Raw genomic sequence first — 72,089 nt, 5'->3', positions numbered from 1 at the left:
GGTAACTTCTGACAAGCTATTGACCCCAATGCCCACATTAACATGAGATTGATTTGTAAATGAAGCCCCACTAAATAGGATGGCCACTATGATCATTCCGGAGACAACTAAGGTCAAAAACTTCACCACCCAATGTGAAGGAGGAGTTGAACACCTTATTGGCAAAGAGTACAGAAGATGGTCCCCAGTTCTCCTGGCAAACATTAAACAGTAACAAATTTGGAGATAGCATTATCTCCTTTGTCATTCTCTGCTGAGAGTTGTCCCACTTTCTCTTTTGAGAGTGCTCTCTGCTTAAGACTCAATTTGCTTTTACTTTACTTTTACTCACTTTCACTTATAATAAAGTTATTTTGCATGGCTTTTTTGTCTGACTTTAAATTTTCTTTCATCGGAACACAAGAACCGAGGTTTGGAGTTTCACCTCCCTGCTTTCCTATGACAGTAGGACTCTTCTCCACTGGAGAGTAGTTGGTTTCCAGGGACTCAAGATGGAAAAGCTCCTAGATGGTAGAGATATCCCACCATGGGTGAAAGTTCCCAAAGATCTGAAAGACCCAGAGGTGTTAGAGGTCCAGATGTGACTACTGGAAGCCCTGTTCAGCCCACACAGATCTCACATCCCTTACATTGAGCCATAAGCAAGGCTATGCTTGCACTGAAGACTCTGGAATCTTCAGATCTCACCAAGGTCATGTTTATGGCTCCTACTTGTTTAAGCTCCATACCAAATCGATGCTTCAGTCCATGGCTGAGTGGCACCACAGTAGCAGGAGAGAATGCTCAAACTTGAGGAAGCCAAGAATGCCCATGAACTAGATCCTTGGGGGAAGTGAAGCCAATTTCCAGCCAAAGTGACTAGGACTAGGATATAGAGAAGAGGTTGTGACCAGAGATGGAATGGGTCTGGCTTGGTTTAAATTCTTCTATAACTTCTATAGCCAAGGGAATTAAGGAAAACCTGGATGTTTGGGGTCTCTTCCTTGCTCTGAGTCCTGATATGAATTTTTCTTTCCAAGGTTGCTAATGAAAGAATTAAGCTTTTTTTAAAAGATTTTAAAAATTTGTTTTTCATTAGGATATTACACCTTTTTTTCAGAAAAAGTATAACAGAAATTATACAAGTCACTTTTTGTGAAACATTAATATTTAGCAATGTTTTCTTTAGCTGAAATGTTATTTCAGTTGTAAAAACCATCTCCGGTTACAAAACAACATAATCAGAAACCTTATCAGATTTAACTTGCTTTTACAAATATCCTAAGAATTCTTTAGCTAAATAGTATTTTCAATAGAAAAACATAATTTTAAAAAGTTTGGAATCTTTCTGTTGTTTTATGTACATATATTAACTGTCTCTTTATAGAAGGCGATCTTATTAAGCACTGTAAAATAAAGACAAGAGCTCATCACTTTTTAACAAAAATATCTTGTATGCAACAACTGCAAGTATCAAAGATATCATTTAGTGATTAAAACTGCCTGCTACAAAATATTAAACAAAATACATTTATTGGATTGTTTTTCACTTTTCAGCCACCATCTGGCATCAAAAATAAGGACATCCCATTAATAAAACCTGCAGTGCAATTGGCTCAGTGGTTAGTTTGGGCCACTCTGTTCCCACCTTCCATTATTCTTTTTTCTCCCCAAATGCCCCCACACCCCCACAGTGGCACCATATTATTAAAAACATTAAGTACCTGGGATTTATGCTTCACATCAAGACATCATTTGAGTAATTTCAAATGATGTACAGCTCTTCATGTAAAAAAGATGTTTTGTGGTCACAGTTACCTCAAAAAGTAATTACATTCAAATAACCTGACATATCATGCCTTAGCAATTACAAAATCATGATTTTGACACATGGCAATTTATAAGTTAGGCAAATGGGAAATGCTAAAAGATGTGAACAGCTGTTCTGTATAAGTGTTCTGTTTAAGAGTGCTGCAAAACTCAGGTAATGACTTTATTTTTTTAGTTAACATAACCAGCCCACGGTACAGCATGCTAAATCATAAAGTACAAGTCCAAGGAAGGTAATACCTTTACTAAGTTACAAAACTTTGGCAAATCAACACAGTACTCTATAATACAGTAAAATATTATTTATGTTGGAGTCATATATTAGACTTAGTGATGATTTTTACTCCAAAAATATCATTTAAATACCAAATCAAAACACTGTGGTTTTTAGCAGAGCAAGTTATTTTATACAATTTAATGTTTTTTAAAACTATACAAATTCTCAATTTATAATTAGTTCCCCCATGCAGGCTGTGCTGGTTTGTATTAGCAAGGTGAGTGTGTGTGTATGAGGAGAGGCTCTGCTTGCTTGGCTCTGGGATTGGTCCAAAGTCAGGTACAGTTCCAATGCCTGAAAAGTGTTAAAATTCTATTTTAAGAAGACTCAATGTCAATACCCATGTCTCTTGAGTATTTTAAAAAATTGTTAAATTTCACATAAATACTAGAACCCTAGAAATTAGTCATTTCAAGCCACAATAACCTCAGATGATCCCTTGGATTTTAGAAGCCCTGTTTCTTTTCATTTTGATCAAAAGTCACATAGCCTTACTCCAGATTATTAGAAAAAAAATTCTACCTAAATACAGTTGTACTTTTTAAATAACAAATAAATAAACTGTCTCCTTGGAGAGACCTGGGGATTTGATATTCTATACTGACTTTATCATTTTTCTACAAATTCTGCCACCGCCATTGGTGTCCTTATGCTTCCTCTTGCTGAAGCCATCAACTCTTCAATCTCAGCATGTAATTTATGTATTACCCATTCCATTGCTTCTCGGCCTTTACTAGCATTAGAAGATACTGTGGTCGCCATTCGTCCTTTCAGGTAACTGCTAAGGCTGACACCCTGCACAGAGATGATGGCTTCCTGAGTCAAAATAGTCTTTTCTGGGTCTTGAGGATGTGGTTTGTAGATAAGTCTCTCATCCCCTGAAACCATATTTGTAAAGGAAATATTAGTCAGTTTAAGTTCCATTGTCTCTACAGGATCATCTACAGAATGTTCTTGCACATATGTTTTGGTTCTTGCTGAACCAATAAGAGACTTCACGATGGAAGGCAGTCCCCACTCTGTGCTAAGAAGTCTGTGGCTATACAGCTTTCCAGAGGGATCTATATGCCTGTCTAGCACATCAACTCCAACCACACTCGGGTTTATGGGGTTTGGGTATTTCTCCATTGCAGCTGTTGTAACAGTTTCCCATGGGTGGTCGAAGACGTGTTCCGAGGTCCAGATCTTCATGCTGCCTGCGGCTTGAGTCCTGTCTGGGAGACTCTGGGGGACAATGAGGCACCGAGGCACACTATCCAGGCCAATCCGCGCCCAAGCAGGCCAAGAATAAAGCTTTACATAAGTAAAAAAATTAAAGTTATGTGTCATTTACTAGAAATATATTGAAAATAAACAGGCAAAAGTCATCAGGCAAATGCATGAAAAATAAAAGCAGGTCTGGTAATATAATGTTCAAGCTGAAAACCAAGGCTAAAAGCACCCAACAGATAAAAATACATATTGCATAGTAATAAAGTACACATTAGATGAATTAGATGTAATACACATAAACCTTTATGTAATCATCAGCAAAAATTCATGAAAATGTAATAAAATCTTATCATCTTAATTTATACTATGAGAGTATACCTTTTTCAGAATATGTTAGATCATGTTAATAAAACAATTAAAGATAAACAAGATGAAAACTGACCCTGTTTTAAACTAAAAATGAAAAGGGGTGGGAATGTGCTTCAGTGGTAAAGTGCCACTTTATCAGTGGTGTTTTGAGTTCTTTGTAGATTCTGGAAATTAATGCCCTATCTAAGGTGCAGGTGGCAAAGATTTTCTCCCATTCTATAGGCTTTCTTCATGCTCTTAATTGTTTATTTTGCTATGAAGAATCTTTAGTTTGATGCTATCCCATTTATTTATTTTTAATTTTATTTCTTGTGCTTTAAGAGTCTTGTTCAGGAAGTCAGATCCTGTGCCAATATCATATCAGTATTTGAAAAAGTTGCCTTGGCCATACCCCAAACCAATATCAAAAGCCCTCAAGCCAGGCCTGGTGGTACTTACCTGTATTCCAGGTACCTGGGAGACTGAGGCAGGAGGCTTGCTTAAGCCCAAGAGTTCACTAGTAAAGTATTTGCTGAGCATGCACAAGGCCCTGGCTTCAATCCTCAGCACTGCAAAAATTAATATACTCTATGACATCATCTTTATTCAGATATAAGTATATGTCAGTTGCAAGTCATTTTCCAAAACTACTTTCCTTCTATTTTGAAGTTTCTGTTACTATTCTCTTTAAAATTAGAACTATTCTCTTGAGCATTCTGAGTTAGGAAAAATAAACATATTATGCAGTAAATGCCTTTATGTCTAAAATTGTGTTTCTTATGCTCTGACAGAAGAATGATACCTAGCCAGAGTGAGTTTCAAATTCTTGGATCTCAATTCTCAATAATCTGTAGATGTTTTCTTCTAAAATGACTTCTAGTATTGCCAATAAAAAGTCGAGTGGCTCTGTAATCCCCTTTTGCTGCAAATAACATGCTGTTTCTGCCTGAAAGTGTTTTAAGTTTTTATCATTTAAATTCAACACCAATCCAAATTTGGGGTGGATTTTTTGGGTTCTTCTGGGAGTCAAAGATTGGGGGATTTCTGTGGGGGAGGAGCATTGAGTTAGGATCCAACAGAATTGGATAATCCAGGGCTTATATCTGCCATTCATTTGAGGGTAGTAAGTGACAACTGCGGAGAATCCTAGAAGGGAACAATTGGAGACATATATGGTTAAGTGTTTGGGACCTCTGTAGAAATTTTTGAGATTTAATAAGAATTAGAGATCCAAGTATCTAAAGTCATTGATTCATTCTATGAGTTTATTGATTAGGGCACTAAGGTGATGAATGACCAATTGCAAGCCTGGGATCATCGAGGAATTACAAGTCTTTGGGAATCATTTTGGGGTGGACCAATAAGAGTCATGGCTTGGGGCCTGTGCACAGTGGTAAAGTACCCCTTGTTGCAGTAATTCACTTGCAGGTCAGCATGGGAAAAGAAAGAAGAAGCAGAGCAAGCTAAGCAGTGGCAGAAAAAAAATCCTTTATTGTGTACAAGCAGTCTTTTTACAGTATTGTGAACAAAGAAGGCAGCCTTCCAACATCAATAAATCAGGTCTTTCAGCTAATTAAACATAGCATACAGAAGTTTTACTTTCTAATCAGAAGTGACCCGCTTCTCATGGCTAATCTATTCTCGGCCCGGAGTATGTTGAGCTCTGCTCTTTGTTAAGAACAGATAATAAAATTTTTCTCAGCGCCCTCCTAGCCCACTTGGCAGAACATCCCGTTTTCAGGCAAGTCCTCCCAAGGACAGCAGACACCTCGTGCATGTCCGCTGTTACCTTATCTAAACCTTGAAGGAGCCTCTCGTTTGCAAGTAGGCCCTCCCAAGGACAGCAGACACCTCGTTTTCAAGCATGTCCGCTGTTACCTATCTATACCTTGACAGAATATCCCATTTGCAGGCAGACTCCATCAAGGACAGTAATAGTAACACAGTCACATCTGATTCTCTACACCCCTAGGTTCAATCCTGATACAAAAAAAAACATTAAAATTATAATCAATAAGCTATTGATAACAGATATAAAATTTTTTGTAACTTATAAGCCAATTATGTAATTTCTATTCTTATGCCCTTTCAGCATTAAAAAAGCATTCAATTGTCTAATTTTCATTTAGAAAAATAATTGATACATTTTTTTAAAAGTTAGAGCTTTGTTAATGGTAGCTATTCAGAAGGCTGAGGCAAGAGGATTGTAAATTCAAGGCCAGCCTAGCGAATTTAAGGAGACCCTGTCTTAAAAAATAAATAGGGCTGGGGATTCAGCTCAATGGTAGAGCACCCCTGGGTTCAATTCCCTCCACTGATAGGAGGAGCTTGATATATATATGACATAAAAGCATGTATCCCCCAAAAGCTCATGTGTGAGACAATGCAAGAAAGTTTAGAAGTGAAATGATTGGGTTATAAGAGCCTTAATCTAATCAGTGCATTAATCCACTGAGAGGTTAACTGGGTGATAACTATAGGCAGGTAGGGTGTAGCTAGAGGAGGTAGGACATTGGGTATATGACTTTGGGGTTATATTTTGTCCCTGGGGAGTAGAGCTCTGTTTCCTGATTGCCATTTCCTGAGCTGCTTTTCTCCACCATACTCTTCTGTCTTGATGTTCTGCTTCATGTAGATACAGAGCAATGGAGTTGGCCACCTATGACTGAGAGCTCTAAAATCTTGAGCCATAAACAAACTTTCTCTCCTCTACATTGTTTTTGCCAGGTCTTTTGGTCACAGCAATGAAAAAGCTGCCTAAAACTCCCCAAAAATTCAAAAAATGAGGAGAGGGTTTTGCTAGTTGACATGCTTTAAAATTCAACAGAATCAGAAAAATAATATATTACCAAAATATCTTAACCAGTTATAAATTAAGGAACACTTTACTAAACTAATCAGTACTAAATGAGTCTACACTATATAAACTCTTACAGTCTGTAGAGAAAGATCCAAATTCATTTTATAAAAGACACTAAAATATACTGCTATAAAAAGAAGATGGAGATAATCTTTCACTAATATTGAAGCCAGGGGTGGGTTAACTTGCTCTGAGCACTAGCAAATCTGTGTTTCATTGTTTCTGATTTGCCTTACTCCTCTATGCCTCACTCCCCACATAATTAACTGATAAGTCTAACTTTGTCTGAAAAAAAAATAGACACCACCAGTAATACAACCACCTGAGTTAATCTTTCTTTAGGCTTCTAGGCATTTCTGGTGATCTGTGGATAACAACCAAACCATATCAAGGGAACTGATATCTCAAAAAATTAATAACCATTCTGGTGCTACCTAGCTATGGCAAAAAGTACACTATCCAGAAACCCCATATAAGTTTTTGCACCTGTAACCCCAAGCAAGATGAAATTTGAGTGACCATCCTCCATCTTCCACCTGCAGGTTTGTTGTCTATAAAGCTTTTTCTTCACCAGCTACTCTGTCTTTCAAGTCATTAGATTCATGTGGTGGTGAGGAAACCATACTGGTATCTTCTCAGCCAGTGGTCAAGTCAACAGGTGACAAGAAAATAGGAAATTTGTCTACATTGAACTCTTTTGCAGAGACTCTTTTGCTGACAGTCCTAAAATCAGTCTGGGTGAAGATTCCTGGAGAGGCCCAGTTAAGACACTTCAGTGGAGAAAGGGATTGCCACTTCAGATGAATCCCAAAGACACATTGGACAGATCCAAACATATCACATATAAGATTCTTCTCATTCACAATATGAATGAAAAATTCTAAATAGAATAGCAGCAAATCCAGATGCACCTCAAGAGAATAATATACCGTAAACATTAAGATGATTCCAGGAATGCTAATAAGTTTTAATATGTGTAAGTCAATCAACATAATTTCTTATACAATAATTTCTTATACAAATACTTTAGAAATGTCACACAATGTTATCAATTAACATGAAAATATAAATTAATGTAAATATAATTAGTATAAAAAGTATAAATCAATATAAAATATAATTAATATAAAAGGTATATAGTATAAAACTCAATAGCCATTATATGCAAGATAAAAACTGGAGATAAAATAGCAACAGAAGGAAACCATTTAAACTTGACAATGCCACCAGGTGCAGTGGTGCATACCTGTAAATCCCAGCTACTTGGGAGAATGAAGCAGGAAGATGATGAATTTGACATCAACCTGGGAAACTTGGCAAGACTCTTAAAATTAAAAAAATTAAAAAGGACTGGGGATGTGGCTCAGTGGTTAAGTGCCCTGGGATTCAATCCCTGATACTAAAGAAAAAAGTAAATATGAATAAATAAATAAAAGGGCTGGAGATATAGTTTAGTTACAGAGTACCCCTGGGTTCAACTATAGTACCAAAAAAAAAAAAAAAAACTCAAAAAGTTGACAATACCATCTTCCAAACATTTCCAGAAAACTTCATACTAAATGGTAGAAGGTTTAAATCAATTTCATTAACATGGGAAACAAAAGAGGGATGTTTTCTACCATATCTATTATCCAATATTATTTTGTATACTCTTTCTCTGCATTTTCCATACAACTTTCTGCAATGATGGACATGTTTCATATATAGCACCATCCAATACAGTAGCCATTGGCCATATGTGACTATTGAGCACTTGAAAAGTACCTAGGTGACTGAGACACTGAATTTAAAAAAAGTTTTTTGTGGTGCTCAGGATTGAACCTAGGGTCTTGTATAAGCTTAGGCAAGTGCTCTACCATTGAGTTCCATGCCCAGCCCTGAATTTTAAATTTTGTTTAGCTTAAATTTAAACAGTAGCCTTAGTGGCTACTGTACTGGACAGCTAATACCATGAAAAAAAGAATAAATAATATTATCAAATATCAGATAAAGAAAGAATATTATCTATATCTGATATGATTATATAGTTTGAAAACCTAGAAGTTGGAGATATAGCTCAGTGATAGAGTTCTTGCCTAGCCTGCATAGACCATAAGTTCAATCTCCAGCATCACATATACACAAAAGATAACCTAATAAACTATACTAAGAGGCTACCAGAATTGGTAGTTTTGAATCAGTACTAGATAGATGTTATAAAAATGATGCTTTTTTTCTCTATATCAATAAGCAGATGGTATCAGCAAAAATAAGTCTTAACTATGACAAAAGATATTATAAATATCTAAAAATAAATTTAAACATGAGATGACAGATTTATACAAAAATATCATTGAGTCAATAAGATATAATCAGAGACACCAAATGTAGATACAAAGGCTTAATGTAATGAAAATATTAAACTATTATATTGAAGTAATACAACTCCAATCAGAATTACAATAGTTTCATTTTGTTGTTTTTTGGGGGGTGGGGTGGGGTGGGGTGGGGATTAGCATTCACTTTGAAATGTGATAAAATTATTTTAAACTTCAGAGAGTTCCCAGAAAATAAAATTTCAAGAATAAAAATCCTTTGAAATGAAATAGATTAGAGAGATATTTTCCAGATTATGTTCATATTCCATATATGGTAAGATTCCACTGGTCACTTTCCCTATTTGTACAACCTCCTCTCCACTGATTTGATGTATCTCTGTTTACCTCCCCTTACCCTATTTTTCAAAAGCCCTTTTCAGTTTGGTTTTGAACTGCTTGCATATTTGTGAGATGGGAATGGTCTCCCTATTGCAAAAATCCCTTTCTAGTGAAAGTTTCTTCCTAACTAAGTCTGGATTTGTATATATTTGACACAAAAAACAAAGTTTGATCTCATATTTCATACTATGCAACAGAGTATATTCCAATTAGATTAAAGGTTTCAATGGAGAAAGCTAAAACAATCATTGAAATAAATGTTAAGACTATCTTTCTAGAACTACCTAGAATAGAGAAGGTGAACCATGCAAGATGGAATATAGAGAAGTCATAAAAGAAAGCTTAGACATTTCTGATCAGAAACTCCTTTTTTTCTAATTATTTATTAAAGGATAACTATAGAACTGGGGATGTGGCTCAAGCGGTAGCGCACTTGCCTAGCATGCGTGCAGCCCAGGTTTGATCCTCAGCACCACATACAAACAAAGATGTTGTGTCCACCTAAAACTAAAAAATAAATGTTAAAAATGCTCCCCCCCCTCTTTCTCTTTAAAAATAATTTAAAAAAGGATAACTATAATGCAAAGTACAGGCAGGGTTAGGGAAAAACTATTTCAATGTAACTGACAGAGTGTTAATATCACCAATGTGCAAAGGGCCTTCCAAAAATTGTTATGAGGGACTGGGGTTGTGGCTCAGTGGCAAAGTGCTTGCCTTGCATGTGTGAGGCACTGGGTTCAATTCTCAGCACCACATACAAATAAATAAATAAATAAAATAGAAGTCCATCAACAAAAAAATTGACATGAAAAAGTCAAATCACCTCAAAGAAAATGGGAAAAAGGACATGAAAACTGGAAGAAGAGAGGGGAAAAAAGATTTGCAATTGTACAAGTAGTGAGAAAAATGTAAATTAAATTGATTAAATATTAATAGCCCTCAAATGGCAAAAATTAAAGGAAAGCATCAACATAAAGTGCTAGAGGGAAATGGAAGGACAATCTAAGCATATGTTCTAAGTTCACTTGTTTTAGTTGACTTTAAAAATTGCTTACTTTGGCTGTGCATGGTGGTACACACCTATAGTCCCAGCTACTCAGGAGGCTGAGGCAGGAAAATTGTTTGAGCCAAAGGAGTTCAAGCCCAGTCTGGGCAACATAGTGAGACTCTGTCTTAAAGAGGGTGAGGCAAAAACAATATCATTAATTTGGAGGTCACACAGATGAGCAATAATTTATTAGTTCCCCGCCAGTTTTGCTGTAGATTATTCCTTTGAAACTTGGGTCATGATGATAATGGTTGCTTAAATTACTATTCAGGGACTTGAAGGCTACTATTCTCAAAAGTACTGACTCTCCACTTGGGCCTGTGCTGGTGTCTTATGGGTGACTAAAGCAGGGTCAAAATTGTGTAGCATCTCAACCTTCATATTATGTGTGTTTCTTTTGCTACCTTAAACTTGGATTCAGGCTGTTTCTGTTCAAATCTGCACACTGACATGTTAGTCATTTAGGCAATGTTTATCTGGAACTGGCAGCACAAAATCTATGTATGTGAAACTTTCCCTAATCTTTCTTCCTCCCTGTAGACTGATGACACCAAGATGAGGATAATGAAGATATTTTCAAGGAACGCCATCACAAGCTTGTTATTATGTGCATATCAATCACCATGTTTTACAACATCCCATTCAAGATCAACAGAGCAGTGCCTAGAAGTCTCCCCTAACCTAAGCCCCTTCCTTTCTCCCTTAACTGAGGATAAAAGGAGTTCAAAATTTATGCTGAGTTAAAATGGTTATTTTAGGATGCTATTTTATCGTCTTTTCAGTTTTGCTGGCTTATCAAATAAATCTTCTTTTTTGCCCCAACAACTTGTCCTCTGTTCATTGGGCCCATTTTTGAGTTTCTGTAGAGAATCAGATGTGACTGTGTTACTATTACTGTCCTTGATGGAGTCTGCCTGCAAACGGGATATTCTGTCAAGGTATAGATAGGTAACAGCGGACATGCTTGAAAACGAGGTGTCTGCTGTCTTTGGGAGGGCCTGCTCGCAAATGAGAGGCTCCTTCAAGGTTTAGATAAGGTAACAGCGGACATGCTTAAAAACGAGGTGTCTGCTGTCCTTGGGAGGACGTGCCTGCAAACGGGATGTTCTGCCAAGTGGGCTAGGAGGGCGCTGAGAAAAATTTTATTATCTGTTCTTAACAAAGAGCAGAGCTCAACATACTCCGAGCCAAGAATAGATAAGCCATGAGAAGCGGGTCACTTCTGATTAGAAAGTAAAACTTCTGTATGCTATGTTTAATTAGCTAAAAGACCTGATTTATTGATGTTGGAAGGCTGCCTTCTTTGTTCACAATACTATAAAAAGATTGCTTGTACACAATAAAGGACTTTTTTTCTGCTGCTGCTTCGCTTGCTATGCTTCTTCTTCTTCTTTCTTTTCCCATGCTGACCTGCAAGTGAATTACTACAACAAGTTTCAAGTACACATTTGTAACAGTGGGACTGGGAAACATTACAGTCTTTGGGGGAAGGAATTTGGCTATATCGATTTAACAATAACACGGTACCTTTACCAGCATTTAATAATAAAACTTCAAAATATAAGAAGCACAAATTGATTGGCACAATGAAAACCTGGCATCAACAATACAGTGGAAGATTCTCATTCTCTTTCCCCCTTCTCTGTAACTCATGATTAACAAGCAGAAGAAAATCATCAGGAAAGATATACATATTTTATACACCCCGACTAATAAGTTTTAACTAATAGACACATAGAGAACACTAAACCCAACAATTGGATGATGGTGTTCTCAATTAAAATATGAAAGTTTTGAAAACTGGCCAGGTAATTGAGACTTTCAGCAAGTTTCATCAAATTTCAGACTTGAATCACTCAAAGAGCATTCTGAGGCCACAAAGCAATTGGGTTAGAAATCACTGACATAAGGATCAACTTTGTTTGGTAAAATGAAATTGTGTCAGGAAACTAACATTTTCTACACTCCCTCTACATGCTTTGAGACATCAATTCTGAGAAAAAAAGCACAACAGAATGAGCAAGGTCAAATCGTGAAAGGCTCCTTTGGGCAGCATTTCTACCCCAGTGGACCAAATCCCAGGTAAGGTGAAGCCAGCACTCAGTCGTCTGTTTCCTTTCTCTAAAACTCTGCTCATTCCTCCTTGTTCCAGGGGACACTGCTGGCGCCCAATATAAAAAGCACCCATTCCTCTACCTTTTGAGTCTCAGAGGATTTTTGCAAGCTATTTTTAAAAATATTTACTTATTTTTTACATACATGACAATAATGGAATGTCTTACACTCATTATTACTCATGTACAGCACAATTTTTCCTAACTCTGTATATAAAGTATGTTCACGCCAAAATTATGCCAGTATACATATACTCTTTTTTTTGCATTACAATTCTTAACACACATATATACAACATTTTTTCATATCTCTGTTTGTACACAAGGAATGTTGACACCAAATTGAAATCTTCTTACATATAGTTTGTATAATGATGATCATTACATTCCCCCTTCCTTGCCAATCCCCTTCCCTCTCCCTTTCCCTCCCACCCCTCTTCCCTATCTAGAAATAATCTTCCTCCCATGCTCTCCTTCCCTTTGGATCACCCCCCTTATATCAGAGAAAACATTCGGCATTTGTTTTGGGGGGAATTTTTGCAAGTTATGACAGTGGCCTTCTAAATAATTCAGGGATCAAAAGGGGGTGGGGAGTTATTGGATCCTCAGAAGAAAATTCAGACTCAGTGTTCATGGCAGTATAAGGAAATCAGAAAGGAGTTTGAAAGCGGGCTAAGATACGCCACTACAGATGTCACCCACATCCCCTTGTTCCCTGCACAGATCCACAGTTACCGGCGCGGAATCACAACACCCCGCGCCCACAGAGGTTAAACTCTGGCTGCCGGCGACTTCCGCTTCCTGGCCAAAGTCTGACACGTACGACCCCCCCCCCATCCCACCCCCGCCAACACACACACAGCCGCCTCACGCAACTATACAGGTGTAGTGACCGCTGAGACGCTGCAAGCAACAGGCCCTTTCAGAGACCGGAGTCAGTTTCTGACACAGACACCACCAGGTGGGCTCGGAAGGGCGCCCGGGTTCGGTTACCCCGGTAGAAGCCGGCACAGAGGAAAGGCCGCTGGGTCCCACAGAGAAGTTTGGCGGGGGCGGGGGCGGGGGGCGTGTGAGGGGCGGGTCAGCCTCCCGGCCCATGGAGGGGAGGGGAGATGGTGGTGCTAGGCGACTCTTAAAGGAGCCCATGCTTCTCATGGGTAAGGGGACGACCCAAGGCTTTGGTACCCTGATGGCTAAGGTGAAGCGCCCGGCCGCAGCGGTCTCTGAGGCAATTAACTCCTATAGGCTGCGGCCGTGGGAAGAAAAGCCCGGTGGTACAGTCCACGGTCCTTCGCCTTGGCCCCCGAGAAATTGCACTGGGAAAGATAGAGTGGGAAAGCGCGGCCTCCGTGGCCGAAGCGACCAGTCTAACAAGATGGCGGCTCCCGTAGAGGCAATCCCAAGGGGACAGCCATGTTCCTTGCCTGACAGAGTCACTGAAGAAAATTGGAAAGCCCGCCTCTCCTCCGACACTCACGCACACTCACGCACCGATGCGGTAAATGCACCGGGTGTAATTGTGGGCCGCTGGAGCAGCGGCTGCTTCGAAGTTGACAGTGAGCATGTGCAGAACAAGTCCAGAAACCCAAGGGTCCCTCAAAACAGTTTCAGGCCTTAAGAGTGCAGGAGGTTAACAGGCAGATTAAAGGCCAGTTAAACATCGAGATGAGATTATTACAAGGGTGTGATGACCGGATTTCCTATCAATGATGGTACTCTGTAGGGTGAGTGATGGGGCTTCTCTAAGGCCACTTATGGGGAGGTGCAGAGAGTGACTGGGATTTGTGGGATGAGTGATGGGAACCCTGGAGTGAGTGATGCAGAAGTCTCTGGTAAATTATGGGAGATCTGTGAGTGATGAGGAGTCCATGGGGGATCTTTGCAGGTTGAGTGATAGAGATCACTGGGGTATAGAATTGGGTTTATTGGGTCATTGGGTGGGTGGCTAAGGTTTCTGTGGGATAAGGGAATGTTTATTTGGAACTATTTAGTGGGGGCCTATGGAATTAGCTCCTCAGCTTCTAAGGGTCAATGACAGATCTTTATGTCTGAGTTGAGATTATTTCAAAAACCTACTTTGACTTTGATTGCCCTTTTGTATCCTTGCTTTCTTTGTCATTAATTTTTGGCCTTCATTATTTTTCTGTGGGATTTTGTTCTAATTGCATGTTTACTCATTACTATTCAATCATTTTCTTTTATAATTATAAGCATTACGTGTATGAACTCTCTACTAATAGTGCTCTCTACTACTGAGCTACGTTTATTTTTCTCTAAGAACACTTCAGCTACATGTGCAAGTTTTGCTATGTAGCATTGCCACCATAGTTTACTTCTAGTGTTTTCTAATTTGTTTTTATTTCTTCTTTGACCACTGTTATTTAGAAATGAGATTTTGATTTCCCAAAACTGTCATTTTGTCATTGGTTTCTAAGTTGTAGTCAGAGACTTTCATTTGAGTGAGTTTTAGGTGCAGGGATCCATGTTTTTATACCACCAAATCATTTTTCAAAACTTTTGTAAAATTGGAATTCCCACCAGAAACATATGAAAAGGCTTATTTCAAGATCAGCTCTCACACTGAACATTGTTACTTTTTTATTTTCCCAATTCTGAGAGGCGAACACAAAGGTATCTAGTTTACTTTGATATGCATTTTCCTGACAACTGTTGCTTAAATATATTGAAATATGTTTAAATTTTTTCATTTCTTTTGCTTTTATTTCCTTTAAGTCATTTGTCTTTCTTATTAATTTGTGTATTTACCTTCTGCCATTTATGATAGGTATATTTCTTTATCTCTTTATCTTGATTTTTGAAAGTTGTCCTCAGGTATAATCAGAAAAATGTTAAATTTGATCTGATTAGATGTATCTATCTTTTTTCTTTTCAGGTTCTGAGTTTCTTGTCTTGCATAATAGTTCTCATTTCATGCTTAAATAAATATATGGCCTAAAGTTATTAAAATTTTTATTGTTTTAACTTTTAGAATTAAACTTTATTCTAACTGAAATTTATTCTAGTATGTGGCAGGAAGTAAGATCAGTTTGTGTTTTTAATTTGGATAACCAGTTTGCCAGCACCAATCATTATACTCTTTTCTAACCCAGTTAAATGTTACTTCTGTCACACAAATTCCTAAATACATATCGCTTTCTTTTTTACTTTTTTTTTAATGGTACTGGGATTAAACCCAGGGATGCTGTCTACTACTGAGCTACATCCCCAGGCCTTTTCATTTTATTTTGAGGCATGGTTTCACTAAATTTCCCAGGCTGGCTTCTAATTTATGATCCTCCTGCCTCAGCCTCCTGAGTCACTGGAATTACAGGCATACACCAACCTGCCTGGCTATATTGTTTTATTTCTGAACTCTAATTTGTTCTTCTGAAATATGTATTTATTCCCTTTTAAAGATTATATTGACTTTGGAAATAGTTTTGATGTCAAATAATGCTAGTTTTCTTCACTGTTCTTTTTTTTAAGATTTTTTTATCTTTGTTTTATTTATTTATTTATCTATTTATCTATTTGTTTATTTATTTATATGTGGTGCTAAGGGTCAAACCCGGTGCCTCACACATGCTAGGCAAGTGCTCTACCACTGTGCTACAACCCCAGCCCCTTCACTGTTCTTTTTTTATTGTTTTGTTTTTTGTTGTTGTTGCTGGTTCTGAGGTTTTGAACCTAGGGGTTTTTATCACTGAGCTACATCTCCAGCCCTTTTTATTTTTGATTTTGAAATAGGGTCCTGTTAAATTGCTTAGGACCTCACTAAATTGCTGAGGCTGGCCTTGAACTTGTAATCCTCCTGCATCAGCCTCTCAAATCACTGGAATTATAGGTTTACACCATCACACCTGGCTTTTCTTTAATATTCTTGAGCAATTATTCTTTTGTAAGAATGTTAAAACTATTTAATCTAGTTTCAAAAATAGTAATTGAAACTATAATATTTTATAGTTTTTTTAATAGATTTAGCACCTTTTTTTACTGAGTCAATCATTTTTATTTGTTTTTTTATTAGAGTGTATCATGATTATCCATAGTAATTTGGTTCATTTTGATGAAATTACACATGCAAGGAATTTGATTTCAAGCCCCACCCCCCTTTTCCTCCCCTCCTCCCTTCCCCTATTCTTCCTACTCTATTAAACTTCCTTTTTTCTACATATACATAAAGTTTAAATTCCCTTTGGTATCTTTATATATGAATATAACATGATATATTGTCAAATTCATTCCATTTATCTTTCCCTTTCCCTTCTTTCCCCCCTCACTCTCACTTTCCTTCTACTCTACTATTTTTCCCTATAGCTTTATGGTATACGATCCCCTCCCCAACCACCTTCTTTCCATTATTTTTCTCTAGCTTCCACATATGAGAAAAAACATTTGACCCTCAATTATCTGAGTGTGACTTATTTCATTTAGCATGGTGTTCCTCAGTTCCATCCATTTACCAGCAAATGCCATTATTTCATTCTTTTTTTGTGGTGAGTAAAACTCCATTGTGTATACATACCACATTTTCTTAATCCTTTCATCTGTTGATGGGCATCTGGATTTATTCCATAATTTGGCTATTGTGAATTTCCTAGCACGTTTTAAAAAATGTTTCTTCTTAGATATTTTACCTTTGTATTTGTCATCATTGTGAATAGCATATTTTTTTTCTATTTCCATAAAGTCTGTTGACTTTTGTAATTTTCTTATCCAATCCAATTATCAAATTCTTATATGAGCTGTAGTTGCTTTTTATACTGTCTTAATTTTCCTAGATAACATATCACATCAAATTAAAAATGATACTCTTCCTTTCAAATATCTATTCTGATCACCTTATCTTCTATTGCATTAGCTATAGCCTTCAGAACAATGTTGAGTAAAACTTGATAGAGGGTATTGCTATCTTATTGCTAATGTTAATGAAAATAACTTGAGCATTTAAAAATATTTTTAGTTGTATATGTACAGAATGTTTTATTTATTTATTCTTATGTGGAGCTGAGGATCAAACTCAGTGCCTTACACGTGCTAGGCAATCGCTCTACCACTGAGTCACAACCCCAGTTCAGTTGAACATTTTTATTTGGGAGTAAAAGGTGTTTGTTTATTCATTCATTCATTTAACAAACATTTATAGAGTACTTGTCTCATGCCACATACTGAGTTTGAAACCCTGCGTAACCTCTTACTGGCTAAATGATGTTTTTCCCCAAACAACCTTACTGATATCATTCACCTATCATAAAATTTACCCATTTAAAGCTGCAGTTTAGTGGGTTTTAGTATTTTCACCTTCAGACCAGCCATAGACAACCACTAATTTACTTCCTGTCTATAAGTTTTGTACATTTTAGACACTGTATAATAATGTAACAATAAAATATGTGGTCTTTTATGACTGTCTTCTTTCACTTAGCATATTGTTTTCAAGGTTCATCCATGTTATAGGATGTATCAGTACTTTATTCATTTTATTTATTTTTATTATGGTAAGAACACTTAAAATGAAATCTACTGAAATCTATCTTTTTGTAAATTTTTAAGTGCCCCATACAATACTGTTAACTATAGGGACAATGTTGTATAGCAGGTTTTTAGAACTTATTCATCTTGTATAACTGAAACTTTATTTCCATTGCTATTATTTGGATATGGTTTGAATGTGTCCCCCCAAGTTTCATGTGCTAGAAGCTTGGCCCTCAGTGTGGTAGTATTGAGATAGTAGTACCTTTAGGAGGTGGGGCCTAGTGAATGATAATTAGGTCATTGGGGGGGTACTACCCTCAGAAAGAGTTAATATAGTTCTTGAGTGACCTCAGTTCCCATAAGAACAAGTTGATATGAAAGATCAAGCCTGGTCCCTGAATCCCTCTGGCTTCCTGTCTAAACATGTGATCTCTTCTGCATGGACTCACAATTGTGATGCCATCTGCCATGAGGCCCTCACTAGAAGCCATACTGATGGTGCTACCTGATCTTGGAATTTCAAGCCTCCAAAACTGTGAGCTGAATAAACCTTTTTTGTTTATATGTTCTCCAGCCTTGGGTATTTTGTTATCACAACAGAAAATGGAGTAAGATACCTATTGTACAGCAACTCCCTATTTTGTCCTCCTCTCAGTCCTTGACGATTCTACTATTTTCATGAGTTTGACTATTTTAGAATTATAGTCTCCCTTAGTATCTAGGGAGATTGGTTCTAGGACCTCCTGTAGATATCAATATCCTGAGATGCCTAAGTCCATTATTGTTTTATTCAGCTTTTTCACTGCTGTGACTAAAGGATCCAGCCAGAACAATTGTACAGGAGAAAAGGTTTATTTAAGGGCTCACAGTTTCAGAGGTCTTGGCCCACAGAAAGCCCGCTCCATTCCTTGGGGCTCAAGGTAAGACAGAATATCATGGAAGAAGAGTGTGGCAAAGGGAAACAGCTCATATGGTAATCAGAAAACAGAGAGAGGGATTCCATTCTCCAGATACAAAATATATACCCCATAGTTACGCCCCCAATGAAACACTATCCAGCCACACCCCACCTGCCTCCAGTTACCACTCAGTTAATCCCATCAGGAATTAGTTCACTGATTGTGTTAAAACTGTCACAACCCAATCATTTCTCCTCCAAACCTTACATTGTCTCACATGTGAGCTTTTGGGGGACACCTCACATCCAAACCATAACACTTATATAAATTGCATAGTGTTTGCATATAATGTTCACAGTCCTCCTGTATACTTTAAATCATCTCTAGATTACTTATAATATCTAATACAATTTAAATGCTGTATAAAAAGTTGTTATACTATATTGTTTAAAAAATGATGACAAGAAAAGAATCTCTGTACATGTTCAGAATTATTTCTACTTTTTACCTATTATGAATAATGCTGCTCTGAGCATTTATTTACAAGTATTTGTATAGACTTTTGTTTTGGATGGATACCCAGAAATGCACTTGTTGGTGTAGGGGAGTGAGACAGAATTTTACCTCTTCTAGGATTTCTTTTTGCCTATTCTTGAAAATTAAAATGACATAAGACAAGCAGGGGGAACACATACAGATCTACTAAATGTAAGTTTTACATGCATAGGAACTATCATGAAGAAATGAAGATCTGTGTGAGTGTAAAAATATGTAAAAGGGAATCTCACTATTCTAATGTACCGTAATATAATTATAATGTACCAATTAAAAAATGAAGACATGGGCTGGGGATGTGACTCAGTGATGGAATACTTGCCTAGCATGCAGAAACCTTGGGGTCAATCCCCAGCACTGAAAATAAAATACTCAAACAAGTAGTTAGTGTTAATTAATCACTTATATACTCTGTTGGACAAAGAATAAATTGTGAAAAAACAATGAAATTATGTGGGGAATCTTAAAACAATTATTTTAACAAAATCTACAGAATTCTCTGGGTCTTTTTTTTTTGGTACTAAGGATTGAACTCAGGGGCACTAGACCACTGAGCCACTTCCCCAGCCCTATTTTATATTTTATTTAGAGACAGGGTCTCACTGAGTTGCTTAGTGCCTTGCTTTTGCTGAGACTGGCTTTGAATTCTCCATCTTCCTGCCTCAGCCTCCCCGAGCCACTGGGATTCCAGAGTTGTGCCACCCTGTGCGTCTCAAATTCTTGTCTTTGTTGATAACAGTATTGCTTGCCTTGGGGTAAATTCCCAGTTTTCACATGGAAATTTTATCCCATACTTTTTTTTTAGTTGTCAATGACCTCTATTTTATTTATTTATATGTGGTGCTGAGGTTCCAACCCAGTGCCTCACACATGCTACGCAAGTGTTCTACCACTGAGCCACAACCCCAGCCCTTATCTCCTACATTTTAAGAAACAGAATGAAGGTCAGAATGATCTTGCACCTGCTATTTTTCAAGTGCCTTTAGCTCAAAATAATCAATATGGCAGAAAGGGTATATATGTGTGTGTGTGTGTGTGTGTGTGTGTGTGTGTGTGTGTTCTGAACATCTAAACCTGAGGTCTTGAGCATGCAAGGCAAGAGTGGTATATTTTCAAATCTTTTACTAAATCACATGGTGCCTCTATGTTTAGAAGAGCTGCCAAACTATTTTCCAAAATAGCTGTTCCAGTTTATATCCTACTAGCAATATATGATTATTCCAATTTTTTGCATCCTTGTTAAAATATGTTTATTATCTTTTTTTTATTCTTGTCATTCTACTAGATGTGAAATGATGTCTCCTTGTGATTCTGATTTACATTTCCCTAATGACTACTGATGCTGAGCATCTTTTCCTATACCTAGAGTCATTTGTTTATTATCTTTTTTTAAAATTTATTTTGTAGTTTTAGGTGGACACAATATCTTTATTTTATTTTTATGGGTGTTGAGGATCGAACCCAGCGCCCCGCACATACCAGGTGAGCGCGCTACCACTTGACCCACATCCCCAGCCCCTGTTTATTATCTTAAGAGAAATTTCTGTTCAAATAATTTGTTTTAAAATTTATTGAGTTGTAAGTGTTCTTTAATATATTCTTGATACAAGTCCCTTATGCAATTTGTATATATTTTGTGCCATCCTTTGCATGTCATATAACCTTTTTTGTGATGATCCTGGGGATGGAAGCCAGGGCCTCATACATGTTAGTCATGGGCTTTACCACTGAGCTACATTCCCAGTCCTTTTGATTTTTTGTTTTGAGTCAGGGTCTTGCTAAATTCCTTAAACTTATGAACTTCTTGCCTCAGCCTGTACAGTAGTGGGATTATAGGTGTATACTACCACACCCAGCTCTTTTGACTTTCTTTTTTTATTTTTAGTTGTAGTTGGACATAATAGCTTTTTTTTATTTATTTATTTTTATGTGGTGCTGAGGATTGAACCCAGGGCTTCGCACGTGCTAGTCGAATGCTCTACTGCTGAGCCACAACCTCAGCCCTCTTTTAACGTTCTTGATGGTGTCTTTGTGTTTTTATGTTTATATTTTAATTTGTATTTTTCTTAAGAATGTCTTCTTAATTGTGTGAGACCTTTTAGATATTAATACTCTTATAGTTTTATCTCTTTAATTGATCATTGTATGATTTATATTGATATGCAATATGAATCTATCCTTTACTTTTTTTAATTTTTTAATTTATTTTTTAGGTGTAGATGGACACAACACAATGCCTTTATTTTTATGTGGTGCTGAGGATCGAACCCATGCTAGGCGAGCGCTCTACCGCTGAGCCACAATCCCAGCCCCAAATCTATCCTTTTTTTCCTGGAATAATTGTTTGGTAAAGGACAATTTTTATAGTGAGTCACAATTGGATTTGAGCTAGTAATATTTTATTTAAAATTTTTGCTATCATGAGACAATTATTCATTGTCTTCTTGTTTTGTGCCATATTTAACAATTGTTGGTATTAAGGTTAAGCCAGTTTTTTAAAGGAAATTGGAAATTTTTATCTTTGTGTTAACATAGCATAGACATGGCCCTGTGGGGTGACACATGCCTGTAATCCCAGGGGCTCTGGAGGCTGAGGCAGGAGAATCAGGTGTTCAAAGTCAGCCTTAGCAATTTATCGAGGCCCTAAGCAACTTAATGAGACCCTGTCTCCAGATAAAATTTTAAAAGGGGCTAGGGATGTGGATCAGTAGTTGAGTGCCTCTGAGTTCAACCCCTGGAACCTCCCCTCCAAAAATGGCATAGATATTATATTCTTTAAAGTTCAGTTATAAACACACTTAGAACTATTTTTTTAATATAAATTTTAACTATTTTTCTCTGATTACTGATCTTTGTAAATTTTTACTTTGGGAGAAATAATAAAGGTAATATATGTTTTCTAGGAATTTTATATTTTCATGGCACTATGCATAATGCTTCATTGATTTATTTTGATCACTTTCCTACCTATGGCAATTGATCTTTTTTCATTCATAAAATTGAATGAATTTAGGTATGTACAAGTGCATGTGTGTATGTGTATATATCTTTTCTTTATCTTTTTAAAAAATATTTATTCTTAAGTTTTAGGTGGACACAATATCTTTATTTTACATTTATGCTGAGGATCGAACCCAGTGCCTTGTGCATGCTAGGCAAGCACTCTTCCACCAAGTCACAACCCCAGCCCCTCTTTCTCTTTCTCTTTATCACACTTCCCATTAACATTTTGTTGTCTTTTTCTAATTTCTTAGGTTGTATCATTTATTTACCTTTGACTTTTATTTTTAAATATAAAAAATCATTCCAAACTATCATATCTTTTAAATATAACTTTAGCTGTGTCTCAGAATTTGGTTTGAGTTCTGTAATTTTATTATAAAATTTCATCTTCAATCCTAATGTGTTTATGGTTTCCTTCTCCTCCTCACCTTCTTCTTCCTCCTCCTCCTCCTCTTCTTCTTCTTCTTCTTCTTCTTCCTACCTTCCCCCTACCTTCTCTCTTTCTTTCTCTTTCCAGTGCTGGGGGTTAAACTCAGACCTCATGCATACTAGTCAAGCACTTTACCTCTGATCTATATTCCCATCCCCATTTCTTAATTGAAATCTGGATTTGGTAGTTTGGTTATCTTTTTATTGTATGTTTCTGATTTTCTAGAGTTATAGTCAATGCAGTCTGCCAAAATTCTAACTTTTAAAAGTTATCAAGATTTTTTTCTTTGAGTCCAAGTCACCCTTTTTCTAGGGATGGGGTCCAGGGATTGAACTCAGGGGCACTCAGCCACTGACTCACATTCCCAGCCCTATTTTTTATATTTTATTTACAGACAGGGTCTCACTGAGTTGCTTAGCACCTCAACTTTGCTGAGGCTGGCTTTGAACTCCTGATCCTCCTGCCTCAGCCTCCTGAGCCACCAGTATTACAGAAGTGCACCACTTCACCATTTGTCACCCATTTTAAAAATGCTGATAAGCTATGCCATGAGTCTGAGAAGACTGTGCAGTTGTCCCGAGTTATCCATGAGGAATTGGTTCCAGGACCCCCTGTAGTCACCAAAATTTGTTGATGCTGTGTCTCTTATATACAATATATAGTGGCGTAGTGTTTGTGTATAATGAATACACATCTCCAGTATACTTTCAATCAACTTTAGATGACTTTTAATACCTGATAAAATGTAAGTGCTATGTAAATAGTTGTTATACTGTATTATACATGTTCAATACAGACAGAACCACAGTTGGCATAGCTACATAATACATGTCAACAATAAGGTAGCATTTTTTCTTCTTACACTTACAGATCGCTTTTGTAATCCACATTACTCTCCACTTCATTCATATGGTTTCAGTACAGTGCTTAGCATGCAGGAAATTCAAGTTTTACTTTTTGGAATAAAAAAAATACTTTAAATACACATTTGGTTGAATCTAGAATGCAGAGCCCACAGATATAGAGGAATGACTATATATTCATTAGGCACAATAAATTTATGTGTATTAAATCTAGCCTTATTGATTATATTTTTCAAATCCACTTTAGTTTTTCTTTTGTCTACCTGTTACATCATACTACAGAAAGATACAATAAATTTGTCCAGCATAATTATGACTTTCTTAAACTTTTTTGTTGTTGCAGTACTTGGGATTGAACCTTGGACCTTGTGCATGCTAGGCAAGCATCAAAGTTTTTACTTTGAAATAATTATTAGATTCATAGGAAGTTTCAACATAGTACAAAGACATCCTGTGAAACCTTCATCTGGTTTTCCCCAGTGGTTGCATTTTACAATATCATAATATAAAAATTTAGAATTTGACGTTGTTACAAGGTATGTGCATAGTTCTATGTAATTTTGTCATGTATGTAAATTTGCTTAAATTACCCCTCAGTCAAGATATAGGACTATCACTCTTTTAGAGTCTTTACCCCCACTATCATTCATTCAGCCACGCGACCAGCACGCTAGCTTCATAATAGAGGTTTGAAACATAGAAATTAACTACTGAGTTCAAATTAAAGAGACATGACTCTCAATTTACCTTTTATGCCCAGCTCAGAGACGGCTCCTCCCAGCTCCTGCCTCTAGCCACCTGACACAGTAGCGAGGTTTACACAAGAGGCCAGCAAGAGAGAGAAACACGCCAGGGAGTGAGCTTTTATTGGGGAACAAAAATTTCAGGGGGAAATTCCGTCCAATGAAGATCAAGGGGGGCAGCATTCCAAGGTCAGGGTCAGTGATTGGTTTTCAGGTCAGTGGTCAGGCACACCACACGGACAAGCCCTCGAACCTGGGGCAGGGTGGGGAAGGCTCTGACACAGTGTGTCTAAGTGCCTCACACCCAGCCAGGGAGATAACTCAAATCACGTGCAAGAATGGCTTCCCACAATTCATAACTCCTGCCAATCAGTCATTTGCTCTTGCTTGCTCTCTTTCTCCTTCTCTCTCTCCCTACCCCTGCCCCGTCTTTCTTTTTTGGTACCAGGGATTGAACTCAGGGTGCTTAACCACTAAGCCATGTCCCCAGCCCTTTTTTATTTTGAGACAGAGTCTCACTGAGTTGCTTAGGGCCTTGCTAAGTTGCTGAGACTGGCTTTGAACTTGTGATCCTCCTGCCTCAATCTCTGGAGCTGCTGGGATTACAGATGTGCATCATCATGCGTGACTCTTTGTATTCTGTGTTTAAAATTTTGTTATTTTGAGAATGTTATATAAATGAAACCATACAGTATATGACCTTTAAAAAAACCATTTATTTATTTATTTATTTTAGTTGTAGTTGGACACAATAACTTTATTTTATTTATTTATTTTCATGTGGTGCTGAGGATCGAATCTAGGGCCTTGCACCTGCTAGACAAGACAAGCACTCTACTATTGAGCCACAACCCCAGCCCAGTAAATGACCTTTTGATCATTGTTTTTTCCCCACCTAGCAGAATGTCCTCAAAAACCATCCATATTTTATCCAATAACAATAGTTCATTTTTTAAATTGCTGAGTAGTGTTTCATTTTACAGATATCCTATAGTTTGTTTAACCATCACCTATTGAGGCTCATTATAGTTGTTTCCAGTTTGGTGCTGTTATAAATTATGCTGATACAGATGATCTTGTATAGTTTTCTATGTATACAAGAGATTTCATTTATCTGGGTGAATGCCCAGACAATTGCTGGGTCATGTCATAAGTATTTTTCTTAAAGAAACTGCCAAATAATTTCCAGAGTGGCTGTACCACTTTGCATTCCTGCTGGCAATGTATGAGAGGTCCAGTTTCTTTGCATTCTCTCCAGCATTTGGTAAATATCAGCAGTCAGAGAAAAGAAAATGAAATTTTCCAATTTAAAAGGTACCAGTTCTAAATGTATTTATAGCCTAACTTTCTTTCTTTATTGTGGTACTAGCCATTGAATTTAGGGTTATTCTAACATTGAGTTACATCCCTAGCCCTTTTTATTTATTTATTTTTTATTTTGAGACCAGATCTCCCTAAATTGCCAAGACTGGCCTTGAAATTGAGATCATCATGCCTCAGCCTCCTGAGTCACTGGGATTATAGTCTTGTGCCACCTCCACCCTGGTTATTATTTTTTATTTTATTATTTTGTGGTACTGGGGATTAAACACAGGGCCTCATGCATGCTCTACCTCTGATTTTCAACTTTACATAAGATAATGTTGCTGGGAGTGGGAGCACACACCTCTAATTTCAGCAACTTGGGAGGCTGAGGCAGTAGGATCACAAGTTTGAGGCCAGCCCCAGTAATTTAGTGAGGCCCTAAGCAACTTAGTGAGACTCTGTCTCAAAACAAAAAGTTAATAAAAGCTGGGGATGTGGCTTGGTGGAAAAGTGCTCCTGGGCATAACCCCTAGTACCAAAAACAAATAAACCCTTCTTGTAACGTAACTACACATAAGAAAGTGTACATATTTTTCATACTTATCTGATTTTATTGTTTTTTGGTTTAAGAGTTTAAGAATGGACCCCCACATATGTGATCACCAGTAGACACTGAAGAGCAGTGAGGAAAAGATGATCTTTTTACTAAGTGGTGCTGGACCATCTTGCTATCTTCATTGAAGAAATGAATCTTGACTCTAACATACCACACATCAAAATCCTTCCCAGATGGACAGTAGGTTGAAATGTGGAAGCTAAGACAATACAGTTTTTTGAAGAAAACAAACACTTATGACCCTAAGGTAGGCAAAGATTTCCAATGAAGAAATGAGTACCAAATATAAAAGAAAGAATGATAAATAAGATTTCTTCCCAATACTTTGTTTCACATCTTTGACATTTTGTTTTAGATGTATGTTATTAATACATATTAATTGTACATATTAATGAGGTTCAGTGTGATATTTCCATACATGCATACAATGCCCATTGATCATATCCAACCACCCTTCTTCCATGGTCCCCCCACACATTTTCCAATCCCTAGTAATCATTCTTTTACTTTCAGATCAGCTCTTTTTGGTTTCAACAAATGAGAGAGAACTTGGGGTACTTGACTTATTTCACTTAATATAATGTCCTTTAGATCCATCCATTTTGATGCAAATGAAAATATTTTATTCCTCTATGGCTAAATAATACTCTGTTGTGTATATATATACTACATTTTCTTTATGCATTCATCTTTTGATCAGCACTCTGTCTGATTCCATATTTTAACTATTGTGAATAGTCACAGTAAACATAGATGTGCGTTTCTTTGATATGCTGATTTCATTTCCTTTGGATGTATACCCAAGAGTGGGAGAGTTGTATCATATGATAGTTCTATATTTAGTTTTTTGAGGAACCTCCATATTGTTCTCCATAGTGGCTATACTAATTTACATTCCACTCACAGTGTATAATACTTGCTTTTTCTCTGTATTCTCCCCAGAATTTGTTATATTTTTTAAAAAAAAAAAACCATTCTAACTGGAGTCAAGACAGTATCTCATTGTAATTTTGATTTGTATTTCCCCAATGGCTAATGATATTGCTCATCTTTTCATATATTTATTGGCCATTTGTATTTCTTCTTTTAAGCAGTGTCGATTCAGATTATTTGCCCATTTTAATTGGGTTATTTTGTTGTGGGGAAGGTCATTCAGAAAACACTAAGTCCCAGTTTTGTCCAAATTGAAGAGTCTTTATTTAGCCGGCCAGCCAGTGACTATTCCCCACAGGACGCATAACTGTCTCTGCAAGGAACATCCCTGAGCTTGAGCATTTTAGGATATTTAAAAGCAAAAACCACGTCTGGATTGACATAGCTGCAAGCCAGCAGGTACAGAAGCTGAACTGGGCAGTTAGCGAGACAGTGCAATGGGTATATTGGTATTTCCCACTGGACTTTCCAGGATGGCATGGCAGTAAGCAAGCAGAAGGGAAGTGGTTCAAAATGACCCTAGTTGAGTACAAGTTAGAGAATGATTACTAATGTCTAGACGATCAATCTGACAAGGTACATTGCGCAAGAAAAATGGAAAGCAAAGAGAACAATTTTACATTGTATAAGAATTGCCATTTTTTGTTGCCAAGTATGTTATGCCAAGTATCTATTAATGGGTACAGAGGTGGGGCTTTCCCATGAGAGAAGCATTTCTTACATGATATGGAGTCTCAGGGTGAAATGGACTCTGTTTGGTCATTGCCCATATAGCCTGGCCCATAACAACTTATTTTTTATTGTTAAGGTTTTTAGTTCTTTATATATTCTGGATATTAGCCCACTGTCAGATGAATAACTAGTAAATATTTTCTCCCAGTCTGTAGGTTGTCTCTTCACTCTACTGATGGTTTGCTGTGCAGAATCTTCATTTTGATGTCATCTTATTTGTTAGTTTTTGGGGTGCTATACAGAAAATCATTGCCTGTATCAATGTCTTGAAGTATTTCCCATGTTTTCTTCTAGTAGTTTCAGAGTTTTTAAGATTCCAGTTTCATAGTATTTTTTATAGCAGAATTCACCTTATTCAATTTAGTTGAATTCTAATATTATTGATTTTATGCCCCCAAATGTTTACTATTCATTGTACTTGGTTGATATTTCTTCTTTCCCTTTTCCTGCTTTTTTGGTTTACTCATGTTTTCCTTAATCCAACTTCTGATTCCTATTATTTCAGAATTTTGATACTTTGGAATTTTGATTACTTTTGTCAATTTCTGCTAGTAGTTACCTTCACCCTCATTAATAAATGATTGCCATTGGGTACAGTGGCACACGCCTGTAATCCCAGCAGCTCAGGAGGCTGAGGCAGGAAGATTGTGAGTTCAAAGCCAGCCTCAGCAAAAGTGAGGCCCTAACCAACTCAGTGAGACCCTGTCTCTAAATAAAATACAAAATAGGGCTGGGGATGTGGCTCAGTGGTTGAATGCCCCTGAGTTCAATCCCCAGTACCAAAAAAATAAAAAAGGTTGTCTATATTTTGTACATCACTAGATCTGTATTATATCATAGCAATACCTACCCATGGAGATACATAACTTGCCTTCTCCTCTACATTTGCATATTTTATCATATAAATTTAAGGATGTACAACATGATGTTTTTACATATATATATATAAAATTTGAACATTTATATCTATAAATGATTACTATGGGTAAGCAATTTTTGCATACCTATCACCTTCCATAGTTATCCATGTGTATGTGTGCGTGTGTGGTAAAAGCACCTAAAATCTACTTGTTTGGTAAATTTTCAATATACAATATACTAGTATTAATTGTAGTCTTCCTGTACATTAAACCTCTAGGACTTATTTATCAAATGTCACTATTAATTTGTACCCTTTGACCTACATCTCCCCATTTTCTTCTCCTTCATGTCCCCAGTCTCTACACAGCAAAGAAAACAATGAAAAGGCAGCCTATGGATTGGGAAAATATTTTTGAACCATATATCCAATAAAGTGTTAATATACAGAATATATAGGGAATTCACAAAACTCAGTAGCAAAAAAAAAATAAAAATAAAAATAACCTGGGGTGGGGGGCGCTGGGGTTGTGGCTCAGCAGTAGAGCGCTTGCCTAACACATATGAGATGCTGGGTTCGATCCTCAGTACCACATAAAAATAAAGGTATTGTGTCCAACTACAACTAAAAAAATATTTTAAAAAAACCCACATCATTTAAAAACATGCAAAGAAGACAAAAAAGGCCAATGGGGGTTGAGGTTCTATGTAGAGAGAAGACAGTGGATGCAGACCTGTAGGGATAAAGTGGAAGGAGGGCCAGTCTGGGATCCCTCATTCATTCAGAAAGCTGGGGTGTGGTCTGGGGCGGCCCACTCCAGGAATTACAAGCACCTGGTTCTGCACAGAACAGCAACCTGGTCCAGAGTGAGCAAGGTGTCAACCCAGGAACTGCTTTATGCTAGACTTAAAATCTTCAGTCTTTCATTTAGTCAAGATGAGTGATAAACTAGACTTGTCTGAAGTAGAGAGGTTTTGACAAATCAAAACTGAAGAAAACTATACTGAAGGAAAAATACTCTCCCCTCAAAGAAACTATCCAGTAGAAAAAAAGAGAGAGTGTATTCAAACATCATAAATGGAGGTCTTCTCCCAAGAGCAAATTTCAACATTGCCAGAGAATTTTGATTTTAGGCTTGGGCTTTTTTAAACCTGTGTGTTTGTAGAAATTTTAGGCACCATATGACTTCTTTTTTTTTTAATTAATTTATATTGTAGGTTGTTCAAAACATTACATAGTTCTTGATATATCATATTTCACACTTTGATTCAAGTGGGATATGAGCTCCCATTTTTACCCCATATACAGATTGCAGAATCACATCAGTTGCACAACCATTGATTTACATATTGCCATTCTGGTGACTGTTGTATTCTGCTGCCTTTCCTATCCTCTACTATCCCCCCCTCCCCCCTCCCCTCCCCTCTTTTCTCTCTACCCCCTCTACTGTAATTCATTTCTCCCCCTTATATTTTTCCTCCTTTCCCCTCACTTCCTCTTGTATGTAATTTTGTATACCCCTGCGGGTCTCCTTCCATTTACATGCAATTTCCCTTCTCTCTCCCTTTCCCTCCCACCTCTCATCCCTGTTTAATGTTAATCTTCTTCTCATGCTCTTCGTCCCTACTCTGTTCTTAGTTACTCTCCTTATATCAAAGAAGACTTTTGGCATTTGTTTTTAAGGGATTGGCTAGCTTCACTTAGCATAATCTGCTCTAATGCCATCCATTTCCCTCCAAATTCTATGATTTTGTCATTTCTTAATGCAGAGTAATACTCCATTGTGTATAAATGCCACATTTTTTTTAATCCATTCGTCTATTGAAGGGCATCTAGGTTGGTTCCACAGTCTTGCTATTGTGAATTGTGCTGCTATGAACATGGATGTAGCAGTGTCCCTATAGTGTGCTCTTTTTAGGTCTTTAGGGAATAGACCGAGTAGGGGAATAGCTGGATCAGATGGTGGTTCCATTCCGAGCTTTCCAAGAAATCTCCATACTGATTTCCAAATTGACCGCACCAATTTGCAGTCCCACCAGCAATGTACAAGAGTACCCTTTTCCCCACATCCTCGCCAGCACTTGTTGTTGTTTGACTTCCTAATGGCTGCCAATCTTACTGGAGTGAGATGGTATCTTAGGGTGGTTTTGATTTGCATTTCTCTGACTGCTAGAGATGGTGAGCATTTTTTCATATACTTGTTGATTGATTGTATGTCCTCCTCTGAGAAATTTCTGTTCAGGTCCTTGGCCCATTTGTTGATTGGGTTATTTGTTATCTCATTGTCTAATTTTTTTAGTTCTTTGTATATTCTGGATATTAGGGCTCTGACTGAAGTGTGAGGAGTAAAGATTTGTTCCCAGGACGTAGGCTCCCTATTTACCTCTCTTATTGTTTCTTTTGCTGAGGAAAAACTTTTTAGTTTGAGTAAGTCCCATTTGTTGATTCTAGTTATTAACTGTTGTGCTATGGGTGTCCTATTGAGGAATTTGGAGCCCGACCCCACAGTATGTAGATCACAGCCAACTTTTTCTTCTATCAGATGCCATGTCTCTGATTTGATATCAAGTTCCTTGATCCACTTTGAGTTAACTTTTGTGCATGGCGAGAGAAAGGGATTCAATTTCATTTTGTTGCATTTGGATTTCCAGTTTTCCCAACACCATTTGTTGAAGATGCTATCCTTCTTCCATTGCATGCTTTTAGCCCCTTTATCGAATATAAGATAGTTGTAGTTTTGTGGATTGGTTTCTGTGTCCTCTATTCTGTACCATTGGTCCACCCGCCTGTTTTGGTACCAGTACCATGCTGTTTTTGTTACTATTGCTCTGTAGTATAGTTTGAACTCTGGTATAGCTATACCGCCTGATTCATACTTCCTGCTTAGCATTGTTTTTGCTATTCTGGGTCTTTTATTTTTCCATATGAATTTCATGATTGCTTTCTCTGTTTCTACAAGAAATGCCGTTGGGATTTTGATTGGCATTGCACTAAACCTATAGAGAACTTTTGGTAATATCGCCATTTTGATGATGTTAGTTCTACCTATCCATGAACAGGGTATATTTTTCCATCTTCTAAGATCTTCTTCTATTTCTCTCTTTAGGGTTCTGTAGTTTTCATTGTAGAAGTCTTTCACCTCTTTTGTTAGGTTGATTCCCAAGTATTTTATTTTTTTTGAGGATATTGTGAATGGGGTGGTTGTCCTCATTTCCATTTCAGAGGATTTGTCGCTGATATACAGGAATGCCTTTGATTTATGTGTGTTGATTTTATATCCTGCCACTTTGCTGAATTCATTTATTAGCTCTAATAGTTTCTTTGTAGACCCTTTTGGGTCTGCTAGGTATAGAATCATGTCATCTGCAAATAGTGATAATTTGAGTTCTTCTTTTCCTATTTTTATGCCTTTAATTTCTTTCATCTGTCTAATTGCTCTGGCCAGTGATTCGAGAACTATGTTGAACAGAAGTGGTGAGAGAGGGCATCCCTGTCTTGTTCCAGATTTTAGAGGGAATGCCTTCAGTTTTTCTCCATTCAGAATGATGCTAGCCTGAGGCTTAGCATAGATTGCTTTTACAATATTGACGTATGTTCCTGTTATCCCTAGTTTTTCTAGAGTTTTGAACATAAAGGGATGCTGTACTTTGTCGAATGCTTTTTCCGCATCTATCGAGATGATCATATGGTTCTTATTTTTAAGCCTATTGATGTGGTGAATAACATTTATTGATTTCCGTATATTGAACCAACCTTGCATCCCAGGGATAAATCCTACCTGATCATGGTGCACAATTTTTTTGATATGTTTTTGTATCCGGTTCGCCAGAAGTTTATTGAGGATTTTTGCATCTAGGTTCATTAGAGATATTGGTCTGTAGTTTTCTTTCTTTGAAGTGTCTTTGTCTGGTTTAGGAATCAGGGTGATGTTGGCCTCATGGAATGAATTTGGAAGTTCTCCCTCTTTTTCTATTTCCTGAAATAGCTTGAAAAGTATTGGTATTAGTTCCTCTTTAAAGGTTTTGTAAAACTCTGCTGTATACCCATCCGGTCCTGGGCTTTTCTTAGTTGGTAGTCTTTTGATGGTTTCTTCTATTTCCTCAATTGATATTGGTCTGTTTAGGTTGTCAATATCCTCCTGACTCAATCTGGGCAAATCATATGACTTAAGAAATTTATCGATGCCTTCACTATCTTCTATTTTATTGGAGTATAAGGATTCAAAATAATTTTTGATAATCTTCTGTATTTCTGAAGTGTCTGTTGTGATATTGCCTTTTTCATCCCGTATGCTAGTAATTTGAGTTCTCTCTCTTTTTCTCTTCGTTAGCGTGGCTAAGGGTCTGTCGATTTTATTTATTTTTTCAAAGAACCAACTTTTAGTTTTGTCAATTTTTTCAATTGTTTCTTTTGTTTCGATTTCATTAATTTCAGCTCTGATTTTAATTATTTCTTGTCTTCTACTTCTTTTGCTGTTGTTTTGCTCTTCTTTTTCTAGCACTTTGAGTTGAAGTATTAGATCATTTATTTGTTGGGTTTTTCTTTTTTTAAGGAATGAACTCCAAGCAATAAATTTTCCTCTTAGAACTGCTTTCAATGTGTCCCATAGATTCCGATATGTTGTGTCTGTGTTTTCATTTATCTCTAAGAATTTTTTAATTTCCTCCTTGATGTCTTCTATAACCCATTGATCATTCAGTAACCTATTGTTCATTCTCCAAGTGATGCATGATTTTTCCTTACTTCTTTTATCGTTGATTTTCAATTTCATTCCATTATGATCGATGCATGGTATTATCTCTACTCCTTTATATTGTCTAAGAGTTGCCCTGTGACATAATATATGATCTATTTTTGAGAAGGATCCATGTGCTGCTGAGAAAAAAGTGTAACTGCTGGATCTTGGGTGGTATATTCTATATATGTCAATTAAGTCTAGGTTATTAATTATGTTATTGAGTTCTATAGTTTCCTTATTCAACTTTTGTTTGGAAGATCTGTCCAGTGGTGAGAGAGGTGTGTTGAAGTCTCCCATGATTATTGTATGGTGGTCTATTAGACTCTTGAACTTGAGAAGAGTTTGTTTGATGAACATAGCTGCACCATTGTTTGGGGCATATATATTTATGATTGTTATGTCTTGTTGGTGTATGGTTCCCTTGAGCAGTATGTAGTGTCCCTCTTCATCCCTTTTGATTAACTTTGGCTTGAAATCTATTTTATTTGATATGAGTATGGACACTCCTGCTTGTTTCCGAAGTCCATATGAGTGATATGATTTTACCCAACCTTTCACCTTCAGTCTATGTATGTCTTTTCCTATCAAATGCGTCTCCTGAAGGCAGCATATTGTTGGGTCTTGTTTTGTGATCCATTCTACTAGCCTGTGGCTCTTAATTGGTGAGTTTAAGCCATTAACATTTAGGGTTATTATTGAGATATGGGTTGTTCTTCCAGCCATATTTGTTTATTTATGTTACTAAACATGGTTTGTTTTCCTCTTTGATTATTCCCCCCCCTTTACTGTACTACCTCCCGCTGTTGGTTTTCATTGATATTTTCCATTTCCTCTTCCTGTAATATTTTACCAAGGATGTTTTGAAGAGATGGTTTTCTAGCTGCAAATTCTTTTAACTTTTGTTTATCATGGAAGGTTTTAATTTCATCTTCCATCCTGAAGCTTAATTTTGCTGGATACACAATTCTTGGTTGGAACCCATTTTCTTTCAGTGTTTGAAATATGTTATTCCAGGATCTTCTAGCTTTCAGAGTCTGTGTTGAAAGATCAGCTGTTATCCTGATTGGTTTACCCCTAAATGTAATCTGCTTCCTTTCTCTTGTAGCTTTTAAAATTCTCTCCTTATTCTGTATGTTGGGCATCTTCATTATAATGTGTCTAGGTGTGGATCTCTTATGATTTTGCACATTCGGCGTCCTGTAGGCTTCCAGGATTTGGGATTCTGTCTCATTCTTCAAGTCTGGGAAGTTTTCTCGTATTATTTCATTGAATAGATTGCTCATTCCTTTGGTTTGGACCTCTATACCTTCCTGTATCCCAATGACTCTTAAGTTTGGTCTCTTTATGTTATCTCATATTTCTTGAATGTTCTGCTCATGGTTTCTTAACAGCTTTGCTGAGCTGTCTATGTTCTTCTCCAGTTGAAATACTTTGTCTTCATTGTCTGATGTTCTATCTTCTAAGTGTTCTACTCTGCTGGTAGTACTCTCAATTGAGTTTTTAAGTTGGTTTATTGTTTCCTGCATTTCCAGGATTTCTGTTTGTTTGTTTTTTATAACCTCTATCTCCCTGTATAATTGATCTTTTGCTTCTTGGATTTGTTTATGTAATTCATTGTCGAAGTGGTCGAAGTGGTCTTTCATTGTCTGATTTTGCTGTCTAATGTCTTCCTTGAGACTCCAGATCATCTGAAGCATGTATATCCTGAATTCTTTATCTGACATTCCATCTGCTGCAGATATTACCTCTTCTAAAGTTGAGTTGACCTGCATTGCTTGTGGTCCTTTCTTTCCTTGTCTTTTCATACTGATCGCGTTTCTTTCTGCTTGGTGAAACTGTTGTGTTATTGATTTTTCCCCCTATATATTTATATTGCTCTTGTATAGTTGCAAAGTCTCCCTCGCAGGCTTTGGCGGTGGTTCTGCCCCTCCTCCAATTGGGGCAATGTGCCTACCACGCCGGCAGGCCACTGTGCCTGTACTTTCGGTGGGCCTGTTCTTTCGGTGTTACAGGTCCGCCTACCTTGCAGGCGTGAGCAGCGGCTCTGTCCCTCCCCTGACCACTAGGCCTGTTCTGTCTGTCGGTTGCAGGTCTGTCTACCTAACAGGCGCTGGTGGCGGCTCTGCCCCTCCCCCAACCGGGGTGATGTGTCTGGCGGGCCACTGGGCCTGTTTTGTCAGTGGTCACGGTTCCGCCTACCTTGCAGGTGCGTGGGGCAGCTGTGCCCCTCCGCAGGTTGCTGGGCCTGACCTGCCGGTGGGTCGCAGGTCTGCCTACCTTGCAGGCTCGGGGGGTGGCTCTGCCACTCTGTGGATTGCTGTGCCTCTTCTGTTGGTGGGTCGCGGGTCCGCCTACCTTGCAGGCGCCCGGCGGCTCTGCCCCTCCCCCAACTGGGGCGATGTGTCTGGCGGGCCACTGGGCCTGTTTTGTCAGTGGTCACGGTTCCGCCTACCTTGCACGCGTGTGGAGCAGCTGTGTCCCTCCGAGAGTTGCTGGGCCAGACCTGCCGTTGGGTGGCAGATGCACCTACCTTGCAGGCGCGGGGATGGCTCTGCCGCTCCGCGGGTCGCTGGGCCTGATCTGCTGGTGAGTCTCAGGTCTGCCTACCTTGCAGGCGCCCGGTGGCTCTGCCCCTCCCCCGACCTGGGCGGGGCGATGTGTCTGGCCGGCCGCTGGGCCTGTTCTGTTGGTGGTCACTGTTCTGCCTACCTAGCAGGCTCGTGGGGCAGCTGTGCCCCTCCGCAGGTTGTTGGGCCTGACCTGCCGGTGGGTCGCAGGTCTGCCTACCTTGCAGGCTCGGGGGGTGGCTCTGCTGCTCTGCAGATTGCTGTGCCTCTTCTGCTGGTGGATCGCGGGTCCGCCTACCTTGCAGGCGCCCGGCGGCTCTCCCATATGACTTCTTACCTGTACTTCCTGGCTTAGAGGTTAACAGCAGTCAACGTTCCATTAAATTTATTTCTAAACTTCCCATGGATACGTAAATAAAGATGACAGACTGTCAGTAATCTCACTATTAATGACCTTTGTGTGTGTAGTCCTTTCATCCCCTACAGGGCAAGCCAATTTTAACTTAGAATAGGTGCCTCCATTGCTTCTTTTTTAAAAGATTTTTTTTTCAGTTGTCAGTGGACCTTTATTTATTTATTTATATATGGTGCTGAGAATCAAACCCAGTTCCTCATGCATGCAAGGCAAGCACACTACCACTGAGCTACAAGCCCAGCCCCCCTCCATTGCTTGTTTTTTTTTGAGGGAGGTGCATACTGGTAATTGAACTCAAGGGTACTCAACAACAGAACCACATCCCCAGCCCTAGTTTGTATTTTTATGTAGAGACAGGGTCTAACTGAGTTGCTTAATACCTAGCTTTTGTTGAAGCTGGCTCTGAACTCGTGATCCTCCTGCCTCAGCCTCCTGAGCCGCTGAGATTACAGACATGCACCACCATGCCTGGCCATTGCTTCTTAATATTCATGAAGTCTCATGTCTTTGTAGCTCCTCATGGTTTATTTTCATTTCTAATGTATTAATAAAATAATGAATATCTCTTTTTTAAAATAAAGGTCAATAGGTATATGCAAAATTACTCAACATCACTCATCAATGTCAACATCATTTATCAGGAAAATACAAATCAAAACTACAATGAAGCCAGGCATGGTGGTGCACATCTATAATCCCAGTGGCTCAAGAGGCTGAGGAAGGAGGATTGCAATTCAAAGCCAGCCTCAATAACTTATTAAGACTATAAGCAACTCAATGAGACCCTGTCTCTAAGTAAAAAATAAAAAATGACTGGGGATATGGCTCCATGATTAAGGTCCCTAGGTTCAATCCCCAATACCAAAAAAAATCCCAAACCTACAATGAGCTATCACTTCGCGGTAGGGCTGTTTATAAAAAAGACAAGAGATAAGTGTGGTGAATATATATATGAAGAAAAGGGAACACTTGTACATGTTAGTGGGAATGTAATTTGGCACAGCCATTATGGAAAACAGTGTGGAGGTACCTCAATAAATTAAAAATAACACTACTATATGACCAACCAATCTTTCTTCTGGATATACATACAAAAGAAATGACTTAGACATTTGAAGAGATACTTGCATTTCCATGTTTTCTGTAGCACTCTTCACAATAGCCAACACCTTAATTCAACCTAAGTGTCCATCAACAGATGAATGGATAAAATTGTGCGGTGTGCATATAAAATGCACACATAAAATGAAATAATATCATTCAGCCTTAAAAAAGAAAGATATTGCCATTTACAGTAGCATGGATGAACCTCCACATTAATCCTGAACATTATGTTCCTCCATTATATTATACTAAATTTAATATCCCACTCAGAGGCTGGGGTTGTGGCTCAACTATAGAGCACTCGTTTAGCACGTGCAAGGCAGTGGGTTCAATTCTCAACACCACATAAAAAATAAATACTTGTCCAACTACAACTAAAAAATATTTTTAAAAATTAAATAAAATTTCCACTCAGTAATAGCAATATTTTTATTTATTCTAAATGCTCAATTACAAAAACTCTGCTCCACCAAACAAGCTGGATGACTTTTAAGCATAGTCAAGTTGAAAGGCCCACCAATGAAGATCCAGGAAGCCTGCATGAGCGTTTCTAGAGTTTGATAACAAGGTGCTATGGAAAGAGGGCTCTGAGGATTTTGTTGCTTCTCTAGTTGAACTGGTGGGTAACCTCAACTTATTTTCCTTGCCTCAGGATTTTAAGAGGATTGAGAGGTTGTGTGAAGAGTTAATTGTAAGCAATGGCTCCAAACTCTGGCTGCATATTACCCTGTGATTACATGGGTATTTTTAAAAGTTGCCTTGGTGATACTCCAGACCAGTATCAAAAGCCGTTTAAGGGCTGGGATTGTGGCTCAGCGGTAGAGCACTTGCCTAGCATGTGTGAGTTATTGGGTTACATCCTCAGCACCACATAAAAATAAATAAATAAATAAAATAAAGTTTAAACAAATAAAGCCCTCAAGCCAGGCCTGGTGGTACTTACCTGTATTCCCAGCTACCTGGGAGACTGAAGCAGGAGGCTTGCTTAAGCCAGGAGTTCAGTAGTAGAGTATTTGCTGAGCATGCACAAGGCCCTGGCTTCAATTCTCAGCACTGCAAAAATAAATAAATACTCTATGACATCATCTTTATTCAGATATAAGTATATGTCAGTTGCAAGTCATTTTCCAAAACTACTTTCCTTCTATTTTGAAGATTCTGTTACTATTCTCTTGAGCATTCTGAGTTAGGAAAAATAAGCATATTATATAGTAAATGCTTTTATGTCTAAAGTTGTGTTTCTTATGCTCTGACAGAAGAATGATATCTAGTCAGAGTGAATTTCAAATTCTTGGATCTCAGTTCTCAATAATCTGTAGATGTTTTCTTCTAAATGACTTCTAGAGTTGCCATACAAAGTCTAGTGGCTCTATAATCCTCTTTTGCTGCAAATAACATGTTGTTTCTGCCTGAAAGTGTTTTAAGTTTTTATCATTTAAATTCAACACCAATCCAAATTTGGGGTTGGTTGTTTGGGTTCTTCTGGGAGTCAAAGATTGGGGGATTTCTATAGGGGAGAGTCAATGAGTTAGGATCCAACAGAATTGGATAATCCAGGGCCTATATCTGCCATTCATATGGGGGTAGTAAGTGACAAGTGGGGAGAATTGTAGAAGGAAAACAATGGGAGACATTTATGGTTAAGTGATTGGGACCTCTGTAGAAATTCTTGAGATTTAATAAGAATTAGAGATCTAAGTATCTAAAGTCATTGATTCAGTCCATGAGTTTATTGATTAGGGCACTAAGGTGGTGAGTGATCAATTTCAAGCCTGGGATCATCAAGGTATTACAAGTCTTGGGAGTCATTTTGGGGTGGACCAATATAGTCGTGGATTGGGGCCTGTGCACATTGGTTATTGAAGGACTGTGTAAGTTGGTATGTGATGGACAGGAAGATCTACTGAGGCTTTATGAAGATCATTGATTATATATGTGGGCTGTGAATTATAGGGTCCTACTGGAGGCCAGGTTTGTCCCCAAGAAGTTCAATTGATTCTTAGAGCAAATCAATGTTAATTTTGTATTGAGGATGTATTGCCTATATTGGTGTTCACTTAAGGAGCCTGTGGACACCAGTTGATCACACCATTCATGACAGTTTTTGTCAGACAGTTTGGGCTGATGTTTTGGGAACCTGTGTAGACCTACTTTTTTTCAGAACCCAGATGTTCAGAATAGTGAGGTAGGAGTGTAAGTTTAAGCTTTCATCTTTGACAAAAGACAGTGGACTATATAAGTTGCCCAAAATGTATACTGAATTATAAAAAAATCTCAGTTTATGCACTCGTGACATGGTCACCTCTCAGCCAGAGCACTTTGAAGGCAACTGGAAACAGAAATAATGTTTATTGTGACTGTACCACATATAGTCTACCACATGGCTCAATAGTTTAAAAACAGCACTTTGGAGTCAGATGCTGTAATCCCAGTGACTCTGGAGGCTAAAGCAGGAGGATCACAAGTTCAAGGGTAGCCTCAGCAACTTATTGAGATCCTTTCCTGAAATAAAATGTGCTGAGGATCTAGCTCAGGGTAAAGTACCCCTGGTTTCAGTCCCCAAGACTACCAAAAGAAAAGGTACTTTGGAACCAGGCATACCTGGGTTTGACTCCCTCTCCTCCCCTTCAACCTAGGTGATTTGAGGGGAGGATTTCTTTATTTATATGAATAGCTCTATCAGATGGCAAATGGGAATGATAATAAAAGTAATGCCTATCTCTTAAGATGAGTGTGAAATTAGGTAGTTAATAAAACATGACTTGTACTTTATAATAATAGCAATATTTAACAATAATCGAATGTATTCCAGGGACCGGATAGGGAAGAGTGCTTCAAAGACATAATTCCATTTAACTCTAACACCCTATAAGATAGATATTTTCATCTTTTTTAAGATAAGTAAACTCAGCTTAGAATGATTTCCTCAAATTCCAGCTAGAATGTAGAAAAGCTGGAACTCCAACACTCATTCATGTTGTTTTTGTTTGTTTGTTTGTTTGTTTGTTTGTTTGCGGGGGGTACCAGGGATTGAACTCAGGGGCACCAGAACACTGAGCCACATCCCCAGCCCTATTTTATTTAGAGACAGGGTCTCATTGAATTGCTTAGTGCCTTGCTTTTGCTGAAGCTGGCTTTGAACTCACAATCTTCCTACCTCAGACTCCCGAAATGCTGAGATTACAGGCATGTGCCACTCCACCGGGCACCCATTCAACTTACACCAAATTTTGTGAATCTTTCCCACATCCTATACTATCATTTGGTAGGTATTGGTTCTACTGAACTTTTCTCTTCTGAAAGATCCAGCATAGTGAGCTGCTCCTTGGTGCCTACAGGAAGCATTCATGAGTGACCAGGGAGTGGCTAACCATGTGCACACTGTCTTTGCAGCTTTCTTGGAGCCTCTGCAGAGTCCCTGGACCAGAACAGTTAGTGGGGACTGCAGGATCTTCCTTCTAACCAGGCTCAACTGTGCCACCAGACCTGGGTGAGCCCACAGATGCCAGCCCAGCTCCAAGCTCTTGGGAAGAGTCTAGTCATCAGGGCCCAGGCCCAGCATGAACATGCCAGTCAATGGAGATTCTGTCCAGTCGTCCCTGGACCTGGCTGCAGAGAAACATGGCCACTCACTTGAGGTAAGTAGGGAAAGGACCCCATGGGTAGGAATTCATTAAGTGAGGAAATACCCCTGACCTTTCCCCAGGGCCTCAGGTTGGGGCAGGTGAGTCATAGGAAATCACAAATTTAATACTTGCTTACCCATAGACAGATCTAGATCCTCCTGCTGAGAGTAAGCACCACATGTCTGAAGTCACTACATCCAGAGCCCTATGGGTTTCAGTGGAAAAGGCCATGTGGCTGATGGAGAAGGAGATAGGGAAGGCCCACCCCATATCCTGGGGGAGAGGGTCAGGAAACTCTTGCAGGCTATCTGAGGCTGAGGTCTGGGTGGGAGCAGCCACTGGCCATGACCAAGGAAACATAACCCCCAATCCAGTACAGCCCTTTCCTCTATATTGGTTCTTTACAGGTACTCAGCTAATTCCCACCTGAGCCCTCAGTTCCCCTGGCTTCTGAGGAACTGCTGACTTGTCTATCCTGATTTAGGTGAAGAAAAATCTTTTTTCTTGAAACTGAGACTAGCAGGGTAATAAGGCTACCACAGTCTCTAGAGACCTTCCAGCTCTTCCTTCTTTCAGATATAAGTAAAATGGCTTGAGGAGGTTTAAGATTAATGCAGGCCTCTCAAGTTGGCAGTGACAGCACTGGCCTGTAGCCAGGTTCCCTGAATGTATACCCACCCCTGTCAGAGAACTGCAGCAAAGACCAAGTTTCCCATTGGGAGTCCCTTTAAGATTGTGTAAACAAGAGACCCTGCCCGTAATGCCCTCCTTTCACATCTACCTATGAATGTCACTTAGAGAAAGGGATTGCTGCCCCAGGGACTCAGGGTTATATGGTCATTGGGATAATATTAAAGTTTAAAAAATTATTTTGGTTTATGTCATTTCATTTTTTTAATATTTTTATTTTTTAGTTGTAGGTGAACACAATATCTTTATTTCATTTTTACGTGGTGCTGAGGATCGAACCCAGCGCCCCATGTGTGCTAGGCGAGCACTCTACCACTGAGCCATAACTCCAACCCCTCATTTCATTATTTTATAATAAAATTGTAGAAAATACAGGTCAACAAATAGAATAGAAAATTACTTGTTATTTTTCAAAGTTAACCATCCAAAAGTTAACCCAAAGTTAACCATCATTAACACTGAACTATATATTTTCTTTGTGTTGTTTTTTCTTTTGCATGAGCATGTATGTATGTGTGTGAGTATATGTGTGGAACTATAAATATGTGTGAGTACCATACACACACACACACACACACACACACACACACACACATATACACACATACACAGTGCCAAGGTTTAAAAATGGAATCATACTATTTTAGTTATTTTCTTCTTTTGTGCTGGGGATTGAACCCAGGGCCTTGTTCATGCTAGGCAAGTATTCTACCACTGAGGTACACCTCCAGACCATGGCTACCTCCTTTTTAACTCAGCAGTTTAAAGTTTCTAGGCAGTAATTTTTTTTCATACATATGTGATGTCCATAATTTAACCAGTCTACCATTTTAAAAAATATTTTTAGTTGTAGATGGACATAATACCTTTATTTTATTTATTTATTTTTTATGTGGTGCTGAGGATTGAACCCAGTGCCTCACATGTATTAGGCAAGCCCTCCACCACTGAGCCACAACTCCAGCCTCCAGTCTACCATTTTTTAAATTTTAATTATTTTATGTTTATTTTTATTTATTTATTCTTATGTGGTGCTGAGGATCAAACCCATGCGAGGCAAGCACTCTACCACTGAGCTACAACCCCAGCTCCTAATTTTAATTTGTAATTGACAAATAATAATTATATATATATATATACACACACACACACATCAAGGAATGATTAAGTCAAGCTGATTAACATCTGTCACCTCACATACTTGCCTTTTTAAAATTTCTCAGCAATTTTGAAATATGGCAGTCCTTTCTTATTTTTTCCAGTGATGGGGATTGAACCCAGTGTTGTTTATCACTTAATTGTGTCCCCAGCCCTTTTAAAAATTTTATTTTGAGTCAGGGTCTCACCAAGTTTCTTGACCTTGAATTTGCAATCCTCCTGCCTCAGCCTCCCAAGTTGCTAGGATTACAGGGCTGTGCCACTATGCCTGCCTCGTCTTATTCTTGAGAGATTAGTTTCAAGACCCCCACTGGATGCATGAAGGTACTATCTGAGGTACTATTGAGTACCAAACACTATATATATGGTCATGAACCACATAATGACATTTCATTCTACAATTGACCACAAACACAGTAGTGATCTCACAAGATTATATTGCCTAGTGGTGTCCTAGCCATCTTAGTTTTCTTAAGTACACTCGAATATTTGCACAGTGGCAAAATTGCCTAATGATATATTTGTCAGAATTTGTCCCCATCATTAAGCAACACATGACTGCACTGTTTTTTTCCATACATACCAATGATAAAATTTAACTTATAAATTAGAAACAATAAGAAACTAATAACAAAAACTAATATAAAACAATAATTATAACAATATGCTTATAATAAAAGTATGTGACTGGGCTCTCTTTCTCAAAATATGGAATTTTCCATTTAATTTTTTTTGGTACTGGGGATTGAACCCAGGGACTGTTAACCACTGAGTCATATCCCCAGCCCTTTTTATTTTTTATTTTGAGACAGGGTCTCACCAAGTTTCTTAGGGCCTTGCTAAGTTGCTGATGCTGGTCTCAAACTTGCAATCTTCCTGCCTCAGCCTCCTGAGTCACTGGGATTATAGGCATGCATCCCCACATCTGGTCATTTAACGTTTGGGGACCATAGTTGACCGCAGGTAACTAAAACCATGACAAGCAAAATGGCGGATAATGGGGGACTACTATATGCATTGTGTTATTAACTGTAGTCACCATGCTATGCAGTAGATCTCAAAAATTTATTCCTTCTATCTAACAAAAACTTTGTATGCTTTAACTTTCTCTTCATAATCAATTCCACTAGTAATATGTATTTAGGGGAGTTTAGGTTTTCTAATGTGATTAAAACTGCTATGGTGAAATTTCTGCATTTGGATCTTTTTGCTGCAAGTCACTGAAATTATATTTTTGAGTAAAATATATAGAAGCATTAGTTGGTAAGTGTATGAATATTGATATTAGTATACTTCCCTTTTTTCTAAGCTCTGCTCATTCATATAATCACTGACACACTGGCTGGAACTATGACAGTGTGGTCCTCCTGAGTCCTGCAGATGGCCTCTTGTCCAGCCAATCTGTATGGGTGTCTAGATGAATGGTTCTGGGATCTGCAAGGTACATTCTCCATTCATTTCCTTTCTTTCCCAACCACAGATCTCTGGTCCTACTTGAGAAGAGATGGAAAATGACCAGGTCTCTGGTGAATGCTACTTGTTCACTTATTCATTAGGTTCTTTTTTTTTTTTTTTCATTAGATGTCAGGGAGCAGGATATAGGTGGAAATGCCAAGGAACCAATAAAAATGTCCCCAGGGTTGGGGAGCAACCAGTTGGACCAAGAAACAGCTGAAACTGGAGGTTAAGGAGAGGAGATAGGAAGAAAAAGAGAGCTGAGGGGATAGCCATAGGGAATAGGCAGGATGAGAAGGAAGAAGGAACAGCTGGAGGGAGCATGGAGCACTTCTGGAGATAGAGTATAGTCCTTGGTTCCAGGTAACAAATGGAGAAATAGTGGGACAACCAGACACAGTGAGACAGACTACAAAACAGTCTTTGAGAGTGGAGAAGTAGTCATGGAGCAGGGAAGAACATGAGTTTTAAGAGCAATCAGAAGCCTTTTCTCAAAAATAAAAAGAACTGGGATGTACTTAGTGGTAGAGCATCCCTGGTTTCAATCTCCAGTATGAAAAGAGAAATAAACAAAAATCAGAAAGGATCATGAAATAGGAGGAGGGACTCCGAAAAAGAGGAAGCAGATAGTAGCCCCTGAGGGGTGAAGAGCCAGATGAAATGGAAAAGGCAAAAATGTTCAAATGTTCAGGAAGCTAAGTGTGAGCCTGAGGGTCCAACAACTTCCAGAGGAACCAGAGAACAGTTCCTAGGTTCAGAGAACAATATGGGGGCATAGGGAAAAGACAGCAGAGGTACCAGGGAACAAGAAAAGGGAAATATGACCCTGAAAATGGTTAGTAGTCAGAGGATATAGGCAGAGATAGGAGACAATTGCAGAGGATCAGGGAAAGAACAGAATAGTGGGAAAGTCTCCAAGGCTGCAGAATGGCATTGGGTAGCAGGGAACCTGTGACACAAGGATCAATTCTGTTGGGAAACAGCCAGAGAGAGCCACAAAATTACTTGGCTCTGGGTGTCAGCCAGTACTCCCAGGAAATAACCAGAGGATCTAGGAGAGCAGGCATAGTAAATACTAAATGTGTATCTGGTGTAGGTAGCAGCCTGACCAACTTTGGAAGAGCTAAAGAAACTAGAGAAGAACTAAAAGGAAATAAATTACTAGAGTGGGATAAGAGCCAGAGATTCCATATAATAATCACCAGGGTTAAGGCACAGTGAAGAAGCCAGGGAAAGATTAGGGAGCAGCCAGAATTCCCAGGAATAAGCTGACTAAGGGGACATGGGATTTTTGCATTAAAACAGCAAAATTCCTGGGCAAACTGTGATGACCAAGAAACAACCAGAGGAACCAGCTAATAGAGGTTATGTGAATAATGGAGATGGTAAAAGTACAGAATCTAGTCATGGTAGAGAACATACAGCAAAATCAGTGTACTTTAGTGGTTAAGAGCCCAGGCTAAGGAACCAGCCAGACTGGCATTATTCAAAGAGTAGTCCGTGGGCCAAAAACATGAGCATATATGCAAAAAAATGTCCAAGGGCACAGAAAATGATCTAGATATTAGAAAACAGTCAAGGGAATCCAACAGCAACTAGTCTGTGAACCGCTGGAAGGAACAAGAAAAGCTCTTAGGAACCAGAGACCAGTAAGATCAACGAGGGCTCCATCAGAACAGTGGACCTGATGGAGGGACAAATGTCTGAGGGAACACAAAACAGGAAACAGGATATATGTATAGTTAGAGGGGCCCAGGTGCAGCCAAAGGAAGCAATAAATAAGACAATGGGGGGAGTCACAAAGAACAAAAAACATCTAGAGGGAGTAGTAAACAGGAACCAAGGAAGTCAAAAAGAATAAGAAATAGATGGGGAACACTCAGAGGAGCAAGAACCAGAAGAAGGAGCAGGGGAAAGCCTGGAGAAGCAGAAATTCCTTGGAAGCCCTTCTGCTGGGCCTGGGGCCAAGGGGAAGGGAAGGATCACATCACTGAGGTGATATACAAGTGTCCCAGAGCAGGAATGAGAGCAGTCTTAGGTGGCCTGCATCCCCAGCCAAAGCAGATGGTCAGTAGATCAGGGACAGAGTAGGCAATAAGTGGTCATTCCTGGCAGCCCAGAGCATCCCCAGGGTGAGGGTGCAGAATATGGTGGGACTCAGATCATCCAGAAGAGAGAGATCACTGTGATTAGCTGGAGAGCAGAGACGAGCCAGGATGTAAGTCCTTACCTAGGACAAGAAAGTCCTTGTGATGGCAGGGACACATACCATCCCCCATGGCAGAAACTGCCCAGGCTAATTAAACATTTTCATATGTGGCAAGTGAGGCTGAAATCTGGTGGGACTGTGCCATCAACTTCATACCCAAATCCTACCACAGTCCTTTTCCACCACCCCACATCTGCCTTCCCAGCCATAGTGGAGTTCAAAACTTCTGTCTTAAAAGGATAAGGGATCAAATGGGGTCATTGATGGAGAGTGTACCTTGCCTGTTTTCCTTTTGCATCTATCAATGCTTGTAATGCCTGGCATGATCTTTGTACATGATCTCTGTGTATGTGGCCTTAGTGACTTCACAAGAAGGAGGGTTAGATAAGGGTGATCTTTTCATCTAGCATCTCAGGCTATGAATCCACAGGTAGACAGAGGCAGTTGTTAAAATGTTTAACAGTACAATTAATAAATGTTAATCAAAATAAATAAAATCAAATTTAAAAAGCAAAATATATTTAATAGATATTAAAATATGTTAACATGTCCATATTGGGTAGGAAATAAACACTTCTCCTTCCACTGAGGCTCCTCCCCCATAGCACCCACACCAGCAAGGGTCAGTAGGAGGATGCATCCAGTCATGACCCTCAAGGCTCTCACCTTTAGGTGATGAAGGGGGCACTCAAGTGTGTTGTTCGAGGCTCAGGTCCTGCTCCCAGCAACCCTCAGGGCTTGTGCTCCAGGGTATTGGTGAGTGAAGAGATTGGGGAAGGAATTATGGGAACCCTCTGCCTGTTCTGTACCTATGAATACTCACATTAATAAGGAGAGGACCCCTGGGGCTCTGGAAGGTCCAATAGTTCACAATGAATAAAGGTTTATCATTTCATTATGTCAAATCATTAGAGCTTTTCTTTGCTACTTAGTGCTATCTTCTGTCTTATTTAGGAAATCTTCACCTACCCCAGAGCCTAAACCAATACTCAACTTTTGTGTGTGTGTGTGTGTGTGTGTGTGTGTGTGTGTGTGGTTCTGGGAATCAAACCCAGGGCTTCACACATGCTTTGCCAGTGCTCTACCATGAGGTACATCCTCAAGCCCCCCCCCCACCTTTTTTTGAAATAGTGTCTCACTAAGTTGCTGAGGCTAGCCTTGATCTTGCAGTCCTCCTGCCTCAGCCTCCCAAGTAGCTGGGATTACAGGCATGGAACAACCATGCCTGGATTCACCTATATTTTCTAAGAATTTTAAAGCTTTGATTCTTTGGTAACTTATTTTGCAGTAGCGTCAAGATTAAAGAGAACTTGGTATATGGGGTAAAAATGGGAGTTCATAATCTGCTTGAATCAAATGTATGAAATATGATATGTCAAGAGCTTTGTAATGTTTTGAACAACTAATAATAAAATAAGAATAAAAAAAAGATTAAAGAGAACTTGGGAAAAGAGTACATGTAACTATATATGCCCTTTATCCAGAAACAATGATCATTAACATTTTGCTACTTTGCTTTCATTGTCTCAATTTATGTGTGAATGTGTATGTGTGTATACACCCAGATATATATTTTTTTTAATTTTTCTGGGTTCTGGGGGTATGGCTTAGTGGTACAGTGCTTGCCTAACATGAACCAGGCTCTGTATTCCATCTTAGCACAATAAAAATAGATAGATAAATGACTTTTACTTTTCAAATCATTTGAAAGTAATTTGCAGATATAATTTCCGTTTACTCCTAAATACTTCTATGTTTATCTCTTAAGAATGAGGACATTCTGGGGCTGGGGTTTTGGCTCAGCAGTGGAGCCCTTGCCTTGCACATGTGAGACACTGGGTTCGATCCTTAGCACCACATAAAAATAAATAAACAAAATAAAGATATTGTGTCCATTTACAACTAAAAAAAATTTAAAAAAAAAGAATGAGGACACTCTCAGCCAGGTGTTGTGGTGCAAAGCTAGAATCCCAGTGACTCAGGAAGCTGAGTCCAGAGGTACACAAGTTTGAAGCCAGCCTCAGCAACTTAGTGGGATCCTATCTCAAAATAAAAAATAAAAGGGCCAGACATGTGGTTCAGTGGTAGGATGCTTACCTAGCATGTATGAGGCCCTGGGTTCAATCCCCAGTCCACACACAAAAAAGAATGGGACAACTATCAAAATCAAGAAATTTAATATTGATATAGTACTATCTAATATACAGTATATATTGTCTAATTATTTAATATTCAATATCTAAAACAGATGCTACTCAACTTCCTATGGGGTTACATCCTGAAAACCTATGGAAAATTGAAAATATCATAAATCAAAAATGCATTTGATACACCTAATCTATTGAATATCATAGCTTAGCCTAGCCTAACTCAAATGTGCTCAGACCCTTATATTAGCCTACAGTTAGGTAAAAATCATCAAACACAAAGTGTATTTAATAATGAAGTATTGACTATCAAATGTAATTTATTGAATACTATACTGACAGTGAAAACCAGACTGGTTGTGTGGGGATTGCTTTTGTACCATCATAAAGTAGAAAAATCATAAGTTGAACCATCATCAATTGGGACTGTTTACATGCAGTTTCTCTAGGTGTCACAATTATGTCCTTTACAACACCCCCCCATCCAAGATCCAAAACATTTCATAAGTTAGATTTAGTGGCCATGTCTCGTCAGTCTTTACTCTGGACTTTATGACATGGACAGTTTCAAAAACAAGCTTTCAATTTGGGTTTGCTAACAGCAAACAATTAGATTCAGATTATTCAATTTTTGACAGGAAGTTGACAAAAGTTGACACCATGTTCTCAGTGCCTTGTGTTGAGAGGCATTCAATATCCATTTGTCCTGTTACTGAAAATGTTTACTTTGACTACCTGGTTAAAGTACTGTCAAGCATCTGCACTTTCCAATGTAATTAATAAGTGTTTCATAGAGGACTAGTTTGAGACTATGTAAATACCCCATTTCTCATACTTTTGCCCACTTATTATAGCACTCATCAGTGATTCCTACCTGTGACAATGAATTATTATGCTGTTTCCCTAATGGTGTTTTTCTAATTCAGTCATTTCATGAGTTGGCATTGTATTATAAGAAGAAATATTCCTAGCTCTGACTCCTGAAAAGACAATGACATGCCAGGCATGAGTGCACCTTGATTTATAAATACTAACAGGAACTAGAGCTTTGGGGAGAAATGGCTTACTCCAGAGCTAATATAGACAAAGTACAAAATAATCACTGAAGAACTACTAGAAAGCAAGGAACTGCTCAAAATATGGGACCTGTCCAAATGGAACCAGTTTGAAAGAGCTTCCTCTGGCCAAGGCTAGGACAATTTAAGTAGCAAAATCCATTTTTTTAAAGAAACAGGATCTTGCTATGTTGCCCAGGCTATCCCTGTATTCTGGGCTCAAGAGATCCTCCTGTCTCAGCCTCCTAATAACTGGGATTTTAGGCATGTACCACTGTATCCAGCTTTACAAAATCCATTTTATATCATTTCATCACCTCAAAAAAACCCACCCTTTAGCTATCCTCTTCTTCTCCCACCCTTCTTCATGTCCCCCAACCCCTAAACAACCACTAATCTACTTGCTATCACTATATCCTTCTTTATTCTAGACATCATATGAATGAAATCATATAATATGTGGTCTTTAAGCTTCTTTCACTTAGCATAATATTTTGAAGGCCCATCCATGTTGCAACATCATTTCTTTTTTATGTCTGAACATTATTCTACTGTATAAATATACCACATTTCCACAAATCTGTTGTCATTCTAAATATTCGCGTATATACTCCTAGGAGTGGAATTGCTGGTTCAAATAGTAACTGTTTATTCTTTGAGGAACTGCCACACTCTTTCCCAAATCTGCTGCACCATTTTACACTCCTATTAGTGTATAAAAGTCCCAATTTCTTTACATCCTCACCAATACTTGCTATTTTCTGATTTTTCTTATTCTAGCCTTTCTAATGAGTGTAAAAGGTAGTACCTTGTAGTTTTGATTTACATTTTTCCTGATAATTTTTGATGTTAAACATCTTTTCATAATGTTTGTTGGTCATTATACCTTCATGTCTGAAGGATAATTTTGGCAGATACAGAATTTGGGATTGATAATTCATTTCATTCAGCGCTTGAAAAATGTGCCACTTCCTTTTCTTACCTTCGTGGTTTCTGATAAGAAATTAGCTGTCACTTTATCTTTCTCCTGTAGGTAAGGTGTCACTTCTCTCTTGCTAATTTCATAATTTTTCCTTTGTCTTTAGTTTTCTGAAGTTTGATTATGCTGCACCTTGGCATAGATTTCTTTGGTTTACACTTTTGGGATTTTCTCAAATTCTTAAATTTCTCTAGTTTGGCACATTTTGCCAAATTTTTCAGCCATTGTTTCTTCAAATATATTTTTTTCATCTGATATTCTTTCTCCTCTCTTTCTGAGACTCTGATGACATGAATGTCAAATCTTTTTTTATAGTCTCATAGGCTCCTGAGACCCTGTTCATTTTTTTAGTCAATTTGATTGCTGTTCAAATTGGGAAATTTCTATTCTTCTACTCCCAAGTTCTCTGATGCTTTTCTCTATTCTGCTGTGGAGCCCATCCACTGAGTTTTTAATTTTAGTTATTGTATTTTTCAGTTATTAAATTTTCATTTAGTTTTTTATTGTATCCTCTATTTCTTTACTGAGACTTTTTTAGTTTTGCATTTCTTTTAGGATACTGATATTTTTTATGATGGCTGCTTTAAAATTTCCACTTAGTAATAGGAATAGCTTTATTTGTCAGATTATTTTAATGTCTATATCATCTTCATATTGGTGTCTCTTAATGGCCTTTTCTCATTCAAGTTCACGTTTTCCTGGTTCTTCATAAGATCCCTGATTTTCAGTACATCTTAGTTGTTTTGGAGAATTATGGGAATCTGGGAAATTATTTAAATCTAATTCATAGAAGACCTCCTCTGACACTGTTCTGCTACAAATCAGGACTCTCCCCTTACTGCCAAGTGGAGGTGGGAGTTAATAATCCCCACTGACTTTTTTAACACCCTGGCAAGGGCAAGCACTTTTTTTCCAGTACAGAGGATTGAACCCAGGGATGCTTTACCACAAACTACATCTCCAGGCTTTTTAATTTTATTTTGAGACAGGGTCTCAATAAATTGCCCAGGGTGGCCTTGATCTGGCAATCCTCCTGCCTTGGCCACCGGTATTATAGGTGTGCACCACTGTGTCTCATGTGAGGGGTGCTTTGTTATTGTCAGTTAGGGGCACAATTTCAGGCTCCCCACTAGATCTCTTCTAACTCCACATTGGTGGAAAAGTGGGTGTGGGTGGGAGTCTGAGATCCCCACATGGCCTAAACTGATAGTATGGGAGAGATTCCTCATTCCCCCCAGGGCAGGGATGGAAATCTAGGCAGCCCACTGGGCCTTTGATGATGGGGGTGAGGGTCAATGCTTGGCTGGATTAGGGAGCTTATCTAGTTTTTGTTTTTGTTTTTCTTGATTTGCTAGGTTGCTCTTTTCTCATATCTTTGCCTAGACGGCAAGCTTTCCTTGGGGCTTTTATCCAAGCCCATTGCCCTTCTGGGTTGCCAGCTTATCCAACACTAGTCCAGGATATCTGAGGCCAGAAGAAAACTCAGGGAATTCACTGTTGTATCATTCCTTAGGTTCGAGAGCCCCTTCCCAGAATGCCTTCTTCTCTTCAGCTTTTAGTCTTCTTATCTTTGTTCAATGTTTTGGATTTTTAGCTATACTTAGCAGGAGAAATAGAAAGAAATGTGTTAATTCCATTTTTTCCATTGGCATTTTTTCAATTTAACTTTTTGAATAGGTAATACATTCCCAAATCCCCCTAACACAGAATATCAGTCTAGCTACGTACAGTGGCACACACCTGTAATTGCAGCTACTATGGGAGTCTGAGGCAGGAGAATCACAAGTTTGAAGCCAGCCTCAGCAACATAAGACACCCTGTCTCAAAATAAAAAAATAAAAAGGGCTGGGGATGTAGCTCAGTGATAGAGCATCCCTGTTACAACACACACACACACACACACACACACACACACACATCTTCATTAGTTTGTGGATAGGTTAGATACATTCTCAGAGATTATGCAAATAAAAGCAGCTGAGAAAATATCCTTAGTATTTTCCTACAAAGACAGTAGATACTGTACATTTGTTGAACACAAATTTTTAAAAATTAGTGTTTTAATCTTTTGTTATGAAATATTCCACATATTTTGAATAATATTGTTGAATGTGTCTCCTGCTATACATATGCATATATTCCATGAGTGGAATTGTTACTACTTTCCCTCTGTGGAACCATAACAAGATGCTACACCAATTGAGTAGTGAAAGAGACTTTCTCTTGGCTAAGAATAGAAGTGGACAATAAACTTGAAGATCAACTGAACTCCCTGCCCGCCACATGGTCAGGAGATTATAGATACAAGGTAAAAAAAATGAGAAGGAGGGATAGATGAATAAAGATGAGAAATATTGTTGGACGCTGTAGCACATACCTGTAATCCCAGTGATTTGGGAGGCTGAGACAGGAGGATCAAATTCAATGCCTGCCTCAGCAATTTAGCTAGACCCTCAGCAACTTGGTGAGATCCTGTCTCAAAATAAAAAAAAATAAAATAAAAAGGGCTGGGAATGCACTGAGTGGCTAAGTGCCTCTGAGTTCAATCCCTGGTACAAAAAAAGGGGCAGGGGAGGAATATTAATGTGTTTTATTATAATGAAGTTAGTGATTGTTTGGAGGTCACTCTGGCAGCCATCATAGGTACACCAGTTGCAGCCAGCCCACCTGAAGAGGAACTTCTAGCCTTCAGGCATCCTTTCCTCAAAGATAAGCAAAGTTAAGGTAGGGTAGAAATTCAGTTAGGTCACCTAGTCAGTACAAGATTAGGGCAGTGCAATGTATTGTATATATGTCTTCAGCATTAACTGATAGATCTTAAGTACTTTCCAAAGTGGTTGCAGCAATTCATACCACCATCAGCAATAACAGAGTTCTTTTTACATCATGTTCTCTTCAATACTTGGTACTGTCAGTTTTTTTTTTCATTTAAGACATTCTAGGGGTTATGTAGTAGGATCTCATTATGGTTTAAATTTGTATTCCTTAATGTCTAAAATGTTAAACCTTTTTCCTATGTGTATGGAAGCCTTGAATTTCCTCTTTTGTAAAATGCTCGTTAAATCCCTTGTCCATTTTTCTACTAGGTGAACTCTTATTCTCACTGGTTTGAAATTCTGTACACCTTTTATTAGTAATATGTGCTGCAGATTATCTTTTATGTGATAGCTTTCTTTTTTTCCTCTTTTTTAATTTTAATTTTTTGGTACTGGGGATTTAACCCAGGAATTCTCTACCACTGTGCTATATTCTCAACCCTTTTTGTTTATATTGTGAGACAGGGTCTTGCTAAATTATGGAGGCTGACCTGGAACTTGTGGATCCTCCTGCCTCAGCCTCCCAAGTTGCTAGAATTATAGGCATGCACCACCGCATCTGGCCTTTCTTCCTTTTTAAATACTGTCTTTTAAATGACTAGAAGTACTAAACTTCATTGTAAACATACTCTCATCAGTCATGTTTTGTGTATGGTACTGGGGATTGAACCCAGTGATACTCTACCACTAAGCTATATCCTGAGCCCTATTATTTTATTTTATTTTAAGACAGTGTCTTGCCAAAGTTGTCCCAGCTGATCTCTTGCCTCAACCTCCTGAGTAGCTGAGATTATGGGTGTGTACCACTGTGCCAGGATTCTTTCTTTTTATTTTGGTACTAGGAATTGAACCCAGAGCCTTGCACATGCTAAGCAACACTCTAGAAACTGAGTTACATACCAACCCCATCAGTCTTTTTTTATGGTTAATGTTTTCTTCCCATTGGGAATTATTTTTCTGATCTACAATCATGAAGATAGTCTTCTAAAAGTTTTTGCCTTTCACTTTTAGGTGTATAATTTATCTGGAGTTGATTTTGTTTTTGCATATGATGTGGAGTAGGGATCAAATTGTACTTCTTCCTGAGCTGGGGTTGTGGTTCAGTGGTAGCATGCTTGCCTAACATGCATGAGGCACTAGGTTCAATCCTCAGAGGCATTGGGTTCAAGCCTCAGCACCACATAAATGTAAAATAAAGATATTGTGTCTAGGGGCTGGGGATGTGGCTCAAGCGGTAGCGTGCTCGCCTGGCATGCGTGCGGCCCGGGTTCGATCCTCAGCACCACATACAAACAAAGATGTTGTGTCCGCCGAAAACTAAAAAATAAATAGATAAATAAATACTAAAATTCTCTCTCTCTCTCCCTCTCTCTTAAAAAAAAAAAAAGATATTGTGTCTACCTAAAACTAAAAAATAAATATTAAAAAAATTTAATCTCTTCCTGTATGTACCTATCATGGCACCATTTATTTATTTTTTAATTAAATTATTTGTTTATTCTAATTTGTTATACACGATGGCAGAATGCAATTCATTTCATATTACACATATAGAGCACAATTTTTCAAGTCACTGATTGTACACAAAGTTTTTTCATGGCATCATTTATTGAAAATGTTCTCACTATCTGCTTGAACAGCTTTGGCTTAAATCACATGATCATATATGTGGGTGTGTTTCTGTCCTCTCTGTTCTGTTCCAATGGATTATCTGAGCACCAGTACCACAATATCATAAATTTCCATTGCTTTGTAAATCTTAAAGTCTTGTAAACCTTGTCCTCCCACCTTGTTTTTACTAATCAGGAGTCTCGTGGCTAGTCTTGGCCATTTGCATTTCCACAGAAATTTTAGAAATGGCTTGTCAGAGTCCACGAAATTGAGTTGTGATATATCCTATAAATTCTTTTTTTTTTTGGAGAGAGAGAGAGAGAGAGAGAGAGAGAATGAATTTTAATATTTATTTTTTAGTTCTCGGCGGACACAACATCTTTTTTTGTATGTGGTGCTGAGGATCGAACCCGGGCCGCATGCACAGCAGGCGAGCGCGCTACCGCTGAGCCACATCCCCAGCCCATCCTATAAATTCTTACAGTACTAATTTCATTAGTGTTGGCTCTAGGTATATCTAGTGTATTTTCTTAGACTATACTATAGTTGTCTCTCAGTATCCACAGGGGACTGACTCTAGAACCCACTACTGATACCAAAATCCTTGGATGCTTGAGTCAACCTTTGCACATCCTCTGGTGTTCTTTAAATCATATGTAAATGACTTATAATACCTGATTCAGTATAAATTCTGTATAAATAGTTATGCTGCATTGTTTAGGGAATAATGACAAAAGATCTGTACATGTTCAGTACAGAAGCATTTTTTTTTTCAGTCCACAGGTGGTTGAATCCACAGGAATGGAATTTGCCATTAACAGAGAGGGTCAATTGTATCTTCTTAAGACTATCAGTTATTTTGAACTATGTTTTTTAGGGTTTTGTTTTATTTTGTTTTGTTTTTGGTACTGGGCATTGAACGCAGGGTGCTTAATCACTGAGCCACATCCCCAGCCTTTTTATTTTTATTTTTTTTTTAATTTTGAGACAGGGTCTCACTAAGTTGCTGAGGCTGGCCTCAATCTGCAATCTTCCTTCCTCAGCTTCTTGAGTCACGGGATTATAGACATGCCCCTCTGTGCCCAACTGAACTGTTTTTACAACTTTAAAATTGTGGTTTTTGAAAAGATCCCATTTATTAATGTTTGTTTGTGTGTGTGTGTGTGTGTGTGTGTGTGTGTGTGATGCTGGGGATTGAACCCAGGGCCTTGTGCATGCGAGGCAAACACTCTACCAACTGAGCATATCCCGAGCCCATTAATGTTTTTTTACTTAGTTGCACTATGTTTAAAGATGGTCTGTATGGTAGGCTTTCATGTCTTGTCTGTCTGTATGCTCCTCCTGAGCAGTCTCAACTGATTCCCTACTCTTTAATGAGAACTTCCAAATCAGAACTTCTATCCTAGTCCATGTCATACAATCCCATGTAAATTTTATCACCTTAATTTCAAAATGTGACATTATGTTTCATCCTCTTCCCCACCCCTTCCTATTTCTGTTAACCTCTCAGTTTATGATCTACATGTTTATGTAAAACCAATCACTGAATATTGCCTTAGATTCATTATTTTTCTCACCCTGCAATTCAGCCTCCTCCTTCTTTTTTTTTTTTTTTTTTTTGGTACTGGGATTGAACCCAGGGAACTTTACCACTGAACTATATTTTTTTTAATTTTGAGACAGGGTCTCACTAAGTTGCTGAGGCTGGCCTCTAACTTGTGATCCTTGTGCCTCAGCCTCCCACATCACAGGGATTATAGATGTGTGCCACTGCATCCTGCTCCCACAATTCAGCCTCCTTAAAACATTGCATCTAAACTGTCTTCTAAGGGCCTGGAGTTGTACCACATATAAATTAATTAATCAATTAATTAAAGGTCCATCAGCAACTAAAAAAACTGTCTTCTAGAGGTTTGGGTTGTGGCTCAGTGGTAGAGCACTTGCCTAGTGCATGGGAGGCCCTGGGTTCCATCCTCAACACCACATAAAAATAAATAAATAAAACAAAGGTATTGTATCCAACTACAACTAAAAAATAAATATTTTTTTTAAATTGTCTTCTACATCCTCAACTTCTCCATTCCATTGTTAAGTCCAGCTTTTCTTTTCTCTCACATGAACTCTATAGTGCATCTCCACACTGATCATCAAGTCTCAACCATTTCAACCATTCCTATGATGTACCTTGACTGTTTTAAAGCACACTATTATGATTCTGTCTTTTCCTGTGTTTAAATGGCAGTCCATTCTCCAAGAGGAAAAAAAGGATTGTTCCTTGTTCTAACCCTAATATATCTCTACAGTTTTCGTCATTACTGCCTTCTCAATCTACTACATAAATTCCTCTCCTTTTATAAAAGTATTTGAAATTTCCTGAGTAAATTTCCTATATAAATCATTGTTTCCTTATTCCATAATTTTGTTCATACTTTTGTTCATATCCTTTCTAGATAACTCTAACCATATCATCTCTGTGTAACCTAATCTAAATCATCCATTACCCCCTTCTCTCTTCCTTTGTTGGTTAGTCAAGTCTTTAAGTCATTTTATATTTTATTCAACTCTGTATTGCCATTGCCTAACACATCCAGCACATAACTGATTATTAAATATATTGTGTCTAGTTCCTAAGTTAACTAGAGAATTTAAAGAAGGCCCATTTATCCAGGCATGGTGGCATACACATTTAATCCCAGCCACTTGGGAGGCTGAGGCAGAAGGATCATGAGTTCAAAGCCAGCCTCAGCAAAAGTAAGTCACTAAGCAACTCAGTAAGACCCTGTCTCTAAATAAAATACAAAATAGGACTGGGCATGCAGCTCAGTGGTTGAAGGCCCCTGAGTTTAATCCTTGGTATTCAAAAAAAAAAAAAAAGAAAGAAAGCCCATTTAAATTCCCATTTTTAAAGTAGAATGACATAATGGATAAATGAATAAATGTAGTACACAAGGAATGTCAAAATACTTTTAGTTAAGTTTTTACTTCTCATATCATACAAGGTAAATCTAGCAAAAACCCTATATGTTACATTATGGTAAAAGAGCATTAAAAAACAATTTCTTCTCTATCTTCTGCCATCCCCCTGTGCTGACCATGTCACCTTGAACAGGGTTGTGTTGTTACAGGTATCCCTATCATTTGAGGATGTGACTGTGAACTTCAGCAGGGAGGAGTGGCAGCATTTGGACCCTGTTCAGAGACGCCTGTACTGGGATGTGACACTGGAGAACTACCATCATCTGATCTCAGTGGGTAAGCACTGGTGCTCATGAGTTGGCTAGGGGCCTCAGTATGACATTTCTATTCTCAGCCACTGAGTGCTCTGAGGCATCCCAAGTGTGTGATGGTGTCACCCTTGATTTGACTGTGATTCTTCAGTCCCTTTCACCTCTGTTTATTTCTTTGTTCCATCAAACCTGGGGACTTTCCTGAAGAGCAAATGGGAAGCTTCATTGAAAGGTCCCTGAAACCTGATTGGCTAGACCCAACCCTGTATTATATTCTGTTAATAGGATATCAAGTTCCCAAATTAGAAGCCATCTACAAGTTGGAGCAAGGAAAGAGGCCATGGACACTGGAGGGGGAAGCCCCATGTCAAAGCTGTTCAGGTGTGTGACCCAGCAGATGGGGGCATAATGTATTTTGTATATAAAAGTAAATCTCACTTTTCTTAGAAGAGGCCAATGCCTGAGAAAGGTTGTGAAGATGATTTGATCTTGAAAGTTCTAAATTTTGGGGCTGAGTATGGTGGCACATACTCAGCCCCAAAATTTAGTAATCCCAGCAACTCGGGAGGCTGAGGGAGAAAGATTGCAAGTTTGAGGCCAGCCTCAGCAATTTAGTGAGACCCTAAGCAACATTTTCTTTTTGTTGCTAAGAATTGAACCTAGTGGTGCTTTACCTCTGAGCTACATCTCCAGTCATATATATATATATATATATATATATATATATATATATATATATATATATATACACACATATATATATATTTTTTTTTTTTGAGACAGGATCTCACTAAATTGCTTAGGGCCTCACTAAGTTGCTAAGGCTGGCCTTGAACTTCTCTTGCCTCAGCTTCTTGAGTTGCTGGGATTATAGGCATGTGCCATTGCACCTAGCTAGGACCTTTTCACTCTTCCTACTCCATTCCCATCCCCGAGTTTAGATTCTTCCCTTGTATATCAGATGCTTTAAAATTTCTATTTTATTTTGTTTCCATTCCCCATATCCATCCCTTATTCTATGATGCCAATTAATGATATGATCCATGAATTTATGTGATATTCTCATAAACCCTGAAGTATTGGTTTATGAGTATATATTTATAGTATATACAAATTATATTATTCTATATATCTTAATTCTATTCTTTTTTCCCACTCCTCCCTAAGGGATGTTCATAACTGTAGTGTGTTCATCTGGCTTTGTTCTACAGATTGCTGCATAGTATTCTACAGTACGCCAAGACCACACCTTACTTAACCATTCATCCAGTGGACACTGAACTTCCAGTTAATGCAAATTCCATGATAAATGTACATACAAATTTTCATTTATGGAGTATGAAAATTTCTCAAGGATGTGTGAAAAAGAGAGTTTGCCTAAATATTGTGTATGCTCAGCCTGAATTTTTTTCTTTTTCTTTCTTTCTTTCCTTGACTTTTTTTTCTTTTGATGCTGGGGATGGAACCCAGGGCCTTGTGCACATTACGCATGTGCTATACTACTGAACTAAACTACCAGTCCCTCATCCTGAATTTGACTAAGTACCACATATTATTCTTAGATTGTCTGCACTAATTTATACTCCCCACAACAGAGTACAAGGGCTCTTGTTATCCCAGTGTATCTGCTAACAAGTAATAGTAACCATAGTGTCTAATAGTACTAATAGTGTCTCGTTTTTTTGTCCAACAGTGGGTATAAAGTGGCCCGTATGTCTCTTTCTGTCTTTGTGGAGCTAGGATTGAACCCAGGGCCTCAATCTTGTTAGGCAAGCATTCTACCATTAAGCTGCATTTTTCCCAACCCCTTTTTTTGCTGTACTTGAGATCAAACTAGTGGCACTTTACCACTAAGCTACATCCCCAATCCTTTTATTTTTTATTTTAAGACAGTGTCTCACTAAGTTGCTGAAGCTAGTATCAAATTTGCAATCCTCCTGCCTCAGCCTTCCCAGTTGCTGGGAGTTGTAGGTGTGTGCTGCTACATCAAGGTGATATCTCATTTTCAAATTTTGCATTTTGTCTAGTACCTCATTTGAGCATTTCAGAATTTACCTGTTATCTCTTCAAGTTTACTTTCTATGGGAATGTTCATAATATTTTCATTGTTTCAATTGAATATCCTCAACTGTCTGTTTCTTACTGATTTGTATCCAGTTCATTATTTGCCTTTTTCTCTAGCCTTTTCTACCATTTTCCCTTAAATTGGGTTGCCCCGGAAACCCTGTCTAATGTTCACCAGGCTTTTCTTCATGTTCATCCAGTGGCCTAAACATATTGATATTCTGATGGCTCCTCCTTTGATATCCTCAGTCTGGTGCTTTATTTTTTATTTTAGTAGTAGTAGTAGTAGTAGTAGTAGTAGTAGTAGTAGTAGTAGTGGTAGTAGTGGTAGTAGTAGTATTATGGATGGAACCCAGGGGCATTTTTCCACTGAGCTACATCCCTATCCCTTTTTACTCTTTGTATTGAAATAGGGTCTCACTAAATTGCTGAGGCTGGCCTCAAACTTATAATCCTTCTGCCTCGGCCTCCTGAATCACTGGAGTTAATGGCCTGTGCCACTGTGACCAGCTTGATTTCATTCTCTTATAAGTTCATTTTAATGACAGATTTCATTACCTAGAACACTCTGTTTATCTTGTCATGAGCTGAGACAAAGCTACAGTTTCTCCCTCTTGTCTAGTATGTGACAATGAAACTCTTCTTCCAAAGAGATAAACAACATATTTCCAATTCAGAATTGTATCTGTATATTTTTATAACCTCTGCTTAAATCCACTTTCAATATTTTCTTATATTTTGTGGGACACACAACTAAATCAATCAGGGACACTCCAAGTGAATTTTGGCTAACTAAATAAAGACACAGACACAGAAAGTATTGTTTTCATTGGGCTCAGTGACCACTCATCAGCCACAGCTCCCACAAAGGGGGCAAGGCAGGCAAGAAAGAGAAGGAGCATGCCTCCAACCCGGGTTTTATTGGGGAAAAGCCATTTAAATGAGGCAAGGGTTAGGGTTACAACAAACAAGTGGGTGCAATCCAACCCCATTGGGTGACACCCACTCCTGGAGCTGCACCTCTCTTATCTGAGCGGAGGTAAGGTTCAATTGCATTGCAGTGGTGCAATACCAGTTCAATACCTCTTTACTCAGGACTTAAAGGTGTGTACATAGCTCCTGTCCAGAGTGGCTCCCAACAATATTTGTTAATCTTCCATGAACATCTGAATCTTCATCCTGAACTCTGTCTATCCCAGTGACACATTTTCTATCTTGTGATCAGAGTTCACCTGTCCTATGTGATGATTTTTTTGTGGTGCTGGAAAATGAACCCAAGATTTCATGTATGCTAAGCACATTCTCCCACAAAGCCATACCCCAGCCAGGCAATAGCTCTTAATTACTCTAGCACATGTATGTCTCACTCCATTTTCCCATCTCCTATTTCACAGCAACTCAGCGGAAAGTACAGAATTTTAGACTGTGAGGCTTTTAATTCTATGTTTTAGAAAGTATCCAGATTTAGGAGCCAGCTCTGCCTTCTTTATTTTATTTTTATACCAAGGATGGAACCCAGAAGTGCTTTATCACTGAGAAACATTCCCATCTCTTTTTATTTTTGATTTTGAAAACAGGGTTCCACTACCAAAGCTAGTATTGAACTTACAATCCTCCTGCCTCAGCCTCCCCAGTGCCACCATGCCTGGATGATTGTTGTTTTTTAAGTATTAAATTTTAAATTGACAAATAAAAATTGTTTATATCATATGCATGATGTTTTAAAATCTGTATGAGCTTGGAACTGGAGAAGCTATTGGTGCTGTGTGACTAGTTGCTTGGGAAGCCATATGAGCTGCTAGAACTGGGTGCTGAAAAAGTCATCCATGCTGCAGGTACTGAGCTCAGAGAAGCCACCCATACTGCAAGACCTGGGTTCCAGGGATGTGTGTGTGTGCACCAGGTGCCAGATGGTAAAGCCACCCATGCTGCAGCAATGCTAGACAAGCTGCCCTGGCTGGTGGAGCCTGCTGAGTGAACTCCTGGAACCAGGAAGGAAACCCACCTTGGCTTGCAGTGCCTGTCCAGCAACTTCCATGGACAAAGTTTAATATCATGGTTGCTGGAAAGCGGAAAAAAAGTACTTAAGGAAACCCAGATCCATTTTTGTGAAGGGTGAACCTGGAGCTGAGAGGCAATTGATTCATAACTGGCATCCTTAATCTTCATTTTCCTGAAGTAAAATATGTAGAATATATGTAGTAAACTTAAATTTATTGAATTTTGGAGATAGAAACAGACATTATATGCTCTTTGAGAAGCATTTTTAAGCATCTCTTCAGAAAAATACAGAGGACTGTACATTATATTTTAAAAGGGAAGACAACTGCATTAACATTAACACTCTCAGCCTTTTTGTAATAGTTCTTTTGCTTACAACATTAAACAGTGACAAATCAAGTATTAATATGAGTGGTACTGCCAGGTGCACTGGCACACATCTGGAATGCCAGCAATGCAAGAGGATCACAAGTTTAAGAACAGTCTTGGCAATTTAGTGAGATCTTATCTCAAAATAAAATTAAAACAAAAAAGGGATGGGGATGTAGCTCAGAGACATAATCCCCAGTACCATAAACACACACCAAAAAAATATGAGTGGCACAGTGTCTGCTTTATTAAATGCTGGCGGCTGGGTGTGGTGGCATACATCTGTAATCCCAGTAACTTGGGAGGTTGAGGCTGGAGGATCACAAGTTCAAGGTCAACCTCAGCAACTTAGCACCCTTTCTCAAAAAAAAGGGGGGGTTGGAATATAACTTGATGGTAGAATACCCTTAGGTTCAATCCCTAGTACCTCCCCCAAAAATTAATAGCAAATATAGCATCCCTAGAGTAGTGAAATTGGAGCTATTATTTTGAATAATATTTGAAAATGCACAGAAGAACAAAACTACAAGTTAAACAAAATTATCTTAGAATTCTGAGATGAATTGATTCAGTTCAACAAGTTCTGCTGAGTGAACTCCTCGAACCAGGAAGCAAACCCACCTTGGCTTGCAGTGCCTCTCCAGCAACTTCCATGGACAAAGCTTAATATCATGCTGATCCTGATCGATCAATCAGGGACTGTGTTCAAAGTCATTGCTCTGCCATTTCCTAGGCATTGTCAGCTGCATTGATTACTGTGGAATCCAGTAGGAAGGGGAAAGAGGAAAGAGGAGATTTGCCCACTGTCTAGGCCTTCCTAAGCAATATATATTGCTTCAGCTCAAATCCCATTGGTAAGAAGAAAGTGAGGCTGGTGAATGTAGGCCTAGCCACATTCTGTTACGACTAAAGAAAGAAGAGATCTTGGTGAAAGGCTTGCAGTTTCTGCCTCATATGGTTTTCCCTCTTCTATTTTATACTTCTTATTAGAAGCCTGTGTTCCTGAATCCAAGAAAAACGTGCAGCTGGTTTTAGAGCTGGAGCATAGACATGTCAGAATGGCAGGGTTGCAGTTTTCCTACTGATATAAAGGTGGTGGTGTTTGTCACATAGAAATGTAATATTGTTGCTGCTAATAGCTCAACGGGAAAAGCAAGAGGGCACAGAGATCTCATAAAGGTTTTGAGCTGATATATAATAAGAACATGCATTTTGGAATATTTCTTCCAAGCCTAGCTTCCTCTTTTTTAAAATATATTTTTAGTTGTAAATGGAAACAATACCTTTATTTATTCATTTATTTTATGTGGTGCTAAGAATCTAACCCAGTGACCCACACATGCTAGCCAAGCTACCACTGAGCTACAACCCCAGCCCCCAGGCTTCTTCTTAACAGACTTCAGTTTCTTCTGTTTACTCTGTTCACTATCCACATATCCTAGCAGAGCCAAATTCTGAAGGTTCAAATCCCATCTCTCCCACTTAGTGATTTGATCTTCAGCAAGTTACATAACTTCAGTGTGCCTCCATTTTCTTTTCTATAAAACACCATTCATAATGGCAACCACCTCATAGACTTCACTGAAGAGTCCATGAGTTACTGTGTGGAAAGCACTTGGAACAGTCTGGTGTGTCATAAATGATATAGAATCATTTGCATCTTTTAAGTGTCCTGTAAGATTTTTTATTATTACATTGTTGTTATTACTATTGTCATATAGACACTTCCATTTCTGTGTGTTCATCCTTTCTGAACTACTTTGACCCTCTCCCATCCTTTGCTAATTGTTCTTTGTGTCATTCTCATTTTAAAAAAATATTTTTAGTTGTCGATGGACACAATACCTTCATTTTATTTATTTATTTTTATGTGGTGCTGAGGATCAAACCCAGGGCTTCACATGTGCTAGGCAAGCACTCTGCCACTGAGCCACAACCCCAGCCGTCATTCTCATTTTTACTTTTCTTTTTAGGTGAAAATATTAGGAAAACTCAACAACCAGAAATTTCTGGAGAAGTTTCATTCCACTGTGAGAGATTTGATCAATCCACAGGAGAAGATTCATTGTGTTCCATTTTGGAAGAACTGTGGCAAGAGAATGACCAACTAGAGAGATATCAGGAAAACCAGATGAACCCTTTAAGTCTTGTCAAAATATTAATTAAGGAGAGGGGCTACGAATGTCAAAACCTTGAAAGAATAATTCACATGACTACCAAGCTTGTTCCTTCAATTAAAAGACTCCATAAATATGACACATTTGGAAAGAGTTTGAAGCATACTTTAAACTTACATAATTATAACCGAAGCACTGCAACAAAGAGCCTTGAGAGGATATTTGGAAATAGTAACAATTTTGCTGACAGCTCTTGCTCTACTAAGAATGAGAATACTAACATAAGAGCAAATTCCCATGGACATAATCAGTGTGAAGAACACGTCAATCACAAACAAACTCTCATTGATCATCAGAAAATTCCTACTGGGGAGAAACTTCACGGATGTAGTAAATGTGTAAAGGGCTTCAGTCAGAAGTTGGATCTCTTTGGACATCAGAAAATTCATGCTGGAGGAAAATCCCATGGATGCAACAAAAGTGAGAAAGTCTTCACTCAGAAGCCAAAAATTGATAGACATCAGAGTGTTCAGATAGGAGAGAAACCCTATGTATGTACTCAATGTGGGAAGGCCTTTACCTTCAAGTCAAACCTCATTACACATCAGAAAATTCATACTGGGCAGAAGCCCTATAAATGCAGTGAATGTGGGAAAGCCTTTTTCCAGAAATCAGATCTCTTTAGACATCTGCGAATTCATACAGGAGAAAAACCTTATGAATGTAGTGAGTGTGGAAAAGGCTTCTCCCAGAATTCAGACCTCAGTATACATCAGAAAACTCATACCGGAGAGAAACACTATGAATGCAGCGAATGTGGAAAAGCCTTCACAAGAAAATCTGCCCTCAGGATGCATCAGAGAATTCACACAGGAGAGAAACCTTACGTGTGTACTGAATGTGGGAAGGCCTTCATCCAGAAATCACACTTCAATACACATCAGAGAATTCACACTGGAGAGAAACCTTATGAATGCAGAGACTGTGGGAAATCATTCACTAAGAAGTCGCAGCTCCATGTGCATCAGCGAATTCACACAGGAGAGAAACCCTACATATGTACAGAGTGTGGAAAGGTCTTCACTCATAGGACAAATCTCACCACACATCAGAAGACTCACACTGGAGAGAAGCCCTATATGTGTGCTGAATGTGGGAAGGCTTTTACTGATCAGTCTAATCTCATCAAACACCAAAAAACCCATACTGGAGAGAAACCCTATAAATGCAATGGCTGTGGGAAAGCTTTCATATGGAAGTCACGCCTCAAAATCCATCAGAAATCTCATATTGGAGAGAGACACTATGTGTGCAAGGAATGTGGGAAAGCCTTTATCCAGAAATCAACACTAAGAGTGCATCAGAGAATCCACACAGGGGAGAAACCCTATGTTTGTCCTGAATGTGGGAAGGCCTTCATCCAGAAATCACATTTCATTGCACATCATAGAATTCATACTGGAGAAAAGCCTTATGAATGTGGTGACTGTGGAAAATGCTTTACTAAGAAGTCACAGCTCCGGGTGCATCAGAAAATTCACACAGGCGAGAAACCCAATATATGTGCTGAATGTGGAAAGGCCTTCACGGATCGGTCAAATCTCATAACACACCAGAAAATCCATACAAGGGAGAAACCCTATAAATGCAGTGACTGTGGAAAAACCTTTAGCTGGAAGTCACGCCTCAATATACATCAGAAATCCCATACTGGAGAGAGACACTATGAATGCAGTAAATGTGGGAAAGCATTCATCCAAAAAGCAACACTCAGCATGCATCAGATAATTCATACAGGAAAGAAACCTTATGCTTGTACAGAATGTCAAAGAGCCTTCACTGACAGATCGAATCTCATTAAACACCAAAAAACACACAGTGGAGAAAAACGCTACAAAGCCAGTGACTGAAGGCTGTTTCAGAACTGGAAAATCACAACACATCCATCAGATAGGTCCTAGTGGTAAAGAGGAATGCCTGATACTGTAATCACTGTGCAGGGGGAAGTAGAAATGAGAGGCAGTGACCTGAGGGAGCAGAAGCCAGGAAAAGCCAAATAGCCTTCACTCGACTAGAAATAAAGTTCCAGCATCACCACAATTGACAGACTCTTAAATGCACAGGAAGACCATTTAGATGGAACATCTGAGAAACAGTTATGTTTGGTTACATGATTGATACTGAGGCTGTCAACTCCTGAAAATGGTAGAAATAAAGACACGAGATGACTCATCATCTCTTATGTTCCATTTTTAGGATGAAGGACTTATACATTTCAGTTCTTTGTATCCTGGGACATAAAAGTACTCAATATTGGCCCAAATTGTTTCACATTTCTAGGGTGAGGAGAAGTTTTCCATTGTCCAGTTGAAGGGCCCTAAAGTTAAGGCCAAAAATTTATTAAAAATGCAGATTTGTCAGTAGAACCAGAAGAGTTTGTGATCCTTGATAATTAAGACACAGAAAAGATTCCCATGAAGAACTACTCTTTCTAAATGAAAGAGAATTTTTAAACTTAAATTTTGACCTTAAGAACTGGAAAATTAGCTGGGTGTGCTGGTGAACACCTATAATCCCAGCAGCTTGGGAGGCTGAGACAGGAAGATTGCGAGTTCAAAGCCAGCCTCAGCAAAAGCGAGGTGCTAAGCAACTCAGTGAGACCCTGTCTCTAAATAAAATACAAAATAAGGCTGGGGATGTGATTCAGTGGTTAAGTGCCCCTGAGTTCAGTCCCCAGTACCCACCCCAAAGAATTGGAAAATTAGGCACAGCTTTATCCTGTGTTACAAGAATATAGTCATTAAAGGTTTTAGACATCTAAAGATGGCAATTGTTCCCTTATTAATTCTCTCCTCTGGCCACAGGTGAGTCATACCCTGCATGCTTTCTAACCCGTTCCCCCAAAGCTATCATCTATATAAGCTACAGAACAAAGACTCCTTATCCTCTTATTACCCAATTGACCCCAAGACAATGGGACTGAGCCACAGCACTATGGATTTTCAGCCTCATCCATGGATGTCCCTGCCTGCCTTAGAATTCCTTTTTGAAAAAGAATGGTTGAGAAACTGGATTTCAATACACAAAATTGTATTTTCCTTCCAATTTGGTTAATATATATTCATTTCCTACATGCACATTAAGGGTGGTTTTGTGTAAATTACTGTATGATAAAGTCATATTGCATTGCAATTGGTTGTTCCAAGATATAGTTTCTTATTGTTGAATAACTGGGAGATTTCTCTAGAAAGAACACCACTTTTTCTTTTTCTTTTTAAACTGGGGATTAAAGACTGAACTCAGGTGCTTAACCACTGAGCCACATCCCCAGCCTTTTAAAAAATTTTTATTCTGAGACAGGGCCTTGGTATATTGCTGAGGCTGGCTTTGAACTCACAATTCTCCTGCCTCAGCCTCCCAAGCTGCTGGGATTACAGATGTGTGTCACTGTGCCGAGCAAATGCTGCTTTTTTTTTTTTTTAAGCACTGATATATAGACACTTTCCCACTTTCCCTTAAACATTTTTACAATACTCATAAGAAAAAAGGCTTTCTTCCTAGCATATTATTTTATTTTTAAAATATTTTTATTAAAGCATAATGCATACAAAAAATGCACTTACATATGTAAGTGTACAGCTCAATTAATTTTGACAAATGGAACATACTCAGATCAAGAAACTACATGACCAGCACTCTAGAAGCTTTCTGTGTACTTCTTCCCAGGACCTCCACACATACCAAGAGTGAACACTATCCTGACTTGAACAGCATGGATTCATTTCACCTGCTTTGTATTTTATATAAATTGATATTTCATATGAGTTATAGACTCTTTAGTGTCTTTCTTTTATCATTAACATTATGAATGTGAGATTTATCCATATTGTTGCATATACTTGTAAATAACTCATTGTCGTGTTGTATTCTATTGTGTGAATATGCTTCAATATATTTATCCATTCTACTGTTGGTAGACATTTGGGTTATTTTCAGCTTGAGGCTCTTAGGAATACTACTGCTATCTATTGGTGAACATATGTATGCACTTCCTTTAGGTATATACTTAGAAGTTGAACTGCCAGGTATGTATTCATATATTCAACATTATAAACCAGTTTCCAACAACCCTCAATACAGTATGTGAGTTTTAGGTGCTCCACATCCATGCCAACCCTTAATATTTTCTTTTTCTTTTTCTTTTCTTTTTTTCCCCCTGTGGCTATTACAGTTGGCGTATAGCGATATCTTAATATGATTTGAGTTTTCATTTCATTATTCTCCAAATCATGATAGTACCTTCCCAGTATATACAGACAAGCTATGTCTGAGACCTGAAACCCAGGTATATTCCTCATTTGACTACACCATTTTACATTTCCTATATTAATACATGAGGGTTCCAGTTTCTCCACATCATCATTAACTCTTATTTTTATTAGTTTTTTTTTATGCAGTAATCACAAAATCAAAAAATCAAGCCAAGGGCTTTGTGCATTCTCAGCGAGTGATCTAACCACTGAGCTACACTCTTAGGCCATATCAGTCTTTTTATTATAGATATTACAGAACATACAAAGTGATATTGTGATATTAATTTTATGTTGTTCTAATGATTAATAATGTATATCTTTTTTGAACACATATAATTGTCTGTTCAGAACTTTTACCTATTATTAATTTGGTGAAGTGTTTTCCTTCTTTTGGAGCATTTACATATTCTGCATATAAGTCCATCATCAGTCCATTATCCTTTCAAAAATTTTCTTTCAGACACTGGACTGCCTTTTCATTCTTTTAATGGTGGTGTATTTTGAAGACCAGAACTTTTTTTGGACAGAATGCCTTTGTTTCATTTGCTTATTCTTATGTGGTGCTGAGGATCAAACCCAATGCTCCACACATGCTAAGCAAGCACTCTACCACTGAGCTCCAGCCCCAGCCCAAAAGGTCAGAACTTCTTGTTTTGTTGAAGTCCTACATTTCAATTTGTTCTTTTATGAGTTGCACTTTTGGTGTTGTACCTAAGAAATCTTTGCCTAAACAAAGATCACAATGACTTTTTTCCTGTGTTTTCTTCTAGAAGTTTTACAGTTTTAGGTTTTATATCTAGGTCTATGATCCATTTTTAGTTAATGTTTAATATAGTATGACATATGAATCCAAGTTCTTTTATGTTTTATTTTGCATGTGAATATAAAACCAAATGTTTCCACAGCATTTGTTTAAAAACAGTATTCTTTCTCCATATTTCACTTTTTCAAAAAAAATCACAGAAGTTCTGGAATGAAGTAAGGAGTTTGTGTTAACTTTTCATTGCTGTGACTATAATACCTGGCGAGACTACTTAGAGGAAGAAAAGTTTATTTTGGCTCATGGTTCCAGAGGTTCAGTCCATAGTCTGCTGATTTCATTGCTTTGGGCCTGAACGGAGGCAGAACATCAAGGCAGAAAGGTGCGGCAGAGGAAAGCTGCTCCACTCTTGGTGGCCAGGAAACAGAGAGAGGGGAAGAGGCTACATGGAAGATAAATCCTTCCAGAGAATGCCTCCAGTGACCACCTCCTTCAGCCATGTCCCACCTGCCTACATTTACCACCCAGTTAGTCCATTCAATCTAGGATGGACTGATTAGGTCACAGCACTTATAATCTAATCATTTAATTTCTGAATACTCCTGAATTAATACAGAAGATATTAATTATCTAAACCATAACAAACTCATCAAATCTCTTATCCAAACCATAACAAACTCATCAAACCTCCTCCCCTCAAAGCAGCTACAGAACTGTAAAAGCAATTTTTAACTGTAAAAGCATTTTAGAACACTGGAAATTCACCAGAGACATATCAAATTGGAAACTGTTTATTGATTGGAAAACCAAATATTACTAAGACCAGTGGCATTTAAACTTGGAAATGCTACCATCCCCATCTCTGTGAGTATGGTACCTATGTTAAGTCATCTTTCTATCAATGTGACAAACTATCTCAGATTAAAAAAAAAATCTTAAAAGAGGAAAGGTTTATTTTGGCTTGGTTTCAGAGGTTCCAGTTTATGGTCATTTGACTATTGCTTGGGCCTATGGCAGCATAGTACATCATGGCAGAAGTGCATGGCTAAGCAGGCCCATTCACATCATGGCAGCTGGGAAGCAACAGAGGGGTATGAAGGAAACAGGGTCCTAATATCCCTTTCCAGACTGCAACCACAATGACTTAACCTCCTACCAGGCCCCACCTCCTGCAGGTTCCATCACCTTCCAGTAGTACCACAGGTTGGCAACCAGATCTTTTGACACAGCCCTTTCAGGAATATTTAAGATCAAAACCATAATAGTAGCTATGAGAAATGGAAGCCTCACTGAAACTGGAGAGGGTTGGCCTGACTTGGAGCACTATAGAAAAGCTCTATGTTTAGGGATATCGTCAAAGACAATAACAAAAATGGTAGCAATTATTTGGGGAAGGCCACAATCAGAGCTTCCTGGAACTGCAACACTGTTTGGGTAAGCACACCAGACAAAACTTAACAGGGAGATATGGAAAATGAGACAGCAAAGGTGAGTATTGATAAGCTTCCCTGTCTCTGGGAATGTGGAAGGCTATGGGCATGACCACAAAATATAGAAGGGGCCTGAAGTTGACTCATTCCTAGATGAATATGAGACCTACACAAGCAGAAATGTGTGTCAGCACAGACTTATAAACAGCCTGAACATATGTTCCCAAACTCATACATTTACTTTCTTAATGGAAGCCAAACTGATTCAACATGTATAACCACAGCTTCTGAATCTCTGATTGACACTAAACTATGCTGACCCACCAGTGACTGCAAGGAAGCTAGGGATAAAAATTAAAAGAATTCTGAGCAAAGAGTGAGGCTCAGTGGCACATGCATATAATTCCAGCAGCCCAGGAAGCTGAGGCAGGAGGATCATGAGTTCAAAGCCAGCATCAGCA

General features: G+C 38.4%; 2 protein-coding genes, 1 non-coding gene and 1 pseudogene across 5 annotated transcripts; 2 read left to right on the top strand and 2 right to left on the bottom strand.

The window, feature by feature from the left end:
- Positions 1–491: 491 nt before the first annotated feature.
- LOC143639395 (developmental pluripotency-associated 5 protein pseudogene) lies at positions 492–836 on the top strand (annotated as a pseudogene).
- A 1,859-nt stretch (positions 837–2,695) lies between these two features.
- Positions 2,696–3,277, bottom strand: LOC143639335 (PRELI domain containing protein 3B-like). Of its 2 annotated transcripts, XM_077107503.1 has the most exons (2): positions 3,078–3,277; positions 2,696–2,990 (listed from the first exon to the last, which is right to left on the bottom strand). In XM_077107503.1, the coding sequence occupies exons 1-2, from the start codon at positions 3,275–3,277 to the stop codon at positions 2,696–2,698; spliced, it is 495 nt and encodes a 164-aa protein (XP_076963618.1). The 2 variants fall into 2 exon arrangements, with proteins under 2 accessions (XP_076963618.1, XP_076963617.1); XM_077107502.1 differs by having other exon boundaries at positions 2,696–3,277.
- A 9,948-nt stretch (positions 3,278–13,225) lies between these two features.
- Znf41 (zinc finger protein 41) lies at positions 13,226–68,860 on the top strand. Of its 2 annotated transcripts, XM_077107576.1 has the most exons (5): positions 13,226–13,325; positions 40,995–41,239; positions 58,473–58,599; positions 58,860–58,955; positions 64,982–68,860. In XM_077107576.1, exons 2-5 carry the CDS (start codon positions 41,162–41,164, stop codon positions 67,033–67,035), a joined length of 2,355 nt encoding a protein of 784 aa, XP_076963691.1. In that variant the 5' UTR covers positions 13,226–13,325; positions 40,995–41,161; the 3' UTR covers positions 67,036–68,860. The 2 variants fall into 2 exon arrangements, with proteins under 2 accessions (XP_076963691.1, XP_076963690.1); XM_077107575.1 differs by lacking the exon at positions 58,860–58,955.
- On the bottom strand, positions 56,526–56,596 carry Trnaa-cgc (transfer RNA alanine (anticodon CGC)). The gene has a single exon. It is a non-coding gene; the product is annotated as a tRNA-Ala (tRNA).
- Positions 68,861–72,089: the final 3,229 nt, after the last annotated feature.

Source organism: Callospermophilus lateralis, chromosome X (genome assembly GCF_048772815.1).
Source record: "Callospermophilus lateralis isolate mCalLat2 chromosome X, mCalLat2.hap1, whole genome shotgun sequence".
In the NCBI taxonomy this organism is placed as follows: Eukaryota; Metazoa; Chordata; class Mammalia; order Rodentia; family Sciuridae; genus Callospermophilus; species Callospermophilus lateralis.
Note: the sequence above shows the minus strand (reverse complement) of the source record. Positions and strands in the feature narration are given on the sequence as shown.

Coding starts and splice junctions, on each gene's coding strand:
- LOC143639335 (XM_077107502.1), bottom strand. CDS start 3,277: ATGAAGATCTGGACCTCGGAACACGTCTTCGACCACCCATGGGAAACT.
- Znf41 (XM_077107576.1), top strand. CDS start 41,162: ATGAACATGCCAGTCAATGGAGATTCTGTCCAGTCGTCCCTGGACCTG. Junction 41,240..58,472: donor AACATGGCCACTCACTTGAG/GTAAGTAGGGAA, acceptor GTGTTGTTACAG/GTATCCCTATCATTTGAGGA. Junction 58,600..58,859: donor CCATCATCTGATCTCAGTGG/GTAAGCACTGGT, acceptor TTCTGTTAATAG/GATATCAAGTTCCCAAATTA.